The sequence below is a fragment of the Rasamsonia byssochlamydoides genome (assembly GCF_041956645.1).
Source record: "Rasamsonia byssochlamydoides strain NRRL 3658 unplaced genomic scaffold VTN77scaffold_80, whole genome shotgun sequence".
NCBI lineage: Eukaryota > Fungi > Ascomycota > Eurotiomycetes > Eurotiales > Trichocomaceae > Rasamsonia > Rasamsonia byssochlamydoides.
In genome coordinates, this window is record NW_027192463.1 from 1 (window position 1) to 63,824 (window position 63,824).

The following is a 63,824-nucleotide window of genomic DNA, read 5'->3' on the forward strand; positions in this document are numbered from 1 at the left end:
GGCCCATGATTCGGGGTCTGTCATAGCCGAAAGGCTCGGTATGGACGTTAAACTTGAATAATAATAATAATAATAATTTTACAGTTGAACAATAGACTTTTCTATGGCTATTGGATCTTTGTTCTGCTTTTCTTGCCTACAAAAGAAAAGGAAAGTAAAATATCGCAAAGGCAAAAAAATAGGTTGGTTAAGACAAACTCAATTCGAAGTTTGATAACCATTGCTTCATTATTAGCGAGTCTCCGACCTTCAAACATGGCTACGCGCTCATTTTGCGGAAATGATAAGCCTGCAAAGTTGAAATGCCTGAGAGTTGACAGAAATCCGAATGCTGTCCATTTTCCTCAAGGTGATCTCATGGGGGAAAGGATTCTCCATGGCGATGACTGTATGTACTATGAGTGGGTTAAGATTAAAAACCAGTCGTGACAGTGTTCAAAGTAGTAGGCTGAGTGTTGTTGTATCAGGTGACGGTGTGTAGGCAGAGACGTGTCGCAGAACCTTTATATTGATCTAGTTCAGTATGTACATGATTTCTGCAAACAAGGCAATAATATTATTAATGATGGGAATAATGATATAGTAGTTTAGAATGAATGAATGAACGAACGAGTTTGGCAATTTTTCAATAGTGTAATCAGGCCAGGCTCTTCAAAACTCCTAGTCTAAAGTAAGGGTTTTCCCCGCAATTTGACTAGTTAATTAAGGTATACCAGATCGTTCCCAAAAATCGGATTCTGCAGCAAGGGAGGGGCCTTGGCAAGGCTGAATTGCGGGGAGAGACACAAAGAAACAAAGAGGGGGGCAGTGATGCGGGTGACGGTGATAATCAATCACATGGGAACTGCCCCATACAGGCATATGCCGAGGTATCAGGTACCTACCTAGGTAGATACCTTGATCCACACAGGTACTCCGTACATGGTAGCTAATAGTTAGTGATAGTTCGTTGATCAGCTTGTTCGTCAGAATCCCAGATGCCGATTGTTTGTTTGAACCATGGAAAACCTGGGGTAATTAATTGATTTACTCTGAGTTAATAGTTCGAATGGAGTATGGAGTGAAGTCTGGGGAACGCCATTAATTAATTAAACCTTGTCACCTTTGCCACGGACTTCGCCCCTGGGGTGTACCTATAGGAGGTATGATTATGATTTCATTATCTACTTCCTAGGCGGGCTCCCTGCTCATATTCCATACAATATTCTTTTTGCCATATCTCTTGTATTAGGCGGTACATATTTATCTTCTTCTGTGGGCTCACTACCTATATTCCTTGCTATATCCCTTTGTACTATTTGTCTCCCTACTAAGGCATATCCGTTAAAAGCCTAATACGTAATTCCTTACTAATAATAGAGATAATCCCTTTACCAATTCATATATCTCTCGCTAATAGGGGCTAGGAGAATTTCATGAATTTGGTGCGGAATGCTTACGTCTGTTGCTTTTAACGCTACATGAAAGTGCGTACAAATGGAAAACAATGTTTTATAGTGTAGGGTATTTTTTTTCACACTCTGGAATCGACGCTGTCATGAACCAGGCAGTGGGAAGCTGTCTTTTCTTTGCTTCAATTGTTCATTAAAGAGTTGCTACTTTAGGTAATAGGTTTGTACGGAGTACATACTGTTTAGAGCTACCTACATCAGCTCGACTAGGAAAACTACCATGTACGTCTTCATACACTTATGAATTTATGATATACAGTGTTGCTGTTGTCATGTACTGATACAGGTCAACTGTAACAGTCTCCATAAAAATCAAATTGTCATATTCAAAACTAACTATATTTGCCTTGACTACATCCACAATCCATGCAGCTGTGCCATTCTTGGTTTGCTATTGGCAAGATACACCACACCTGCTGGATTGATTCGATTCTCTGCTTAACATGACTTTTTCCTTCAATTGCTACACTTGACACAGCTAACAAAGCTTTTCAGCAATTTCACCCGGCTTGTAATCCGATCAAGATCAGAATTAACACACCGGGAGAGTGCCTGAAAACATGTCAGCCAACAAAGATATGGACTATATTGGGAAAGAAAGAAACAGAGCCATACTAGAGGAGCAATTCTCATCGGTATAGAAACCGCTGACGTAGCAACCCAATTCAGGAATCCAATCCCAGGTACTTTTGAAGCATTGGCAATGTCAGTTAGAAAGGTGACTTTCTTTTCTTTTTATATCAAATATGGACGAAGTCAGTTAGTTAATTGCTCACCAGTTCCCTTCATAGCAATCCCAACAGCATAACAGGAAAAGTCCCAATAGTCCCCGGGGAGAACGGTGGTGATGATTTCACAGTCGAAGTACGGACAGGCCCTTCAGTTCACGGGGCCGTCGTTACCGATGATTTCGCAAATCTCGTCTCGTTTCGTGAGGCTTGGAGCTCCTGCGGCGATCAGGGGCAGGGCCAGGCAGAGGATGGTGGAGATGGACTTCATGGTTGGTTTTGTGAGTGTAAGATTTGAGATTGGAATTGCTAGTATGCTATGAAGACTTGAGAGATTGGTTGAGGATGGCGTTGAAAGGATTGATACACAGAATGAAGTGAATTCTTGCCACTTTATATATGTTTCTCCAGCCTGCCAGATCAGAGAGAACTTCCCATAGGAAGCTTCAAGTTTTCTCCCTCCCTGACCGTATGTGACTGACTCATAGATTGTTGTCCATATGTTGCAGCAGCTGAAAGCAAGCCACGAAGTTTGCAACCCCGTATTCCATGAGAGAAGAAACAAATCGAGGTTCATCAAAGGCCCAGTCCAGTCCAATCTTCCTTCTGCTTTCAATATCATTCCCTGTCAGCTGAAGCGAAAACACGAGAAGTTTGCCTTGAGGAGGAGCATGATAGCAGAGAAGTCGAAGTTGATATCAAATGCAATACGAATTTTTTCAGCTTTTGTCATGGATGCGTGCTTACATCGCGTCGTATACGAGGTTGCATTGCAGAGGAGAATGACGAGCGTGAATACGGAGTACATATGCAAAGCTCTGTTGATGATACCTGGCAAGGAGGTGGATGAAATATATTAATTAATGAGAGCAGACAGGGATAGAGGATATAGCTCGGAGGCTTCCCCGGATTCTTCTTTTCTTGGCCACCCTTCAGCTCAGCCTTGTCATCTAGATCTCTACTGTACGATCTCCAAGTTGGGCTGGGGTCGAAATCAGTATGAACAGACAAATATTTTCGTATTCCTTCTGGATACAGTTAGCACAATCACTTCGTATTCGCAGGGTTCTCCGCTTATGGTCGTGAACTGACACGAGAAACCTCGCAAGATTGATTGTCAGACAGCCCTAGATTAAATCCTGAATACCCGAGTCGGCCTCACCGCGAAATGGCATGCTTTTGAATTTTCCTGACTCTACAGTATACACAGTACCAGTTACGATGCATGCAGCATGCCGTTAAAATATACAGGACTGCAGGCCAGCTTCTAGAGCTGCTCCGCTCTGCTCTACTCTGTTTGATTGTTCAGCTTCTAATTCAGGCTTTCTAGCGCATCATTGCTCTGCATGCTCTACTGTACTGCTTCCCGTAGAGCTTGATGAATTTGCTCTATACTAGCAAATGTGTTGTGTATTTGGGTTCGTCGCAATTTACAGAAAATGATGAAGACCAAGGATCTATCTTGGCTAAGAACTACAACTCCTAGTTGACAGACAAGTCTTCAGTACCAAAAATTAATTAGAGAAAGATCAGAATCACGAGAAAAAAAAAAGTGCTGTATGTACATACATACAAGGCTGATTATAAGCCCAAATTAAACCCTAGAGCTCTAGGGGAGGGTCGATAATGATTCCATCCATCATCCCCTATCTTCAAATAACTGTTTGCAAACCTTCAAACCTTTCCAGGTGAGATTGCGTTGAACCAGAACAGAACTCCCAGGATCTGATAGTCTGACAGGTAGAGCCGTCCAGTAGGTAGACCAAGAGGAGAGAGGCGAGGCGACTATTGTTGTAGGCAGTATATATATAAGGGGAGAGGAAGAGAAAGAGAAAGAGAAGTAGACCACTGAAGAGCATCCATCGCATCGCAATCTTCCGTTCCTGTCTACCTCCTATTTCCCTGCTGTCTTGTTTTTTTTTTCGGTTTTCGAATCGATGAATTTGAATGTCGAGATGAAGCCCACGTTTTCTTGATAGTAGCATATAGAGACATGAGATAATAGCGAAGATATTCAGAAATAAGAGATGATAATTCAGGTAAAATCATTTTTTTTGCTTGCTTGCTTGCCTCAACTGTCAACTATGATACAGTACATCACTGTGATTTAACTACCCGGCCGCTGCCTTCAAGCTGAACAGGATTCAAACCTTTTTTCCATCATAAAGCGAAGCAAGTAAGCACGCATGCAAGCACAGCCGAGGACCAATGACCAGAAGCAGTATAAGTAAAACATACAGCCATATAGAAAGTAGGAGTAGCTAGTAGGAATGAATTGAAATAGGAAAGTATGAAGAAGCACCTGCATCCCTCATGATCGCAAACAGACCCCTGCTTGACAGGTCCTGTCTGGAAGAGCTTAAGAATAACCAGGGCCAAAAATTTCAACCACATCACCACGCCTCGACTTCGAAATTCTCCTGCAACATTGTCAGAATGCGACTCAGAAACTTCAAGTCACATGCTTACCTCTGAGAAATAAGTCGTCACGACCGTCCGATCAGAGAACTTCCGCCCTGCAAGTGCCTTCAATGCTTTTGTCGCAGATTCGACGCTATCAAACTTCACGTAGATTTTGCCCACGCCCGGTGACTGTTTGCTGCCGCCGGTTGGGCGTGGAATCTTGAGCTCAAGAACTTGACCGTACTTGTTACATTCATCCTGCACATCTTCGCAGATTTCTGCCGAGATGATGTCAGCAACCACACAGCCCCTGAAAACTGGGGTCGAGCTCTTACCCTCGTAATCTTCGTTATTCATCAGTTCCTCAGGGGTCACCATGTTCAAGAGCTGCAGAACACGACTCGTCTCGAGATCTTGAGATGTCGTCTTGGCAAACATCGACATGGCGTTGACTCCCATATCGAGACCGGCAGCCTGGGTGGCACCGATACTCGCCCGAGTGACCTTCAAATGCTTGTCACCGAGCTCCATACCGTTCAGACCTTCCACGGCAATACTAGTCGCGGACGGATCGGCATACTCGCAAAATGCAATACCCTAGAAAATATCCTTAGTGACCGTATAATATGATCTTGCTGGTCAAAAAGACTTACTCGTGACTCCTCCGTTCCACTATCCTTGACAAGCACAAACGACTTGAGTTCTCCGAAAGACTTCAATAGCATAGTAACAGGCTCTTCCGGGATATAGAGCGGGATGTTCGTCACACATATTTTGTTAGGGGAATCAGGGACCTCACTATGGATGACACCCTCCTGGTATTCCTGTTCGCTTGAAACAGGAACGATGTAATCCTTCGGTCTGCGCAATTCGAGGCCCTTGGGTGCGCCATTAGCCTCCCCGTCCATCTGCTCATGCTCCTCCATTGTAGCTCCATCGAAGGCGAGCGCGACCGTTGCATCTGAAGGTGTCTTGAATTCTAATAGGGCGAAAGAACGATCCTTGGACATCTGTGCAGATACGCATGGATCAACGCCCTTGACGACATTGAGACCATTGAGCTGTAGATTAAAGAATGAAACAAGGCTCTCCTCTGTAACATTGGGAGGGATGTTGTACACGAATAGACGCCGGGCTTGGCGGGAGTTGGCCGGTTTGAGAGCAGAGTTGTCCGCCGTTCCAGCGGGCTGGTTCATGAAAGCTTGTAGGCGAGAGGGATCCACTGCCTGTTGACGAGGCGCTCCCGGAAGAGGGAACATGCCTGCAACTCGAACGTTAGAATCAAGCATTTCTCAGAAGATTCCCAAGAGTGGGGGAAGACTTGCCTGAAAGCTTAGCCTGCTCAGCAGTAACATTCTCGTACCCAGGCGGCTTGATATCCCACTGCGTCAACCGACGTTTTCTCTCCAGGATGGGAACGACATCTGTCAAGTCAGGTGTGGGCTCTCTCTTTCGAGATGGAGGCGACAGGCTCCTTCGGCGGTCCCGTCCGTCGCGATCTCTGCGCCGAGGTCGGTCATCGAAAAGATCTCTGTCTCTGTCACGGTCTCTGTCACGGCGAGACGACCGCTCGGACTCATAGTCCCGGCGCCGGCGATCACGGTCACGGTCACGGTCTCGGTCTCTTTCCCGGTCCCGGTCCCAGTCCCGATCGTCTCTTCGGCTGGAGTAACGGTCCTCGCGTTCCCTCGCTCGATAGTCACGGCTGGATGAGTACGTGTCGGCTTCGTGCTCACGTCGCGAAACTCTGGAACTATGGTGAGGAGACCTCGACCGCCTTCGCTCGCCTCTATCACGATCTCCACGGTCGCTGCGGTCACCACGGTCACCGCGGTCCCTGCGCTCGTCTCTCTGCAAGATGCAAAAATGTTTAGTATCTCTCGCCGAAGGCGTCAAACGGGTGCGGAACGGTTAAAACTCACGTAGTAATCCCTCGACCGTCCAGAATCTGCAAGTAAATTGTTAGCGCGTTAAAATTTCAGACTTTAGCAGTACAAAGGTTTTCTCTTACCTCTGGAGGAGTAAGCGTCGCCGTTCATTCTGGCTCAACTCCCTCGAAGTCCGCTATGGCAAAACAACAGCTCAGGAGACTTCCAGATCAATCCAAAGACACGAGAGAAAGGGACTGGGAGGAGCACAACAATTCAAAGGAGTGTACCGCGATCGAGAGTTCGATCACAGGAAAGGCTGAACAAGGATGTTCCTCCAGAAATCTTGCTACGCAAGAGAGGTTCGATCAGGTCGGAGGCTGATTGAAGCTCAACCGAAAAGAAGCAGCGGACCCGCCGCCGCGGCTAACGCGGATGCGGTTAGCGCGCGGCTGACCAGAAGCGCGTCTCTTCTAGACTCGACCAATATGTACACCAGAAATTCGACCACAGACGAGAAATTATGCATCTCGTCTTATAACTCTCGTTCGCAATGGGGTGAGCACCCCTGCGGACGGTCTTTCAATCATGTCTCCAAATTGCTTTTCAGAATGGCGCAAACTTCCCATCAGTTTAAGTGAACTGTGTATAAACACCACCCTTCGTTGCGGCCAGTCGTTCCGGTGAGCTCTTTTTCCAATGCTTACATCATGTTGCACTCAGTGAAATACAATGCTGACAATCATTAGGTGGCAGAGACTGCCGGAGGATGACGAGTGGAGATGTGTTCTCCGCGGTCGCATTGTTTCATTGAAGCAGGACCCCTGTTATCTTTACTACAGATCTTACTCTCCCCGACTCCCATCTGTTCCTGCTCTGCCAACACCACCGGCATCCACTCCTTCTTCCCGTGTGGATGCTGAGCCTGATTCTGCCGCTGACGAGACCCTCGCTATCATTACGCATTATTTCAACCTCTCCTCAAACTTGACTGAGCTGTATGCACAATGGTCTAGTTCCGACCCGAACTTCAAGAAGAAGGCGCCGAATTTCACAGGGATTCGCATTCTAAGGCAGGATGCATGGGAGGCGTTGATATCCTTTATATGCAGTAGTAACAACAATATTGCACGGATCTCCCAGATGGTTGAGAAACTATGCACCAATTACGGGGATCTAGTCGGGACCATCGATGGGCGCGCATACCACGACTTTCCGTCTCCTGAAGCATTGACTGGTGAAGATGTTGAGGCCCGGCTACGAGGACTAGGCTTTGGCTATCGAGCCAAGTACATATATCAAACTGCGGTGACTGTGGCGAAAGAGCGAGAGAAAGGATGGCTTGACTCGCTACGCAACCCGGAATCTCCTGCCTTTGGTATGGAACCCGCACCCGGCGGGGAGATGCGCCCAGAAGGGAGGGAAGGTTATCGTAATGCGCATGAGAAGCTGCTTGAATTACAAGGCGTTGGGCCAAAGGTTGCGGACTGTGTCTGCTTGATGGGTTTGGGCTGGGGTGAAGCAGTGCCTGTTGACACGCATGGTAAGATCTTCTTTCTCGATGACGGCGTACTTTCAGGACAGATATAGACTGACAAGCTGCTGCAAACAGTCTGGCAAATCGCTCAGCGGGATTATAAATTCGGCAAGGGTGGAAATAAATCCTTGACGAAAGCTACGTACGACGCTGTGGGTAACCACTTCCGCAAGCTCTGGGGCAAGGAAGCCGGCTGGGCCCACAGTGTCTTGTTTACGGCTGATCTGCGAGCCTTTTCGGACAGGCTCACGTCCAAAGTAGATGCGAAGGTCAAGCAAGACGATGATGAAGAAATCAAGACGCATGTGACTTCAACGATAGCCACCAAGAGGCCGATCCAGGATGATCATGATGATAATGTCCCTGGGGAGAAGGCTATTAAGAGGAGATTGTAGAGGCTGCGGAGACGAAGACGAGAAGAAGATCGAAAAGACTTCGGAAGCGGTGACACTACTCCATCTGTCCCGCTGCTCTTTAAGTTTATCGTCAGAATGCGGGGTGTGGATGAACTGTACAATTATATGTGTAAACTACTGACGTGTATATCTCGACCATGTGTATATCTCCCACGCACATACTCGGACTGAGATGCACCACGGACTACATTGTATTAAAAACATTATATATTATTAGTACAATTGCATTGAAAGTTAATTGATATCCAAGAATTAATCTGAGGACGTTCAGAGTGACTTGAGGTTATAGCATTCCAGTCTGAACCGGGTGGCTGGTCCGGGCCCCGGACCAAGTCCGAAAATATCAGATTGACACGTGATGTGTTTGGAGAAAATTCTAGTTCCTCCCTCACTGGAGCGTGCGGAGAAATGGAGCCAGGTGTTCGGGGAACGGAAATGCTTTCCTGAAAAGAGAGATCGGTGAACGATAATTTGCGGAGTTATCTAGTTTGCACTTATGTTGGTTATCTCGGTTTCATACATCAAATCAGACGAGAGTTGTGCAACGTTCACAACTGTTCCTTAGGCACTGGATTTTTGCCGAACCGCGCGTTCCGCCTCTACGAAGGCCCAATGGATGTGTCTCGGAGTTTTACGGGTGCTTTTGCTTCTTGTACCCTCTACAAATTGGAGTAATACTGCTAAACTGGTATTATACGGAGTATCAGAGCTGTTCTGTACTGTTGTTCTTTGTGTGCGTGTTCCCGCTCACGTGGAATATTATGCACACCCGCAATTCTCCAAAATTCGACCCGCAGAGACTCCATACTCGGATTTAGCCGCTTTCTGCCCCTCACCAAAATCAACCGCGGAGTGGAGACGATACTGTGCTATCACATAACCTATATTCCATAAATACTCCGGAGTCCGGAGGTAGGTATACCGTACGCACTCTACGGAGTATATATGCACATGTAGGTATCTTCACCAAAAGGCTTCCGTACTTGCCCGAGTGCGATGCTAAACAGCTAACTAGATTCTTACTAGCCTGCTTGCTTAATAATTGCCAATACACCCTCGCATCTAATAATAGAACACATGACTCTGCAATTGCAGGACGTCACGTGCACGGTTTTGGATCTCAAACGAACACTCCATGCTAAGGAAGGAAGCCCTCGTTTCACAGATTCCAGCGGTTTGTGACTCCTACAGATCTGCTGCTTATTCGTATACGGAGTATGCCTTTACTCACCGAACCTACCCCCATCTTCCCCATTTTTTTTTTGGCCGTTCTAGAGTTACCCCTCATTGTTAGCTGACTGTTTGATTCCATGACTCCAACAAACAAGGCTTTGGATGGATCTGTAAATCAAAGGCTCTTTTCTGCCCCTTACTGATGACCCAAGTCACTCATGGCGGAAAGGTTCGTTTGGAGAGGATATGCTGACAGCCAGCTGAATGCATTAAAATACCTCATGAAAGGCAGACAGGTCAGCCACATCAACTTCAAGGAGGTATACATATTGACATATCTTGGAAATAAGAACCTTTTTAATATGTTTGAATGCAAAGAATACTTGATAGTAACAAGAATAAAGTGTGGTTGTGGCAAACAATAATAATGCTGGGACTGATGATAATTTACTGCCTAAATTAACTACCTAAAGTTGAGCCATGCCGTCGGCGATCGGGCAGAGGCCGACCCCACAGAGCATTCAGAGTCTAAGACCCAGGGGCGGTGAGGACAAACTGTCGGCGCCTCGCGTGGCCCGACTGCGCCCTGCATGCTTATGCTTAGTCGGCAAAGCTTCCCGATTGCCCCCGGTCCCTGGCCCTGGGGGAAGAAAAAAGTTTCTAGAGTCATCTTCAAGTTGCAACCTTCGTTTTTGGTCCTCTTGTGAATTAGCGCCCATCTTTGTTATTCTTCCAAGCGAGCATTCATTTTGTACTGCATTTATTTTCTTCATGAGGAGGGCGCTCTGAACCACCCTTATCTCGTTCCAGTACCCCTCTGTCATCCGCCCAGCCCCAGATTAGTCACATCTGGCATTTGTTGTCTATAGCAACGCGGCTCAAATTCAACAGTGTGAGACAACTGCAATTAATCCGCCTGTTTTCTGGCTTCTGTGATCGTCATGGCAAGTGTCAAAGAGGCCGTGAAGGCGTCGCTTGTGGGAACGACTGAGGAGGAGCCCCAGCTCTCGCAGCAGATCAAGGCGCACTTCACGCAGCACGCGCGTAAGGATGAGCAGACAGGAGAATTGTACATGACGGAAGAGGACTTCATTGATGCTATCGCACCAAAGAATCAAGACTACGTGAGTCTTGGTAATCACCACCCCTCGGTAGAATCTCACTGACTCATCTGGTTTCCTTTGCAGCACAAGATTAAACGCGACCAGTATGGAATCCTTTTCCGTGTTGCCGATAGGAGGAGGACAGGACGCATCAATCTCACGGACTGGGCAGCCTTTGAGAACCTCCTGGCTAAGCCTGATGCTGAATACGAGATCGCATTCCGGCTGTTCGATGTGGATGGGACAGGTTCGGTCAAATTTGAGACTTTCAAAGAGCTTTACAACCTCCACAAGGGCAGCGACAGCATACCGTTCGACTGGAACTCGGAATGGGCGTCTCTGTATATCGGACGCAAGAAATCGCGTCATGATATGACATATCCGCAGTTTGCGCAGATGCTCCGGGGTCTGCAGGGTGAGCGGATAAGACAGGCATTCCATCTCTTTGACAAAGATGGCGATGGCTACATTAGCCCCGAGGATTTCCAGCGCATCATCCTGGAGACTTCGAAACACAAGCTGTCCGACTACTTGTTGGAGCATCTCCCCACGCTTTGCAACATCTCTACCGGGAGCAAGATCTCCTATGCCAATGTCCGCGCTTTCCAGAACATCATCCGTGAAATGGACATGATCGATGTCATTGTCCGAGAGGCGACGAGAAAGAGTCCAGACGGCAAGATTACCCGCGCAGACTTCCTGAACGAGGCCGCGCGCATCACCCGATTCTCTCAATTCACGCCTATGGAGGCAGACATTCTCTTCCACTTTGCTGGCTTGGATGCACCTAGTGGACGACTCTCCCGGAAGGATTTTGCCAGGGTCATTGATGCATCTTGGCAAACACCCGCGGCTGTGGCCGATCAGGCGCTCTCAGCAGTGTCAGGGGTCGCTAGTGAGGCGGCGAACAAGACGAAATCCGTGCTGCACAACGTGCTGGAATCTGTCCACCACTTTGGGCTCGGAAGTATTGCGGGAGCCTTCGGCGCCTTCATGGTTTATCCAATTGACCTTGTTAAGACTCGGATGCAGAACCAACGGAGCACTCGCCCGGGTGACAGATTGTACAAGAATTCGCTTGACTGTGCGAAGAAGGTGCTGCGGAACGAGGGCGTTCGTGGCCTGTATTCCGGTGTTTTGCCGCAGCTGATTGGCGTGGCTCCAGAGAAAGCCATCAAGCTTACAGTCAACGATCTTGTTCGTGGCTACGCCACCGACAAACAGACAGGGCAGATCAAGTTGCCTTGGGAGATCGTAGCTGGTGGTTCTGCAGGAGCTTGCCAAGTTGTAAGTAGCCTGACCATTACCTTAAGGAGAATGCTAACTCCTCTAAAAGATTTTCACCAATCCCCTCGAGATCGTCAAGATCCGTCTCCAGGTTCAGGGTGAGGTCGCCAAGAATGTCGAAGGCGCTCCTCGTCGCTCAGCAATGTGGATCGTGAGGAATCTGGGTCTGGTTGGCCTGTACAAAGGCGCCAGTGCCTGTCTCCTTCGTGATGGTATGTCAAGGACCTGTTAACCTAAAATAAAACTTGTGACGATACAATTCTGACATGTCCACCAGTTCCATTCTCTGCCATTTACTTCCCTACCTATTCCCACTTGAAAACCGACTTCTTTGGAGAGTCGCCGACGAACAAGCTTGGCATCATGCAGCTGCTTAGTGCCGGTGCCATTGCGGGTATGCCTGCAGCCTACCTGACCACTCCCTGTGATGTGATCAAGACCCGTCTGCAAGTGGAAGCCCGCAAGGGAGAGACGAAGTACACCTCGCTGCGGCATTGCGCGAAGACAATCTGGAAGGAAGAAGGTCTGAAAGCTTTCTTCAAGGGTGGTCCAGCCCGTATCGTTCGTTCTTCCCCGCAGTTCGGTTTCACCCTGGCTGCCTACGAAGTTCTCCAAAAGCTGCTCCCGATGCCTGGATCTGAGGACACCGCACCCACCGTCCATGGGACCGACGCCGGTTCCGCAGTGTCTATTACCGATGCTCCCCTTCCTTACCTGCGGTCAAGAAACGCCCTCAAGCTGATCCTGGATTTGGATGAGAACTTCGGCCGCATCAAGATCCCCGAGGGCTCTTCCTTGCCTAAGATCTTTGGAACGTCCAAGCAATGATTTCATTTTGTTTTTGTTTTGATCATATTCTCTTGAATTTCCATTATCATCCTGGTTTTGTACTAAACGGCGCATCAGATCTGTCTCTAGCTCCATTCTCCTTTTTTGTATCTTTGTCTGGAAAAGCAAGTTCTCTCTCTTTTTTGTCCCCTTTACGGTTCTTCTCTGGGATAGGGTAACAGTTAAGACCTGCTAGATTTTTGTTTTGTTTTCTTTTTCTTGCATCTCATCCTTTCCTGATTCCTGCCAGCCATCTTCTCTTTCGAGGGCATGAATGGTTGTTTTTGCCTGCAGGTGAATTGTGAAGGCTTGCTCATTCATTCCACCACTGAGCAAGCGACAATTATGGGAGGCCTCTGGTTTCATATCGTTGCATAGACTTGTGTACTAGAACCCCCCTTTATGGATGTCTTAGATTTTGCTAGATTTGTCTTTTTTGCTTTTTTTTCCCCCACCCCAGTTGAACAGCACAGAACGTTTGCTAGGTGCATTAATCCATTCTCTGCATTGAACTGATTTGCATCCCTCATGAATACAATGCATTGGTCACATAATTAATGTTTTGTACTTTAGTCTGGGTTTCTACTTTTTCGGGTAGCCTTTTAGGCCTGAAGCGCTCCTTGAACTGTCAAAGGAGCGTTAAATATATGTTATCAGCATGCAGCTGAGGTGCATATAGACTCTGTGCAGCTGTCATTACACCCATTGACATCCGGTCGCACAGCCAGAAACCAGCACAAGTAAATCAATAAGCCGCCCTAACTCCAACCATGTGAAGATAGCTCCTCATCAACAGGAAATGATATAAACGGGTATCTCTCTATATAACTCCTTGAAGCTCCGCTAGAAACAAACGAGCTCAATAAAATCTGCTCATAATCCCACCACTGCTCTTAGAAGTATCACCACTGTTCAGATTATGATCTGAAACGGATTTTGTCCGTTTGTCTTTGGACTCGTTCGCCGTGGGCTGAGACTGACTGGCATCAGTCACAGTCGCAGCATTTTTCGCGGACTTCTGGCGCCACAGGGAGTCCTCTCTCTCAATCTCGCGAAGAACTAGCACACCAAGCAAGGAATCAGTATATGAATATTACAATCGGGTTCCTTATCAAGATCTAGGGCAGCTCAACCTTCTTCCCATTCTCTTTCCTTGCTTTCGTCACCCGTCCCCAATAGTTTCTCGACATCCACATGCTCCCCATTTTTCAATTTCTGGATGACCTCTCTCAAAAGCTCGAGTTTGGCATCGGCACTCCGATTGAAATTTTCAAAGTCTTTTCGCAAGACGAGCAATTGGATAGCTTGGGAGCCGATAAGAATAAAGATGATAATGAAGAAGGTCGCCGGATTCCATTCCTTGGAGGCGGGTGTCGCCTTGCTAGGATCGCGAGACTCACGGTCGCGAATGAACTTGGGGATGATTGAGGTCCATATGGACGGCTGCGCAATCTTTGGCAAAGTGTCGGAGGAGCGAAGGCGAGTTTGCTGCCAGTTTGTATTAACGGCGTGAGATCGCGATGCGTTTATGGAGGTCCTTGCGATGCAGGAAAGGAGGCCGGCGGAGCGCCTGGCCGATACCGTCGCTGGATTCATTATCTCCACTCGGACTGCCTTCTTGTTCCCTCAAAATTCAACCGAAGAGGACGTTGAACGAGGTTTCTGCTGTTCCGTGCAATTGCGCTCGGCCAGGAATAGTTTAGCGGGCGTTGACAGCTCCGAACCCCCGGCTCCGATCTCCGCCAAGGCAATCGCCCGGCGTCTCGTTGTCCCAGCAACGCCGTTTTGGGCGAGGCTAGGCTGGCGACGTTGGAGTTCACAATGGCGATGTCTACCAACGCTCACTGCAATGACTTTCCAGGCGATGCTCTAATCTCGATGACATTTACACACCCATGGCGGTAACAGCATTGATGCCAGACTCGCTTCCAGAGTCTGTGAAGCAAGCCGTCAGGTCTCCATCGACGTGTTCGGCCTCCACTGTCTCGTCCCTCCAAATACTCCTTCGATGTTCCAGCAAGCCCAACTCTGAGAACGGCCGCAGCAGCAGCAAGTCGACAAAGAGTTCAAAATCTGCATCCTCTTCTGCCACAGCGACGCGTGTGAAATCTTCCCGGTCTGCCAAGTCGAAGAACGCAGCAAAAGTTGCCGTATTTCAAGGCCCCGCTGAAGTCCAAGATGCAGTGCATCTATCACAACAAGAGAAGCTCGTCCTCGCGACGGAGGTCTTCAACGCTGCATCAAAAGCTTTGTCAGATACGTTGCAACGAAGTGCATCGTCAAAAACCCCTTTGCAGCCAACCTCGCCAAACCGAATCCTAACATCACCCACAAAGACGAAATTATCGAAGCCTGTGCCAACTACGATAGCTGCGTCGGAGGCTGGGGTGGTCGCAATCGCTGAATGCGCCAGATTGGCTCTTTCGTCTCTTCGGACCCTGAAGAGTGATCAAGGTTGTGAGGACAATGCATATCCAAATCTTCAACTCGAACAAGGCGCGTGTATTCTTGCAGGCCGACTTATTGCGCTGGGCTTGAATGATCTGGCATACAGGGAATTGAGAGGGCTCAAGAGAAGACTACAAAGTTACATGGAGAGCAAAGCTCTAGATGAGCAGCAAAATGCTGAAAGGCCGAAGACAGCAGCCAGCAACGAAGATGCGACGCCGAGGGAAACAACAGCCGATCTCCTATCTTTTACGCATCTGGAGAAGGCCCGATCCTTGTTTGGTGTCCTCGTCCCATTCCAGGCGAATGCAGTAAGACTGATTGCGTCTGAGAAGAAAGCCTCCGTCGTCCAGAAGGCCTGCGGCATTCTGACCCTGTCAAATCCGAGTAGCCCTGCCAACATTATAATGGATGCGCTCAGGACTGGGAGCCTGTCCAGGGATAAAGCCGCTTTACAACTACTTTCACTTTCTAACAACATATCCTCCCTCGCTTCGTTAACTCAGAGATCAAGCAGTTCTGCTTCGTCGACATCGAAACTACAAGTACGGCCGGTAACTACTCTCACACTGCAACTTTTGTCGCTCGAAATCCGGTCTATGTCATGGAAAGTGTCTGGCCATGTATGCGAGTCTAAAAGAGAATTTTTGGATCCGTTGGCACGTTTTCTAGAAGGATTTGCGCATAATGGCCCCAGCATTGACAGGACTGAGTTCGCCATCATTTACAAAACTGTGCTGCGACTACAGGCAGCGATGACGAAGGCTGATGAGAAGCTGTCAACCGATGTGAGGGCTACCGTATCTTGGAGAATTTCTTCTGCTCTCGGCAGGCTTGCTCAAGAAGCCGGCTGTTTCGAAGAAGCATTGAAGCTCTACGCGGAAGTGGTGACCCCAGTGTCTAGTGACCAGCTACTGTCACTCAGCACAATTCGCTGCAGAATTGCGTCCATTCATCTCCATCGTCTCAAATTATCCGGAAACTATCCTCACGGAGCTGTGGCACAATCACTTCTCGAAGCTGCCACCGTGTTGAAATCGTCAAACAAGGGTAGCAGCAACGACCTTGAAGAACTACTCGTTGAATCTGCGAAATTGAAAAAGCTGGCCATGGGGTATCTTGGAGATTCCTTCTCAGCTGATCGCGAGATGACCTGCTCCAACAGTGAAATCTGCGCTCATGTCGTTGAGTACCTTCATGCGTTCATCCGGTTTTTGAGACGCTACGTTGGGCGACAACCACCAAATGGTAGTGACAGCAAAGATCGGGGACACCTCCAGCAAGCCCTCCGCAGATCTAAGAATATCATCATTGCTGCTGTCGACTCCGCAGTAGCGGTTGGAAAGATGTCAGTAATACGCCAGACCCCTGCTTGGGAGAACATGTTGCCTATCTTCGCCGACTGCAAACACCTTCTGGATGCGCTCGAATACCTTGCCGGAGAAGACTCGGATATTGATGAAAACTGGCGAACATCTTTCATCAAATTGTCCAATATTTTTTGGTCGCGATATCTCAAAGAAAAGGAGTCGGGAAAAGGGTGTACAGAGCTTCTGCCGCTATTGGAGCAGTCAACTAGCTTATTGCAGAATTGTCCAGCAACAGACAGGACCGCAGGCTTTGCTGCTCTAAAGTTCGAGAGGCTTGCAAACCTTTATTCAGAAGCAAACATGGGTAAAAAGTCGGTCGCGGCGTTACGGCGATCGATTCAAGAACACATTGACTCCGACACTCTCGGACAATTTGCTGCCAGCCTTGCTGGTAGATCACCTCATCGGTTCTGTCATAATGCGCAAAGCCCCGGCTTCGTGCTCAGTCGGGTTCTTTCCTCCTATCTCAAAACAAAGATACGTCGGAGAGAAAACGATGAACAGGCCATCTTCGATGACAAGTCTCTGGACTTCGAACAGCGAAGCGTTTTGCTTGAATGGCAAATGGGTCTTCTGGTGGAATCTCAAAGCCATGACGCTGACAGTGAAACCTTTCGGTCAATGCTTCAGCTTCTCATTTCTGAACTCCTCTGTTTGTATTCTCTGGAACGCCACCCTATCCGTCGCCTCCGTGTTATCCTCTACGTATTACGATTCGCCTTGCAGCATCCCAATGCCGTCGACGGCTCAGTTGCTGAATTATTGGTTAAAGATGCAACCTCGAGTCTTTCAAGTGAACCCGGCCTCGCTCAAGATACTGACTTGGACAATTTTGCGACGAATATCAAGGACTCTTTACATCTCGTGATCGCATTCTGGCAAGGAGACGTGCAGCCAGACCGGCTGATGAATGTGGTAACCTCATGGATTTCGGTCGTACAGAAATGCGACGACTGGGAGTCTCTCGAAGCGTATGTTGACGATCCAGAACATTGGCTTGCTCAGATCAAGGCTGCTTCGGATTATATGGAAGCTCGCGGATTGTGGAAACTCAACTTAGCAACTTCTGAGCTACTTCTTCATGTCATGGAGCTACAGTCTATCAAGGATTTTTCGGCCATTGTTCTTGGCTTGTCACGCTGTGCATTGCAATACTGTCGCCTCGGAAATTGCAGGAGATGTCTTGCGCTTCTTGATCGTGCTGGACACTATGTCAACAACCAGAGCGTCTCATCTTACGCGTTGGTATTCTATAATTTGGTCCTTGCGGAGTATTTGCTCGAGATTGGTGAATTAGCAAAAGCTGAAAAGACTCTTTCGGCTGCTCAGGCCATTTATCAGTCGAGGTCAAGCCAAAAGGATATTACTGCCGAATCCGGCCGAATGAAACTTGCATGGGAGAGGATCGTCATTGATGCGACTCTTCTATATTCCCGGATTGCTCATGGCCAAGGGTCATTGAAAAACGCATTATTTTTTGCGAAGTTATCTGTGCGACTGAGTTCCAGGCTTTGGGCCAAATTGGAACGTTTATCCGGGAGAAACAGAGATTCCGAGCAGGTTGCAAAAGAGCAATCGGAGATTGATCTTGTGACTGACGGAGTAGCCAACATTGACCTCTCGGGCGCTACTGTGTCTTCAGCTTGGAGTTACTCAGATGGCGCAATTTTTTGGACCCATGTCGTCTCCCATCATTCCTGCTTAATCAATCTCATGCGCTTATCTGCCCATAATGGTCTGTTTCAAGACGCCATTTACTATGGAGAGCAAGCATTGAAGATAAATAAATCGCTCGATGCGTCTGTCCGCTCGGTTGCTTGTCAGGCACAGCTAGGACTCGAATGGATTCGTGGCGATCATATCTCAGAAGCCAAGGATCTCCTGAATGCAGCGGTCAACACTTCTCGGGACATGGATAATAGCATCGAGATTGTGACTTTGAAAACCAGCCTTGCTGCTCTGAGTAGGGCACAGGGACGTCACGACGAGGCTCTTCGTGTTCTGCGTGACGCTGAAAAGGTCATCACTGAGGTTTCTGAAATCAAGTTAGATGCTTCCCTGAGTATTACCCCTCCTGCCCTTGGGATTGAGGAGAAGATGGCCGAGATGAGGATTCAGAATCCCAGTGCCAACAAAGAAAGCGATTCCACTTCAACACGCCGCACTCGAAGAACCAAGGCGTCTTCAAAGAGCAGTCCGAGGGTGGATAAGGATGCAGACATGCGTGCTGGCTCAGTTCAGTCGTATTCCATCCTGCAGCTCAGGACTGAGATCATTCGACAACAGGCTACCAATCTGTTGGCCACGCAGAATCTTGATGAAGCCATCCGTGTGTTGAACTTGGCTCAGCAATTCTCCCTTCCCACAAGAACTCAGATCTCGTTGCAGATAGAAGAAATGGAGCACCTTCTAGCGGACTCGCTGAGAAGTGTTGCGACTCATGCAGTTTACTGCGTCTTACCGGAATCAACATTGTCTGTGCCGTCAATACAAACTTCTGTTCTGGACGTTGTGAAGTCTCCTGCAGCGAAGAAATCCTCGTCCGCGAGAAAACAGAAAGCCACGACTAGGGAGCCACGTTCACGGACTGCAAAGACGTCCAAGAAAGAAGCTGACATCTCCAGCGTCATGTCAAAAGCTAAGATCTCTATCGGTGAAACTCTTAGGGGCGCTACCGCCTTTGGCTCGACAATAGAAAGCCATGCTGCTTCACGTTTGACGGGCAGCATCTCTATGCTTTTGCATGCTACAACTCCTGGGCACATGGATGAGGGATCTTTGGCTGCAGCTAACACTAATGGTAAGTCGAAATCGAGTCTTTATACTGCAGGGTGTTAGGATTAGTTTCTAACCATAACAGAACTTGGTCGTATCACTGCCTTTGAACGCGAGCGAGTAGCTATCGACATAGACAAACAACTCGCTGGCTTCTCAGACTCTCTAAGCTGGCCGACGTCACCTGTTGTGGACTTCGAAACGACGGATGTTGTTTCAAAGTTTACCGAGGAATATATCGACATCTTGCCGTCCAACTGGAATGTTGTGTCCGTTTCCATTAATCCAGACCGCACTGAGTTCGTAATCTCAAAACTTCGTCGTGGCAGCACACCGTTCCTCTTACGATTGCCCCTCAAAAGAGGCAATGAAGACGACGAAGAGGAAGATGATGAATTTACCTTTGACGCAGGCAAGCAGGAAATGAAGGAGATCATTAAACTTGCCAACGCGAGTGCCCACGATGCGCGCTCTCGTGTGGACAGGAATTCAAAGAAGGAGTGGTGGGCCATTCGTGAGTCGCTTGATCGACGATTAGAAACCCTGCTATGCAACATGGAAAACGTCTGGTTAGGTGGCTTTCGTGGCATTTTCGCTGCCACTCGGGATTCTGAGCTGCTGTTACGGTTCGCAAAGTCGTTTGAAAACATCCTGGATAAACATCTTCCCTCGCGACGCAAGGCCGGTAACAACAAGGGAGATAAGGTCAAGCTTCACCAAAATGTGCTCGAGCTCTTTGTCGGCCTTCGGGGCCTTGATGACCACGAGAACCCGGAGGACTCCATCATGGACTTGCTTTACTTTGTCGTCGATATTCTGCAGTTCCAAGGGGAACGCAATGCGTACGACGAGATTGATTTCGATATGATGGTTGTCGACACTCTCGATGCCCTGAGGAGTTACCATGAAGCCGCCCGACGCGAATCGGATCCCATGCGGCCAAACCATACCATCCTGATCCTGGACAAGGCTCTCCACTTGTTTCCATGGGAGTCATTGCCGTGTCTGCAAGGGCTTCCTGTTTCCCGTGTGCCATCTCTGGAATGTCTGCGCGATAGGATTCTTCGTCTCCGACCAACTGCTTCGGAGGATTTGCCCAACAATTTCCGAATTGATCGCTGCAACGGGGCGTATATCCTCAATCCTAGTGGAGACCTGATGACAACGCAAAGCACTTTTGAAGAAGATTTTTCCAATATGAAGGGGTGGTCTGCCATTGTCAATCGGAGTCCGACCGAAGAAGAGTTCAAGACAGCGTTGGAGAATAAAAGCCTATTTCTCTACTTTGGCCACGGCAGCGGTGCTCAATACATCCGCGGTCGCACGATCAAACGGCTCGATCAATGCGCAGTTACATTCCTCATGGGCTGTAGCAGCGGCTCTCTGACAGAAGCTGGCGAGCTGGAGCCCTATGGGACGCCGATGAATTACATGCACGCGGGTACTCCTGCTCTGGTGGCTACTCTCTGGGATGTGACGGACAAGGACATCGATCGATTTGCGAAATGCACTTTTGAGAAATGGGGTCTGATTCAGGGGAACAAGCCTTGCGATATCGAAGAACCTGCGGCAAAGGATATCAAATCCAGAAGCTCGAAGAGGAAACCGGGTGCTATGAAGGCAGTTGTCGAGCCTAGTCAAGATGTTGCCCTTGATGAAGCGGTTGCGAAGTCTCGAGATGCTTGTCTGTTGAAGTACTTGAATGGGGCAGCGCCAGTGATCTATGGTATTCCTGTGTATCTGAGTCCATAGGCGTTTGGGTAGAACTCGGCGTTGATGTGGTTATGGGTATTGGCGTTGGGACAGGGGACTTTTGATGTTACAGTTACTGACAAAGAATGGCTAGAGGGATAACCCTTTTTACTTGTTGCGTTGAATAGTATTAATAATAGACGTACATACTCTATTCTAGACATCTCTCCTATGGTCGGAGATCACAATGCAGCCCCACAATAAACTGACAACTCCGTAGCATGCATCTCTTTGCTTGAAACAGAATAACATTCCGTATGTTTCTCGGATCCAGGACTGTCGGGAAGCGTCTCGATGAGGGGACGAATGGAGAAAGAAAGATGACTTGTTGGTGCCCCTCATCCCCTCATGGCTGCCCCTCACGGCTTTGCTCCACTCGATTACATCAAGGGTAAAACAGAGCAAGCTTGCCGGATTTTCACCATCACCATTGTCAATTATCTCTTATCGTGAGTCCAATCTTCTACACTTTGGTCATTCCTACACCTTCCATCGCTCGTTGAAGTTTTTATCGTCGAAGATGTCCGTCACGACCAAGGCGAGCATCGCCTCCTTTGGAGGCAGGCTGCTCAAGCTCTCCCACCAGGCGACCACCACCAACTGCGAGATGAACTTCAACCTGTACCTGCCGCCGCAGGCGATTCAGAATCCGTCGCAAAAAGTGCCCGTCCTCATCTACCTGTCTGGTCTGACCTGCACGGCGGAGAACTGTTCTGAGAAGGGCTTCTTCCAGCACGGCGCGAGCAAGAAGGGGATTGCGGTGCTGTACCCGGATACCAGCCCTCGTATGTGTCGATGCCTTTCTCTTTATCAGCAGGAAACGCAAGGAAAGGGATATGTCTTACTGATCCACCCCGTTTACTTCTTCCAGGCGGACTGAACATCGAAGGAGAGAATGACTCGTGGGACTTTGGCACCGGAGCCGGCTTCTACGTCGATGCCATCAAGCCCCCGTACGACAAGGGATACAACATGTACAGCTACATAACAGAGGAATTGCCACGGACTGTCTTCGCCGCATTCAAGGAACTCGACCCGACTCGTGTCAGCATCACGGGCCACAGCATGGGTGGCCATGGAGCTCTTACACTGGTATGTCTTCCCGTACACATTCCTTCTATTGACATCAGTAATACGTCCTTTTGCTAAAAACGATTCTTCTTTGCTACAGTTCTTGAAAAACCCAGGCAAATACAAGTCCGTCTCGGCGTTTGCTCCGATTGCCAACCCCATCAACTGCCCGTGGGGTCAGAAGGCGTTCAAGGGATACTTTGGCGAGGACCGGCTGGACAAGTGGAAGGAGCATGATGCCACTGAGCTGGTGAAGCAGTGGAAGGGTCGGTTGGATGTGCTTATTGATGTGGTACGTCATCATCAAACTGAACAGACCAAGAAAAAAAAAGAATAGAGAGAGAGAGGGAGGGAGGAGAAAAGAAAAGGGGGAAAAGGACAAGCTGAAAGCTAATCTATTCTAATTTTCATCCAGGGCACCGGCGACAACTTCTACAAGCAAGGCCAACTCCTGCCCGAAAACTTCGAAAAGGCCGCCAAGGAGGCCGGCGTCGAGGGCGTCAACGTGCGCTACCAGCCTGACTACGACCACAGCTATTACTTCATGGCCACCTTCTCCGACGACCACATCGAGCACGCAGCCAAGTATCTGTTTGCATAGTGCGTCTCTCTGCTCCCTCCTTGTCTTTTGTCATTTTCTCTTCTCTATAAAAAGATAATGATATATACCTGTATAAAAGAGTGAAATATGATTGATATCAGGATCATTTATCACTTCCAGATATTTATTTTTTTTTCTCGACTCCTTGCACTCCTTGCATTCTTGCATTGTGTGTGCTCGTGTTCTGACCTGACCGTTGGAACTTAGTAGAGACGCTTCTTCGTCCACCACGAACAAAACTCCGAATATAAGATCCGTTATTTAGGACATATATAAATATATATATATATATACATTAGTCAAAACTGAAACGCGGCTTCTTATATACTTTATATCAGCACCCTTCCACAAGTATACAATATTAGGTGTCTTTATTATATAAAAACCTTAACTTCCGTCTTGCACACTGTCACTACATAGCCCCTATGTTCAGCGACAGATATATCCCGTCTCGATCTAAGATGCCGTTCCATGGTTGGAACGCAATCACTATCCTCAGGTCGTAAGTCGTGGAGTTCCATGGCAAACGTCAAAGTCTGTGCAGACCATAGTAAGTAGGCTTTGAAGAGACAGAAAGACTCATTGCTCAAGCATATTCCCAGGCTACGTCTGAGAAACATCTCACAGGAGGTGCGATATATCCACTCGTCCGTTCTCCGCTGCCCCTCGATGGCAGTTCGACCATCTTCCACAGCTGGAGCAGCATGATCACGATCCTCGCATTGCCTTTAATGGCGGCTCCTTCTAGGGCTGTAACACTGCGTGAATGAGCTGCTGAGGCGTCTACATCGGCACCACATTTCAGGAGATATCGAACTATTTCCGAGTGCCCGTTTTCGGCCGCGCTTTGAAGAGCAGTCCTCCCCTGATGCGGGCTTGGAGGAGCGTTGATGTCCGCTCCGTTTTGAATCAGAAGTTGAACGACTTCGAACTCGCCGATTTTCGCGGCGTGTTGCGGGGCCGTCATCCATTGACCTCTGGAACCTGCGGGGGCATTCGCATCTGCTCCCCTGGAAAGGAGCAGTTGAATGATCTCAGGCGGGATTAAACAAGAGGGAAACACCTTGACCTGGCTGGAATGAAAGAAAACTGGGAGCTGGAGGGACAGTGAGAAAGATCTTACATTATCTTCTTCCCGGGCTTGCGAGGACCATCATCGCTTGATGGGATGCCCGTTCTGCATTTGGAAGGTTCGAACCATTGGTTGATACCCAAATTTCGCAGGTGCTCAGCCTCTAACACAGGACCATCTCTTTCATATTGGTCTGAGCACTCATCTTTTTGACTGGTGCAAGCCCAGTTTCCCAGCTGCTTGCTGGCTCCGGTCCTCTCCTATCGACTCGTCTCGCCTCGCACCCTGCAGCTCCCTCAGCGGCTCCGTCAGGTGACCGAATAAGGCGGCATATGTCAATCAATCAATCATACCGTCGCCCAGTCGCAGTCATATATGGTTATGCAGGGAGATATGTATATGAAAACCGTCTTGCAGAGCATACAAGATAAACTGGATGATATTTCCTCAATCGATCTATTGGTAGATTGATGGCTACATACGTATAAACTAAGGCTCCTCCCAAAAATTTCCTCCGTTCCTCCATTCCCTTTTTTTTTTCTTCCTTATTTTCCTTTTTCTTTTTTTGCTGCGTTTCGTAATCGTGTCGTCTCCTTTCACCAAGGCTCTGCTGTTTTTATTCTTTTTTTTATAATAAGCTTCTTTCTTGCTTGAAAAGATTCCGCTGAAATCCCTGGTGGCTGATCCGCACGTCTGACAAACAGCATGATGAAAAAAAGATGGCGCTTGTATGGAAAACGCCCGCGAATGCACATGATACCTATCTACGTCGGAGAAGGGAAAAGGCAGATGAATAAGTGGATATCAAACAGGGGTCAACAATGGCATAGGACATGCATGGAGGATCAGCTCATCAAGATCAGATGTAAAAAACAGGGGAATCTAAAGAAAAAAAAAATCAAAGTTTTGAATGTCGTGATTTCAGGGAGGAGAGTGGTAATATAAATGTCATATTATGCGCTTAACCGCTGGATAAATGACTGTGCTCATGTATTAGCCTACAGCACAGAATAAAATAAGGAAGAAACGTCGGCAACAAACCTGAAAGAACGCCCGGAAACCTTTCGTGTCCAATTGAGTCAAGGCGTTTAAGTATTCGTCGATCAGATCGGCACCCATTCCCATACTGGGAAGTTCTCTAGTGCGAAGGTATTCGGTGTATTCCGCGCCCGTTTTCGAGTAGATGGTTTGCTGCAACCCTCCGGCTTCGGCAAGGACCTGCCTCGCCTGGGCATCCTTCGGGTTGAATGACGGTGTACTTGGGAGCGCCCAGCACAGCGGTGAGAAGCGCGTAAACATGAATTGATTGAAACCTGGAAGTGCAGTCTGAGTCGTGGAGACCCCGTTCGCCTGAGTGGTGGCAATGTCTGGACCTCCCCAAGAACTAGCCATTCTCGTCAGCACCGAAAAGGCCATCTTCGCGGTCGTGAAGTCGTCAACATCCTTGGCAAAGTGTTCGATTGTGGAAATAACCGTTTCAAAGATGGATTGGTTTGCTGCGCTCATTAGTATCATACCGCCAAATTGAAGGCGAATGAATAGGATGCAAATCTTCTTACCTTGACTGATGATCACAGAGCCCAGATCGTTGTGCAAAAGTGCAAGCAAGAAGCTCAGATACTCCCGCTTCAGTTCCGCGAGTTGAATTTCGTCATCTGTGCCCCTGGTTGGATCCGCAATCCCCTGGAACACTCGCTGAAGGAAGGGCGTGAGAAGGGTGTCGAGGATGCTATATATCTCGGTTTTGAAGCCAAAGATAACTTGATCTAGCAGTCGCAAGAACAATGCCATTTCGTCTTTGGAAGATGTTTGCGTCAACAGCCCATCGATCCATCTCGGCAACTGGGGAAGGATCCTCGACCCAAGAACTCCGATCAGTCGTGAGAACGCGAATCTTGCCGCGGTCCTTATATTGAAAGATGTCTTCAGTGATTCAAGAGCAACCAGGGTCGCCTCCGCCACCTGACCAAAGGCTTCCGAGACTTCAGGGGCAGGTGGAGTACTCGAAGGGGTGTTGACTCCTGGCATCCAGTCTGAGAAGCCTCGGGCAAGAGTTCCGAGGGCCATGATGTCGTGATGGATTTGCAATAATGCCCTCTCATCATTCGACTTGGCAGCTCCCAGATTCCTCTCCATGTCAACGAAGATCGGGTTCATCACTGACTGAGCATAGACAACCTGCTTGTCCACCGGAACAGCAGCAGTCGAGCAGATCGAACCGACAGCTTCGAAGAGGTAGAGCTGACTGTTGAACACAGCATCGGCCGAGCTTTCATGGTCTTCGGAGGACATCTCATCCGCATCGGATCCTTCAGATGGAACTTCGGCTCGGATGACCAGTAAATCACCCAAAGCCTCGATGACCGTTTGGGCAACGTTACCGATGTGAGATCGGAGATGTTTCACTAGGCGTTGGAACAGGTACCAGGATCGAGTTTTAACCCTCTTGACAGGATGATGAACAAGTTGGAGAAAGTTCTCCAGGACGCCAGGAATAAGGTGGGTGTGATGTTCAAAGAAAGAACTGTAGCGGACGCAGATTTCCATATACTGCAGCTGAGTTGCCGGATGGGTGAACCACCTGATATCTACAACACCTTAGCAGGGAAACATTGAAGCCATTCTGAGCATAAAAAGACATACCAGATTCAACCATCCTCAGCATCATCTCTATCAGTCTCTCAGCAGCAGCATTGTTTGGCTTGTTCTTGGTGTACAGTCCGCCGGACTTGACAGCAAGATCACCGAACAAGAACATCTCATGCAAGGCGAGATCGAGATCGCGCCAGTCCAATTGGCCCCCGGACTGACGTAGATTTTCAAATGTTCTGCCGACAACCTCTGAGATGGCATCCATGTACAGTTGCTCATTAGCCGATGCAATGATCTGCTGCAGAACGTGTAGTCTTTTCCGGAGCTCCTGAAACTCGGCCTCATCGGTTTGCTCATCCTCATCGCCCCATGAAGAAGTCTCATCATATCTCATCTTCGCGATTATGGCCTTCAATATCGGTAGCAGCATTGTAGAATGTTGAGCGCTCACGGCCGGATTCGACTTGGACACTTTTCTGGAATAGGACAAGAGCTCCGTCACACAGGGGATAACCGTCGAGCAGATCTCATCGTATTCATCAGAGAAGAATCGAAGGACGTGCGCAAGGAAGGATTGAAGAAGGCCGCTCGCCTTCTCTTTTGTCTGAACATCGACAGCATCATTGTCCAATGCACGAACGATATCGATGACGGTGATATTTATTAGCTTCGCCACCGTTTCAGCGAGGTCTGTATCGTACTTAAAGGTGAACCTATTATCGTGTAGTGGAGGGCTGTTGGAAAGGCGGGTGACGATGTTGTCTAGATTCAAGAAGATGATCATATTGATCTTATCCTCCGGCCTCATCTTCTTGCCGACGATCTCGGTAAATACGTCAACGGCAGCATCCCGCACCTTCTCTTCTCCTTCCCTCAGGTCCGCCTTCTGGGCCCGAGACAGCTGCTGAAACAAGAGGTCCAACATTGACTGATTCACAACCAGACCGATATCAATCCAACTGACCCAACTGCCAATGGCCTTGAGCGTCATTTCCACTATCTGATCGTTCCCATCTCGCCACTGCGACAAGATCTCCTGCCAGGAGTTGGCGATCTTTTGTACGTCCCTCTGCCGAATCAGATCTTTCAAGGTGTTTGCCTTGTCCTGCTCCGCACGAGATCGCGATACCAGGACATCGCCAATCTCATCGTGAATCGAGTTTATGACTCGAAGATAGAAGACGATTCCGAGGGGGTTGTCGCGCAGGTTCGAGGACCGAGTTTTGCTCGTCAGGCTTAAAAGGTCATCGAAGAAACTTTCCCATCCGCTTCCGTAGAGCGCAGAGAACAAGAACGTTATGGTCTGGGCGATCTTGTTCTGGATATTGGCGGGATCGGAGGTCGCCCCTTCACTTCCGTAGACCTGATGCAAGTACGCCATCAAGCTGTCCTTGACGAACCCTAACCCCTGGAGGTCAATCAGACCCGCCTGAGCTGCGCTATTGACCACTTCCAGAGCGACATGGCGGACGACCTCGGAGTGACGTGGGGTCTTGGTGAAGATGGACAGACAGACTTGCCATCCCGACGGGTCCGAGCGGAGCTGGTTGAGGTAGTCGAAGGCCTGCGCTTTGATGGCTTGGTCTGAGGAAGGGTTCCAGGCAATCTCGATGGCATTTGCTACCTGTCCAGACGCTCTGGTTAGTGCACCGCTGTCACTGTGCGCAAAGGGCCCGATGACGGAGGGGGCGGGGCTGCGGTGAGATGCAACAGCATCACACACGACGCTGGAACAAAATCTTTACCTGATCCTCCATCTTCGACCAGCCAAGCTGCCTTGTCGAGTCGGGCGGACTCTAAAGGCGATGAATATCAGGAATGACTCAGTAGAATGCTAGGGGTGCGGTGTGGCAAGTGGGCGTTGTTTTCAAAACCATCGACGGGAAGGATCATCTCATAGCGAGGCAAGTCACCGAACCATGGGAGTTAGTTTACAGGAGTTCTTCTCGGGCGGTGACGAGGGACTGCTACTGTTAGACCCAGCCACGGCGGAAGAAATATCTTGCCGATCGCCAGAAAAAACGAACCGGAGGGGAATCAGGTTTACTATGGAGTACGCACAAAGGTGTGTGTTTTGTCAGCTGTTGTTTTTTTGTGGAAAGTATGCCCTTGGCGCCCGCATTGGAACGGTTGACGGCTGCCCAAAAGGGCAACGGTGGACGTGCCCCAGGCTGCACGCCCTAAGAATAATGCGCCACACTGGTTGGCAGAACATATTATTTATTATTTACCTGGAATTCGGCATGAATACGAAGAAGAATCAACATCATCCAAGGGGGTTTTTTTTAATAACAACCTTTTAATACTATGATTATTATCCCTGGAGGACTACGCATAATTTATTGATTGACAGAGGGTTTACACTCACAGCGACCGCGTTCAACGGCATGCAGGTGTCTCTATCACGTGGGACCCCATTCCGCACAGACAAACCATCCAAACTACTGGCGTCATCAAGGTCATTTCATTTATTTATAACTACCTAGATATAAGTTAATCGTGGACGGTTTTCCCTGATTTGCTCGATTCCTGCTCCAGGACCTGCTTCTCCATCTTGTCAAACCCTTCCACGGCAATGCCGTATTTTTCGAAAACATCCTTCTGATATCCATCCGCGATCTTCTCGACAAATTCCTCCTCTTTCCATCGTTTCCCGATGAGATCTTCAAAGGTCTGGCCGGGCTGTCGCTCGATGGCCCACACAGCCTTGTAGGCCGCACCCAGGGCACACGCGTTTTCTCCGACATCGAGCTTGTACACTCCGTCAAAACCGCCCAGGATCTCGCCAGCGACCTTGGCGATGGCCTTGTTTCGGGATCCTCCCCCGACAAGGTACACCCGCTTCGGCTGAGCGGGAAGGCCTTCCGCGGGGCTTTGCGTGAGCCCTCGCGATCGGAGACGGAGAGAAAGCATCTGACTCTCGACAATGGCACGCGCTTCATCCAACGGCCGATCCCAACCGGCGTCGGACTCGGTCAAGCTCTGATCCTTGGGGTTGTAATTGAACCGCCATTGCCCTGCGCGGACGTTGGGCACGATTTCCGGTCGGGGAAAGAAAAGACCCATCTTCATCGGATCGGATTCGGTCTTCTGACCCAGGGCAGGTGTTTCGAGCAGGGCCCTGTCAAAATTGGCCCATGGTCCCGCGGATTTGTCCTTGCCCACCTTCTCATCAATAGCATCGCGCACCTGCTCCCGAGCGAGCCCTCCATTTTTGTAGCAGAGCATGAACATGTACAATCCCGGCGTGGTCGGGTGGTTGAAGAAGTGGGTATCTGGGTCGGGTTGGTAGTTCGGAGTAGACATGAGGAAAGTAGTCGACGTTCCAAGCGAAACCATCGCATCCGACGGTTTAAGTGGTAGAGCAAGGATAGTGGACGGGTTGTCTCCCGTCGACGGAATGACAATGCAGTCTGGGTTGAAGGAATAACGCTCGACGAAATACCTGGCAATCTTGCCCAGATGGAGCCCTCCATCTTGTGGCACATCTCCAAGCTTTCGTTTCAGGTCCTCCACACCGAAAGAACCCGCGCAAAGCTCCAGCAAGCGGTCATCGTAGGCACCTTTCTTGATGTTCCACAGGTTCATTCCACAAACATCGGAAATATCGAATGGGGCAATCCGCCCAAGGAGAATTGATGCCAAGAAGGAAGAGACAAGAGAGATTCGAGACGTCTTCTTATATTGTTCCGGGTATTTCCGCTGGAATCGAAGGATTTGGGGACCCGTAAATCTCTAAAATGGCGGAGACAACATCATCCTCATCAGCCAACTAAGTCACAAATCTTATGGTTCGTCCCAAAGCACTTACATGGTGCGCCTTGCTCCCCGTTGCCTCTGCAAGCGCTTCTGGACCTCCCAGGATAGCATCGAACTCGTCGCATTCCTTCTGCGTACTGGCGTCCTGCCAATTGGGGCTGAACGGATGCGAGAATGCTCCCTCGAGCTGCTCCTCTAGCGTCTTGTCCTTATCCAGGCTTTGAAGCAGTCTTTCGGCATCATGGCTCCAGTAGACGCTTCCGTGCTGTTGCCCTGCACCACTGACACCCTTCACGCGGCGGAAGTCCAGTCCCTGGCCCTTGAGCATGCTCAGTACCCCATCCAGTGCCTGGAGCCACATAGCGACGGGTGCGAACACTTCATGTTCTGCCTCATTGGTCATGACCCCCTTCTTGATGTTGAACCCGCGAGAGTCGGCATCGAAATCGAATTTAGCCTCATATTCGACCTTCAGGTCCGATGAGACCACGAGACCCTTGAGCTGCTGGGTCGAGAGGTCAAACCCAATGTACAGGGGACCCCCGTTGGATGCCATGGCCGCTGGGGGTAGGGAGGTCCGAAGCTTGCCTATCGGTCGAGCAAGGACAGAGTAGTAGAGTGCGAGCGAGACAGCGGAAGCAAAGAGTTAGATAGAGTCCAGAGGGCGATCTAAATAAAAGTAGACGAAGAAAGAGGGGCACGAGGTACAAGTTCTAGGCCGGTGAAGTGTCAACAAGATGGATCCCGATTGAATGGCTAAATTACCCTGAGCTTGTACTGTGCTACTGTTCGTCCTACAAGAGATAATTATGTTCTGGTGCAATACCCGATTCCGTTATTATTTATCCTGTCAGAAAGAAAAAAAAAATGAGAATAAAAGATGATGTCCTTGAGATGACAAGGAATGAACTGAAGACGATGTAAATACTCAAAGGACCAATACTGGTATCAGAGATCTAGACAGCCGTGCATGCCACTATTTCATGCTGAATGCTCAGACGGTGATGTCAGGTGGCATGTCTGCGGGGCCCGCAGGCGTCTCGGGTAAGCAACCGACCTCTGAATTTAACCGGCCGGAGGGAAAGTTGCCCGCGTACCTAGCTGTTGGACAAACACATCGATGCACCTCTAGAATTTAAAACTCGCAGTAAGAGATGTAGCTAATTCCTAGAAGTACCTGCTGCATTTTCCCATATCCTGTAATGTACTGTACATGAACATCGAATAATTGAATAATGAATATTGAAAACGGACCAGCCAAAATTCTAAAAAATGTCGCGCATAGAGCCGGTTGCTTGGATGGCCGAATAAGAGACACCACGTGTGGCGGCACGGAAAATAACCGAAGGACACCACCCCTCCTACGACGTGGTACTTGTCCTTCCCGAGATGAGGAATGGCTGCCGGAGGACTGTGGGTACGTCGTACCCGTTCTTCGCTGGCTGCTCTATAAATTATTAGGCTTTTCTGCGTCATCTTCGTCGACTTCAAAAGGGTATCTGGACTGGGTGGGATGAGGGCAGCAATGATGGTTCTATCTCCGCGTCTAGGCGCGGTGGAAGCCGAGAAGAACACCCTACATCATTGTCAACGGCGTTTATGCACGTTGTTCTCGTGGTCATGGGAGTGATCATGATGGTCATCATCATGGTGGTGGTGGTTTTCTGAATCTTCCGGTTCAGGACTGCTTCGCGGGCTGACCTCCGGAGGAATGAACTCGTCCGTAAAGCTGATCCCCTTCTCTTCTTGGGGAACAAAGCGGACTTTTACTCGTCGTACACCTCGGACACGGGATCCGACTCCTTCCCGTAGGATCTCCTCGATCTCACGGGAACGATTGATCGGCCAAGAACCTGGCACTGCCAGCTCGACCTCCATGAGATAGTTCTGACCCGATTTCATGCCTTGAACATCCCGGATTTCAACCTCCTCTCCGCTTGGAGCTGCGGCGAGTACCTTGGATGCGGCTTTGCGCACAGATGATTTGATCTCGTTGTCCACTGTGGTATCTGCGAGCTCCAACAGAGCAGCTCGAGTGTTTTCCCATCCCGCTTGGATGACCATTAACGAGATGATCAGACCCCCGACCGGATCGAGCCATGACGCATCACTGAAAAGGTGGGTACCACCGATTGTCACCAGAGCGACAATGCTGGTGAGAGAGTCGATCCGATGATGAACGGCATTCGAGGCCAGGACGGAGGACTTGCGTTCTTTTGCAACCTTCATTGCTGTAAGACAAAAAAAAAGACACCGAGGTCAGCATCTTCGCCTTAGGGTTGGAATAAGCATAGGAAGGACTTACTAGCTCGATATAGCCATTCCTTGACGATAATTGAGCCCCCTGCCAGCCATGCCGCATTGACATTGGGACCCAGAGCTTCCACTCCATGGCTGTGTCCATGGGAGTGACCATGGCCAAGAAGTCCTGAGTGAGCGAGAGCCTCAAACGCCTCTGGAAAGAATTGGGACAGAAGGACCTCTCCCGCGTTCAAACCCATGAACACACCACCGCAGAGCAACAGCGAGCTGACTCCGAGGGCACCGAGACTCTCAATTTTGCCATACCCATTGGGAAATCTCTCGGTTGGTGGCTTGAGTGACCAGGCCACCGTTCCCAATGTCATGAAGTCGGAGACCAGATCCGTGAGTGCATGGTATGCATCGGCCACCAGGGCTTGAGAATGGAAAACGTAGCCTCCAATAAATTTCCCAATTGCCATAGCCAGGTTCACTACCAAGCCAATGCGGGTTATCCGCACCCCGGCATCCTTCTTGTCCTTCGAAATCAAGTAGACATTATCATGATGATGGTGGTGGTGGTGGTGGTGGCCATGCCCGTGGCCGGCGTGGTGCCTCGTCTGGATCGCCATCAGCGGAGAGACGGTCGGGAGGTGTAAGGAAGGAGGAAGTAGAAAGCCTGGCGATATTAATCGGGACCCAGGCACGCGACGATTTATGCGCGAGACAGCAGCGGTACGAAACACTCGAGACTGGCGTAACTGTAGCGGCGTGTGCCGGTTGCTGAGACCGCGGAGGTTGTAAAGTGCCGGCGATAGCTGGCTCCTGCACCGCAGGGGCTGCGTTAGCGGCATGAGGATGCCAAATGGGGCTCTGACACACAGTCAATCTTCAGGCCAGGGTGTTCTTTTGAGCCTTTTTTGCCCGGATGACAGGAAGCCCATAACGATCAGCGCAGATGCAAGCGAGGGTTGCACAGGTTGGGCCTGCTCTCGATAAAAATGTCTGCGCGGTGGCCTGATTGTACGTGGTTACGGAGTAATAATAATGCAGGCTCATGGCGGGAGGAATCGAGCCGACATGCGCTGACCTTCCGAGCTTGGCAGCCTGCCCAACACCCTCAGGGTACCCCGCCAGCGAAGCTCCCTACAGGCTCCAGGCCTTCTTTTTGGACAGATGCGTACCTCAGGCAAAGAGTTTGACCTCGTAAAGTGTGCTTGAGTTGGAAGAGTCTCAATCGACAGTTTCGAGCTTGGTGGTGGCCAATGGCAGCAGGGCAAAGCTAAATTTAGTCACCGCATTACTACTACGCAATCCCAACCCAACTTCAGTCTTTTAATATATACACGCCACTCCAAAGACGCGTCTTCAATGTGCTTACAAGGCTGCTTGCGTCATCTGGATGAAGCTAGCAGAAATACTGTATACTGTCATGGAGGATATTGTATTGGGAGTGTTGGGGAAAAGGCTGACATCATTCTTGCTTCCACGAAATAAGCCACTGCCGTTCTCTTGGCGTTCCTCTTTTGTTCGCATCCCCCGTTATCTCCTTGTGGCCATGCTTCGATGACGCGGCCTCTGATGAGGATCCCCTTTACGGGCCCATTGCCACCAGCAATTGTCTTCCCGAGAAGCGCGAGTACAATTGCTGGCGCAATTGAAGCCATTGCTGACTTCTTCTCCGCGCCCCCTTCACCATTTCTCCAGGGAGTCGATGTGGGACGGAATGACCAGACCGTTCTCCTGACCGGCGCCGGGATATCTGTAGCATCTGGCTTGGCCGACTATCGAGGAGAAAACGGCACCTACACTCGGAACAAGTCATACAGGCCCGTGTATTTCCATGAATTCGTGACCCGGCATGAGGCGCGCAAGCGATACTGGGCCCGAAGCTTTATAGGATGGCCGGGTCTCGCGAAAGCAAAGCCGAATTCGACGCATTGGGCCATCAGGGATTTGGCTAGGAAGGGGTATATCAGCTCTGTCGTGACACAGAATGTTGATTCTTTCCATTCAATCGCGCATCCGGACCTCTCGACGGTTGAATTGCACGGCTTCCTCCGATCGGTGATCTGCATCAATTGCCAACGATTGTTCCCACGAGAGGATTTCCAGAAGTCCTTAACGGAGCTGAACCCCGCATGGGCGGAATTCCTGAACGAGATGCTAGAATCTGGGGCTCTAGACACAAACAATCCGGAAGAACAGCGACGCAGGGGACTCAAGCTCAATCCTGACGGAGATGTGGACCTTCCCAAAGCTCCTTATTCGAAGTTTCGATATCCTGCCTGTCCGCATTGTCTCGAAGATCCGCCCTTGCTCAAGGACGGCACCCGAGGTAGAGTAGAGGTTGAAAGTGACGGCGCATGGTCCCCGTCCTCCAATGCAGGAATCCTAAAGCCGGCCGTCATCATGTTTGGGGAATCCACCGATCCAGCGGTCCGGGCGGCTGCGGAGGAGGCCATTGATGATGCTGGGAGGCTTCTGGTCCTGGGCAGTAGTTTGGCGACCTACTCTGCGTGGAGGTTGGTTGAACGAGCGCACAAGAGGGGCATGGCTATCGGGATCATCAACGTTGGCGGCGTACGCAATGAATCCTTGATCTTTGGAAACCTACAGGAAGAGAGGTATATACAAAACCATGTACGATGTGACCACAGGTCCGAGTTAGTGCTTCCCGAAGTCGCATCTAGATTACCCCCAATCAGATAGATAGAGTTGCTGGCCATATCGCAACCAGATAACAGATAGGACCCGAGTCTGTGATTCGTATACCTATCACATTGACCTGGTGAAGTAAACTGCGGCCTCCGACCATTCCCTTTGCCACAACCGCTCTATGAACCCAGGGATGTGAACCATGATTCAATAAAGACCCTTGACAGCATTAAAAATAGCCCTCAATATGGTCCTTACAGTCACCACGTAAGGGTGCGGCGAAGGCATCGGGAGCGGCGATGCTCGGATCTCGGCATGCGATTGGCAGACGATTAGACGCCGTGCCTATTTTCGCCTTCCATGTCTTAGGCGCGCTGGTGGGTTTCCATCCGCGCTGTGCTCTCCTTGGGACCCAGTTGGCGCCAGTCAAAGGCGCGGGGCTCCAGCAGGCTCTACTTCGTCGGACATGGACAATCAGAGCATAAAAGCATCCAAACCGGACAGTTACCAGAATATTGTTTCGTCTCTCGTCGCTCCCAGCTCGTTCCTCTTCCCTTCCCACGCATCAACCCCGCCGAATCTCCCGGTTAGGCCTCCCAGAACGCGCTCCCGCACGATGGACAAGGCACAACCAAGCTCCTTCCAGCAGCTGGAGAAGGTACGCGATCTGCTTCTGACCCTCGTCTCCGGTTTCTGTGCTGTTGAACTAACTTGTTTCCAGCTTGGTGAGGGTACCTATGCGACTGTACGTGGACGAGATGACCCTTCGACGCTGTCCACCGTATCCCTTCCCTTCGGCTAACACAACCCCCTGCAGGTCTTCAAAGGCCGGAATCGCCAGACGGGTGAGATGGTCGCCCTGAAAGAGATCCATCTCGATTCCGAGGAAGGCACGCCGTCGACCGCTATCCGAGAGATTTCCTTGATGAAGGAGCTCAAACATGAAAGCATCGTATCGCTCTACGACGTGATCCACACGGAAAACAAGTTGATGCTCGTTTTCGAATACATGGACAAGGATTTGAAGAAATACATGGATTCAAGAGGGGACCACGGCCAACTGGACTACGTCACAATCAAGTCGTTCATGCATCAGCTATTGCGAGGTATTGCATTCTGCCACGAGAACCGGGTCCTCCACCGCGATCTGAAGCCCCAGAACCTCCTCATCAACAAGAAGGGTCAGTTAAAACTGGGTGACTTTGGTCTGGCACGAGCGTTCGGCATCCCGGTCAATACGTTCTCTAACGAAGTCGTCACACTCTGGTATCGCGCTCCGGATGTGCTCTTGGGTAGCAGGACGTACAACACCAGCATTGACATTTGGTCCGCCGGATGCATCATGGCCGAGATGTACACAGGACGACCGCTGTTTCCGGGCACAACAAACGAGGATCAACTGCAGAAGATCTTCCGGCTGATGGGCACTCCGTCGGAACGCTCCTGGCCTGGCATTTCTCAGTTCCCCGAATACAAGCCCAACTTCCACGTATATGCCACGCAAGATCTGAGACTCATCCTCCCGCAGATTGATCAACTCGGTCTTGACCTCCTCAGCCGGATGCTGCAATTGCGACCGGAGATGCGAATCAGCGCGGCGGAGGCACTACGACACCCGTGGTTCAATGACCTTCCCCAGTTGCAGGCGCAGATGCAGCAGCAACAGCAGCAGCAGCAACAATCGCAACCGCAACCGCAGCAACCACAGATGGCCGGAGGATATGGTGGAATGGCGGGAAATCAGCAGGGATATTGAAGTTGGAGGAAAACAATTTGTTAGAAACAATCATGATGAAATGACTGGTAGGCGTCAGATCACCGGAGGGCTGCACAGAGCAAGGCGTTGATACCCGAAGGAGGTTGGTTTTGGATCTTAGTCATTGTTACCGTTTTTTAGTTTTTATTGTGTTCTGTCTGTGACAATTATACAAAATATTTTGCACTCGTCAACCCGCGAACGAGAAAGAAGAGGATATTTCTTTGTGGCTTCTTTTCCTGGAGATGCTCATCTTCCTCCCCTTGTCACTTCTGTCCAGGGAAAGGTACTCAAGTTGAAAATGATCTAAAATATCCGAGTCTGCAACTTGTTCGTTTTCTTTCAACTTGCTTGTTCCTCACAAATCGCCACTGTCAGTGATTCACGCATCTTGAGATACATGTCAAGCAGTTAGGTACCTAGGTAGGTAGGTAGGTAGTAAGACCGGCACCCACCCTTCCGAACACCCCAGCATCTGAACACTGTGTCAAGATCCAAAACATCTCGAATTCAATGTGATTTCTTAACCACCTCATCATCAATATGGCTTCTTGTAAGCATTCTATTAAATGGCACTTGCTGATTTGGAATCTGGCAAAATTAGCTCCCTATGAGCCTGCAGCAAAGGCATATGGAATCCCTTTGACTACCCTCCATGACTGAAGAGCTGGCACAACAAATCAATATGCCAGTTAAGAACTATGGTAGTGTTTGACTCCAGCCTAAGAGCAATTCCTTGCTGAGTGGATAATTGAATAAGATTCTTAAGGGTTTCGACCCTTATATATAAGGGCATGAGAGATGGCAGAGCAAATCCTTTGAATAAATGGTGATACAGTTCCTCTTGGGAAGGTATGGGTCTCAAAATTTATCAAGCATAATACTGAGGTTACTTCTTATATTGGATGAAGGATTGATGCCAAAAGAATCCAGAATACTTAGCCTGAGGCTATCCAAGAGTTCTATAACTGCTTTGAGAGGACCCGGGCCCAGTATGGTGTTATACCTGAGAATATCTGGAACATAGATAAGCATGGGATTGGCTTAGGTATCTATATGAACTCCCAAGTCCTTGCAAAGGCTAAGAAAAAGCATATTTATCTTCAAATACCAGAGAATCATAAGTAGGTGACTATACTAGAGATGATTAGTACGTCTAGTGCAAAGATCCAGCTAGTAATTATCTTTAAGGGGAAGAATCCACAAAGCATATGTGATACTGCAGATATCCCAGATTGGCTTTATATAATATCAGAAAATGCCTGGACCTCAATAGATATTGTATATTAGTAGCTTCATATAGTATTTCTCCTAGAGACAAAGCCAGAACCTGGAAACTATCGAATTCTCCTTATAGATGGGCATGGCAGTCATATAAGCATTGACTTCCTATATGAATGCTATATAAACAATATTTGCCTCATCTTCCTGCTACCACATTCTTCTCATCTCCTTCAGCCACTTGATTTGGGCATTTTCTTATCTATTAAGAACTAGTATCAACACCAGATCTAAGAGATATCCTATCTTGATGATATAGCCCCAATTAAGAAGCACTACTTTGTAAGTACTATAATTTGATTCGAGACATCTTTATAACTCTGGCAGTATTAAGAAGTGGGTGGAAAGCAGCTAGTTTAGTGCCATTTGACCTATCAAAAGGCCTCAATTCTAGTCAAATCTAAATCTCGCCATCTTCTCTAAGGCCTACTACTCCTCTATCTGCTAGAATGCCTTCCTTACCTGAAAATCTTCTTATGACTCTAAGGAATCAGAGGCATATATATGAGGTAATCCAGTTACTATGTCGTGAAGAAATTCTCCCTTAAATAGCCCATATAATTCTCATAAAAGCAGGTAAGGCTATAGGCCAGCTTATTGCCAAATAGGCACTACAAGAAGTGTGAAGGGCCAAAGCCTTGCTGTCAAGAAACTAGGAGCTCATAAAAAGGATTCGCTGGGGAAGGAAGAAAGGAAGGAAGAGAGAGAAAGGCACGCGAGTTATATCAACAGGAGTCATGTGATGAACAACAAACGCACCAATCAAAAAAACGAGAGCGAAGCTGAGTCAGCAATATGGGCTTAGCCCGCAACAAGAAGCAACTATTTTAAAGCAGAATTCTCAACTATAGGCCTTCCAGATTCAGAAGACAAAGAAGAAGGTTACTGTGGACCTCAATACATATTTTGTAAATATTATACAGATCAAGCAAGCTCTAGAGGAGGCAAAGGCTTTGCAGGCATGTATAGAAGCTAGGGAACCAGAAATTGAAGCCAAAAAGGTCTCAGAAGCAGGAATAGAAGCTGGAATGCAGTCATATCTATTTGAATGGTAGGCCTACTAGGTGGTGTTGTATATAGCTTCAAAAAATAGGCAATGGAAGGATTTTTGACACGGTGTTCGGATGGTGGGGTGTTCGGAAGGGTGGGTGCCGGTCTTATTTCTTGGCCAGTTAGGTAACATTGCCAATGCCAGCACTACAGAGTAGGTAATTATTTAACCGCTACATGCAAGTCTCACTATTGTCCTCATCCAATCGGAATGTCAATGACGGGCATGCCAGGGCTGTGCCACCAACCGGGGAGATGAGACGATGTCTGGGCAGGGGAACGGGAGAGACCTCGGTACCTTCCCCTTCCAGTTCTTCCCCGACCCTAGTGGTTCTTAATCCCTGATAGGCAGGGGCCTCTGCATAATCTCGAACCGTTCGCAGTACGGACTACGGAGTACATTATGGCACAATTTATCTATCCTGGAGAGTCGAGACCAGGTCGCTCCTTCTTTCAATGTTTACTTTGCAATGTGCCTGCCTGTTTGGAGCATCAAAAGTTCAACACTAAGAGAGAAAGAGCGATTGAGAAAGATCTGGCCTCAGGTCGACCTAAATACACTTCACCCTCTCAACTTTAGCTTTGGCATTGCGATGGAAACTACAGTCTCTCGCCTGATGAAGTCAACCAGAAGCTTCTTCTTTTGCCTTTTTTTTTGAGGTGATGTTTGCCTTTCTACTCCGTATCTTCAAGATTTACGTGAACACTTCCCGTCTTCCCTGAGATGCAGTCTTGCAGATCTAATCTCGATGTTGTGGCAGACGAGTCCTGCAGGGTACATGGCTCAGTGTCAATCTAAATCGACATGGATGGATGATAATGAAGAAATTGTCAGCATTGTGGCTTGGCGGCCCGATGCCATAGCTTGCAGGTCGGTAACCACTAATGCTTGATGCACCAGTCGATCACACCGAGTCCGACATACGTGACACGGCGAGGTCTTTGTATTCCGAAACTGCACTACAATATTGTAGTGGACTTGCTGATGTTTACCGTACTCGGGTTTTTCCAGGTACAGTACGGAGTATGGAGTACATAGTAACTTATAGTAACGTATGGAGTACAAAGTTCTTCCAAATTCTTACCGCTAACTGACTGGGAATTAGGTTCATCCTAATGAGACGATCTCAAAAAACGGTAATCACCATTCCCATCTTGCTTATGCAAGTCCGAACCTCGGAGCAACATCTGCAAAGCGATTTCTAGCCAGGGATCTCTTTCAGGCCCGTGCAGAACCATACTCTAGAGTTCGTCCAACATCCCAGTGAAAACGGTTCGTGGTCTTTCAAATTTGGTCAGGACTTTTCCGCCCAGGTTATCACATGCTAAGCTTCAGTTTATGCAGGTGATGGGAATGCATGCCTGCGACAGTACAGATGGTTGGTTCGAATACAGCTATGTATTTTTTTATCCAGTACGGAGTATTACTCCGTACTACTGAACCGTGGAGCAAACCTTAATAAAAGTTAATTACCCCGTGCCCCTGTTTTTGCGGATACCGGCACGGACGCAGGAGCCTCTTGGCGCCCCAGCGTTGAGTCAAAACATCATCAGATTATTAATATTATGCGTCTGCAGACTGCAGTAACTAACGCAGTTGAAATACAGCCAGCCAGTGACAGAGAACCTCCCCGCTACGGAGTGCAGACGGGAGACAACATGCTTATTCGAGACCAACCCCGATCCCAGTCCTGATGCCAAGAGGCAACCGCCGCCATACGTACTACTGTGGCAGCAGATTTTAAGATCATGGCTATTGAACAATAACAACACAACAAAGTTTCATCAATCGAAGAAATAACGCCTAATGTTACAAACTTCTACCGGTGAGAACAAAAGGAGCAGAAAGGTAGGGCCTAATAGGTAAGTTTGTGGCGGGACAGGGGATTCGCATGCCTCGCGCAATAATGTAGGACAGCGGCCGAGCCGCCTTTCCCCGCGAAAAGTGACAACGTTTCCCCACAGCGAACGGCACAGTTGGCGACCGGTGGACCATCCGGGAAAAACTCCCTCAACAACTGCTACGGCGGTCATTATTAGCTTCACCGGGGCCCCTGTCAAGGAGTTCGAGACTGGACCATCTCCTCCGTGGCTGTGGATGAGATGACGATGGAGGTTCGTGTTGCTGCGCTAGTGCCCCAAAGGGCTGGTTTATACTTCACATCGTTTCTGCACTGCGCTGAAAATCCTGGCTAGTGTCCCGACCGTTTTTCATTACGCAAGATGGCTCGAACTAGGTGAACATTGCGAAACAGCACAGGAATATCTGGGAAATTGGAGTGGTCGGGGAGACATTCTTCTCTCGGTTGTTCAGTTTTCATCCAGAAACACGTGAAGCCGATGATTCCACCCCGGTGAGCTGACGTCCTCCAATCTCAGGTGGAGGACACTCACTTCCTCGATTCGTGATTTGTCGAGGCATTTTGACTGCCTAACTGGCCCTCATTTGGAGTCTACCTTTCGACATAGCTTGGCGATGCCCCTCGTTGCCGTTCAGATATCAATCTTGCTGCCAGCATCCCATCTTCACCCAGGTCAAATCGGCAGTATTGCATACAAGGCTCACCATACTGTCGGTACTGCATCCGATCTCTTGAAATAGATTATTTGGGTTCTGCCCGCATATAACAGCCGAGTCGATCAAAAGGTCCTCGGAGTCAAGACGTTTCTGATCGGCATGGGTAGACGCCGAGACTCTGGCGGACGCTTATTCCCGGGGTACAGACTGCGTTAACCCACTTGCTTATCGGGGAACAACGCCAATGAATGAATTGATCAGGGCTGAGTTTTAGGCCATCGCCAGCCCTGTTCAATATCCCGGCTTCGCGTCGCACAGGCCCTGTCCGTGTACGCCGTACGCCTCTCCGAACCTAGAGAACTCTCAAGGGGTAGAAGTACCGAGGGCTCATTTTTATGTACCTCTCCGCCGGGGTAAGCTTTTCGGCAATGATAGTGGCTGGCCATTTCTGTTCTCCTTTTCCCGGTGGTACCTCTTGGTTCAAATGGCTACTTTGTCAGGGACAGTATCCTGATTGTTTATTATTACTCGCCGTGATCCCGTGTCTTTGTCTGGAATTAAGCCCGACCAAATCGCTCTTTAACCATCCTGATATTCCCTAATTCAAGTGAACAGACAGTTCCATAATGGCGCCATAATGGCAGAATTACAAGATATCTTTTGAAACGATAGTCTACGGTAGTCTTCATGTTCTATCCTTTCAACTTTTGTTTCACCAATCTTTCTGATATCTATACGAAACACTATCTGCTGCATCTCCGCTCCTGAAAAAAGACAACTCCAGGTTTCTGTGACGGTATGGTTCCTTTGTTTGCATTTCGTTGGGCATGATTGGTAACATCTGATAGCAGATATCTCTTTTGTTTCTTCGCATTCTTTTACCTTACGCTGGCCTGTTCGTTGTCACCTCTATCAAACGACGCAATAAACGTACAGATATAATATCTAGTTAACTCAAGATACCGTTCAAATCCAACAAGTCCATATCTCAGAAGGGCATTACGACTGGTGGCTCCGCCTATTGCCCCCTTACACAGTCACGATGTCAACGACATTCAGCCAACAGCAGTACTCCGCCATCGAGGCTGCCGAGCGAGCTTGCTCCGTGTTGTCTCTGGTGGGAACATTCATCGTCATAGGCACCTTCATTGGATCACCCTCATTTCGCAAACCCATCAATCGTCTTGCCTTCTACGCCTCATGGGGCAATATCATGTCGAATGTCGCAACTCTCATTTCACGATCAGGTATCCTCCATGGTGTCAACACTCCTTTATGTCAGTTTCAGGCTTTCCTCATTCAATGGTAAGAGCTCTCCCAATTTTCGGTCTCCGCGAAGGGCACTTCCCTGACTGCTCCTCAGGTTCATGCCCGCCGACGCTTTGTGGACGTTCGCCATGGCATTTAATGTCTATTTGACCTTCTTTCACAAATATGATGCTTCTCAGTTGCGAAGATTAGAATGGAAATATGTTCTCCTCTGCTATGGTCTGCCGTTTATTCCGTCCTTTGCGTACTTCTTCGTCAAGAATGAGGCGAAGGGACCCATATATGGCTCTGCAGTGGTAAGTCCTGTTCCAGAAAGACGGCTTCCAGGGACCGTACCATGCTGATTACAAGTAGATATGGTGCTGGATTTCGGTACCGTGGGACATCCTCCGCATTGCGGTCTTCTACGGCCCAGTGTGGTTCGTCATCATTGTCACCTTTACCATCTACATCCGGGCCGGAAAAGACATCTTTAAGAAGCGACGCCAGCTTCAGAATATCAGCAGTGCAGACCCATCAACTGTGGTCGATAACCCGTTTGAGAATCAGGGATCCAAGGTCACGGAAATTCACATCACCACCGAGGCTGCTGACTCAGTTCCCAAAGATTCTGTCCAGATCAGCAGCGACGCCAAGGGAGGGCAGCGAGGATCGGGTGCGAATGTATACAACGCCTATTCCGTGACGGTTGAAAGTGGCGATGGATATGACCGCAATGCCATCCCAATGCAGAAGATAGAGAGACTTACAGGAGCTGGAGCAACGCAGCCACGCCGCCCGACAAAAGCGGACGCGAATGCAGCCGCCTGGGCGTATTGCAAGTATGCGATGCTGTACTTTGTCGCGCTCCTCGTGACATGGGTTCGTCCTCCATATCACATACATGAGGAAAAAAAATACGAGACGATACGATACTGACTATATGCGTGTCTCGAATAGGTCCCTTCGACCGTGAACCGTGTCTACAGTTTAGCCCATCCGGATATCAACAACTTCGGCCTGGAATTCACATCGGCATTTGTCCTCCCCTTGCAAGGGTTCTGGAACAGCATCATCTACTGCGCGATATCGTGGTCGTCCATCAAAGAGCTCCTCCGTCGCAGCCCGCACCCTCGCACATACAAAATCAGCAAACCACTGGAGTTCTCTCGCGGGGGCGGCAGCACAAGTGCTGGACTAGGCAGCAGTCTGCATAGTAATGAGAGCACGCGACAGTTGGCAATGCACCCGCAGATTGACGCGGACTCTACCTGAGATGAGATGAGTCCTTGACGGCGGAACAGGGACTGTTACCATACGGGTGAGTTGATCTATAGGTATTGGAAACGCCGTTTTCAACAATACCAATACCCTACACCCTTCATCATGTATATAAAATAATAACGAGGGCGATCCGCCTACCTCACCTCTGAGATTTTGATGATTTTTTTTTACTTCTACTTTTACTTTAATGTTCATATTATAGTTTTGGGTTTGATGGATAATGATGGGATGGGATGAGATGGGATGGGAGCGTGACGGCGACTGTGCTAACTTAACTGGGAGGGGCGGCTTTCTGCTTTTGACAGTAGTACCTAATGTACATACCTATATAGGAAACTTAAAGTTAATTCCTTTTTCTCTTCAGATGGCGGTGATATATACGTAAAGTTCGGGGTTATTAGATCCTTCGAATATAATACCTTGGGTACCTAGGGCAGTGTATGAGGCTATAACTAGTAGGTTGGAGGTGATGCCCAGGCCCTAAGATACCTACATATGCGCTGATCCAAGTTATAATGAGTTTATTATCAGGCCAATGGTTGTTTCGTTATGGCTTCAGAAACTATTTATTAGGAGGTATAGTCGACTCTCTGCTGATCGGCCGCGCAGAGATCACGTGTCACAGGCGCTTCGCGTCGCGTCGGTCGCGGCCTTCAATGTTCCGTTCCGCATCTTATCAGAAGAATCCTTGATGATGATCATCCCTCCTCGACACCCCCCCCGCCATTTTTGTGTGCGACGTTTCTCGCAATAGTTTTCTTCATCTTTTTTTGTTACTCTATAACAAGGAAGAAAAAAAGGAAAGAAAAAGTTGAATTGAATAACTATGCCATCAACAACCTCCCAGCAAGGCAATCATCAACAACCACAACAACCTCAACAACCAGGCCGCGACGCCGCATCCCCCTCTCCCCCGCCACCTGCGCCAGTCCCTCTGACCCCCGGCCCGCGCGCATCACGTCTCCAGCAGGTCTTCAATGAGGCCCTCGCGCGGACGCTGCGCGCCAACTCGTACGCCAATTTCGCGGCCTGCTTCCCCACGCCCGCGAAGCATGTCCCCGCCAGTCTGGAGTCGGTGTGGCGGCAATTGAACGCCAAGTTGGAGGAGAGCGCCAAGGCGGAGTTTGACGACATCATGCGCGAGCGGGATGCCATTCGGAGCTTGAATGAACTGGATAGATTGATCGGGGAGGCGAGGCGGCGGAGGGAGAATGGGGAGGGGCAGAATACGGTTGCGTATGTCTTCGTCTTTTCCATTATTATTCTGTGTTTTAGTTCTATTTTCGTGTTGTACTTGGTGGTGTTATATCTATGTTCAGATCACACCTGACTGACTGCGTGTTTCCAACAGCCCGCATACACTTGGCGCAGATGAGCTTTACCAGGCTCACTTGACCCCCTACCTGAAAGAGGTGCAGGCCAGTCTCAATGCCAAGCTCGAAAAGACTCAGGCACAAAATGCAGAGCTAGCGGAGAAGATCCAGGCGCAAAGGAAGGAGATAGAGTCCTTGCTTGCAGGGCTGGAGGCCGTCGTGGGAGATCTCGAAGGCGCCGCCAAGGCTTCGACCCAGTTCAGCCAGGAGAACAATCTGCGGCAGGAAAGTCTGCAGATGGATGAAGAGGTTAAGGCTAGAGTGGACATCTGAAAGATCATTGAAGGCTATGGAACAGCGGCATCAAACGCATCGGATCGCAACATACGGAATTACGAATCAGCTTTTGCCTATTGACTATCTTTGTCATGGCTACGACAGCAAAGTCTCCATATCCGTCGACATTACCAATCCATCTTCCACCATGTCTTCGGCGACCGTCAGCAAGTCCTTGGATGCAGCACTCCTGAGCGGTTCCAGTTTGGTTTTGTCGCCTGCCAAGGCTGCCGCAAGTGCCTCCTTACAAGAACCGTCCCTTTCTTCTTCTACAGCCCCGTCTCTGCGGGCGAGAGCAGCCGCTCCGCGATAATACGTCTGAGCGTTCTTAAGAAGTGTCGACGCGTTCTGCTGGGACATTGCATAATTCCACGGCGGCCTGCCCAACCGCCACCGCAACATTTCCACATCCCCTCTCGCGAGATGGATCTTGGGAACGTTTTCAGCCGTCGCGAGTTTCGATGCCGCCGTGAAGGCATCTAGAGCTGACGTCAAGGCTTGCCAGCGCAACACTAATGATCTGCTCGACTCCTCGGCACTGAGCGCACGTGGGTTGTCCGCGATGGCTGAGTTGAAAGATGTGAGGGCATCGGCTTTGCTACAGAGCCCTCCTGGGTCTTTGGACAGGTCTAGGTCGGGAGGGAACGCGCCACTGAGCTCCCTTTGATACGTCTCAACATCTATCCGTCCGCTTCTGTACAGAATCTCGGTAAGAGCGGCCATAAATTGCGCACGAGCCCGGGCAACTTCGTGATGTCTGTCTGTTCCCTCGACATAGGCTGCAATCTTTGTCCTCAACAGATCGTAGGAATATTCCTCCACCCAGGCCAGTCCGCTCCCAGGATCGAAAGTCAGAAGACTGCACAGCGTTGCCAGTGTCTCCAGCTGCGCCAGAGCCGTGTCTACCAGGGTGTTCTTTGTGACCGGCTCCACCACGGCTGCCCATTGCTCTTCTTCCCGGGACTCTGCTGGTTCCGATGGTTCCGGTGGTTCCTGCGACACTGCCACCCCGGCATCCTCATCACCTGCGGCGTCAAACTCGCCGGCTTCCATCATCCTGATCTGCTCCTGAGACTCCGTGTAGCGGAGCTCCTGCAACGCCAGACAGCGCTGGAACAGCTCGAGCGCTTCTCGGAGATACCTCAGGGCTTCCTGGATCTGCTCCTCCGTGGGGCGCTTCGCCTCGGTGAGGGCCTCCGCGAGGCTCGTCAGCACCTGCGCCGTGTTGAACAGGATATCCGCATTGTCCTGCTGGAGAGCGAGAGCCTCCCGATGGGACTGGAGTGCGATGTGCAGGATTTTGACCAGCGGCGCCGGAAGCTGAGTGGCTAGTTTGGGATGTTGCGTTATCTCATACTGGACTCTTGCTCTGTATGTATCGTTAGCGAGATAATACATAATAAATACACTGCTCTGGTTTGCCTCTAGCGTGTAGACAAGAAATAATCTCTGTCTTTTTATTTTTTTTAATACTCCGTACGTACTTGTTATAAGCCAAATCAAACGAAGTAGGATACTTCGCCAATCCATTATCGTAGATCTCAATAGCGCGCATGAAGAACCGCATCGCTTTGACGGCGTCTCCGGCGCGCCATTTTTCGCCGCCTTCTTCCTGCTCGACGCCAGCTAGACAGAAGGAAAAAAAAATAGAATGTCAGATGAATGACCAGGCAATTCATAATTTAGAATTAGGCATCTGGGCAGTGGAGGAATTGAGAAACACTTACCGGCAAGAAACTCATCTGCTGTCTCTGGCTCCTATAGGCATCATCGACGTTAGTTCCCATTCATTTCCAAGATATGCATGTATTATTGATAGCACAGATTGACATTATTTTAATATATTGGCAATTCATGATGATGAGCTTCATTTAAATGGTCCATTGTGTTGGCGTTGTGACTTGCTGCGTCCAGGAAATAGCACAGACCACAGATACAGATACCATAATGGGTACACAACTAGATTATATATATATCCAGAGAGAGTGTGTGACCAGTGACCTCAACATACCTGTATCTGCTGCCTCCCCTTCTTCTTACCCATGCTCTTTCCCGATGATGCCGATGAGGCTTCTTTCAGGAGGGTTTTTGGTTTCGGCATTATTTTTTTCGCTTTCTTGCTTTCTTGCTTTTTGATATTTTGTTGTTCTGGTTGCGCTCACTTGGTTGGTGACTTGACTTATATCTGGGCCATTATGGGCATGTATTTTTTTTTGGGTGTGAATGCAAAGGTTAGATGTGACTGCTTTATTTGTGCAGATAGTCAATCTGAAAAGGAAGAGGTGGAGACAAAAAGAAAATGATGTAAGATCAGATCAGATCAGGTCAGGTCATGTCAAGGCATGCTCAACTTAGGGATCAGATCAAGTATGCAGATACTCTGTCGATACTTGCATACCTGATGTAGACCTCAGGCAAGCATTCCCGAGGACATGGTCATGCGAGTCATGTGACTTAACTTAATGTCACGTGACTTAGCAACTAACCTATATAGGGAAATGTCACATGACCCAGAAACCTCGCAGTGGTTGTCATGGATTTCTGAGCTTTCCGCTCCTGCCATTTTGTGTGGTGATTTCGGGTAGAGTGAGGGTTTGGGTCTGGCTGGCAGGGTCAGGCAGGCAGGGAACATGGTTGTCATGTGACTTGACTGCCTCAGGTATCTCTCTGCCAAAGATTATTGAGCAGGAATAGAAGCTAGGTAATAATATATCAGTCGCTATGAGTACTCTGAATTTGTTCCGTAGTTACCCTATAGGATACACCATAGTTACCTACCCACAACTGGCATGGCTTGTGAAGTGTTTCATGAAGTGTCCATATGTGAGACAGCTGTCGTCCAGCGGTTACAAGCTACACCTACTCATTTATGCCCCCAAGTTGTGAGACTGTAAGATACCCACACACTCTGAAAGCAAGAGGCAGAGGAGGGGCAGAATTAGTAGTTTTGAAGAGCTGGCATGCATACCCTGGAGTCGTGTCTAGACCGAGAATGCCCGATTATCTGTAACGAAGAGAGGCTAAGCCTGGAACAAACAAATACTCCGTAGCAACAGCCCTGAATGGTGTGGCAGCAGTACTACGAGTCAGTTACATTCCATCCACGTTCCTAAACCCGGTCGATGCTCGCGTGGCAGATGACTTGCTCGATCTTGGTTTGCACGTGGCAATTGCATTAATCACTGATGGGGAGAATGGGGGCAGTTACTAGTGGGCAGTGGGCAGTGGCCACACAACCAACTCCATACCTTACCGACCCCTGAGTGGAACCACAACGCTTCCAAGATTCCGGCCTCCTGAACAAGAACCTGGATGGACCTGCGCCCCCCACTGCCAACGGCTCCCTCGGGCCTCAGTCCTCTCCTATCATCAGCCTGATATCACCGATTTTCAGTTTGTCGTCAGCCCACTCTCTGCCCCTTTCTTGGCGAGTCAACTGCACTTCGCCTTGAAATCAAAAGAACAAGAAGACTGGTCTTATATCTTGAGTTGGACTGGGATCATAAATCAAGTTAAATTCTTACCCGGAGGGCTGAGCAGTGCGATCATTCAGCCCCCTCCTTATCATTCCTTGTCAAGAGAATCGAAAAAGAGCCTAAGCCTCTAGGCTTGCAGCTGGGCAGGAGTCTCCGTACGGAGTAAGTCTTTTCCCATTTTGGCGACAGCGTGTCGACTCGCGGTTTTGCCTTGCGTTGATCGCCGTCTGGGACTTAACTAAGTCAAGCGCCCCTCCCCGTTGTCAGTCAGCCTGGAATCCCTCTCTCCCCGTGCTGACGCTGTTCCCGTCTCATTACAGTAACTGTCACTCCAGTCACCCTCATTTTCCAAAACCTAGCCTTCCAGAACCGATCGTCCTTGCAATTTCTTTCGGGTTCTAGCCTTAGCCTTGGAAAGCAAGTAACCTGATACCAGTCCCAGTTTTCGATCGGCGAACTGCAGACGTCAACACACCGCTTCTTACCCACTCATCCTTTTAAATTCGCCTTGGAAATACTCAATACAAAAGAACATGGCTCGTCATCCGTCGTTGGACTCGTCGGAAAGGCCCATCATGGCTCCATCGGTACGCGCTTCCTCTGATGTAGCCCTTCCCATCTGCATTATTCTGAATCCTTGTTTATAATGTTCATTCATTCCCTCCTGGTGATCATCTAGCTGACTCCCAGAGTAGCTCAGCTCCAATCGCACTTCCAAGCGGTTTTCCACCATTAGTGGAAGCCCATCCCTGGCTCCTTCAGATACTTCCAGCCTGCCCGGCGATACCCCGATGCCGATCAAGCAATATTCCGATGGCATAGAGCGTTTAGAGAACAAGCCTCTGGCGAAGCAGCGATTCGTCCCTACCCCGGAGAAGACGGACAACCTGAACAAGCTGGCTCTGGGAGCCAAGGTCGAGCGTGCCCTCGGGCGGAGGATGACAAGCCAGGATGCAGTCATGCGGAAGCCCATCCTCAATGAGAAGAAGGCTCTGGAGAGTGAGACTGCCGCGACGTGAGGAGAGGGAGGTGTACAGGATGTGGCCAGGGGACGAGATGATGGATGCACCTTTTTTTTCCCCCTTTTTCTCTTGCTTCTCCAGTAAATTGATTCGGCGTGCATCGAATTCCTTTTACGATTCTGCTTTGACGTGCATCTTATGCGTTATTCTGGTGTGTTCGGGCTCTTTTATGCCATGTCTTTTCCTATTCCCCCCGGCAATGGTATCTCCCACCGATGTTGATATCTATGTCATGTGCTCTCATGAGATTTTTCATGTCTTCACCTTTGTCCAATATCATGTCATGACTGCCATGTTGCGACAAGACGTCTGGACCTGGAGAGCCTTATTTCATGGACCGTAAGTTAGCGACATCTGCGTTGTGAAACAGTGTTGTCTGAACAGTTGTTGGTAGCATATCAATTGATCTGCTTGAAGGAAAGCTGCAGTCGATCCGGTTGTACAGCTCCCAGGTCGATCCCATCTGGTTGGTTCATTGAACCCTGTTGATTATCAAAATATTCTGCTGTACATACAGTAGAAATGCCGGTGCTGCGACAAAGAACAGGAACGAGTTGTTGCGAAGGTAGAAATCGAGTGTCCGGCTTCGCGGTTATTTCTATCGATCTCCCTATTTAGTCATTCATCAATTACTGTTATCTGTCACTCATTGAGTCAGTCTGGATTCTTGGGCTGTTATTTAATAATTATTTTTATTGTTGTTTGTTTGTGAGTTGGCGGAAGCGCCAAGGGCCGGCAGAGACCCGACCCGATCGGGGCGAACCTCACTTCCAATTTTCCCCCTCGCAGCCAATAATGAACCGCCAGCCTAGGAGGCAATTTCGCACGAAAAGAAGCTTGAACACTGTCACCCAACTTCCCATCGCACTGTCAACCTCGTCCTCACCCTCATCTCGTCTTCACCTTTTCAGCCGATCGCAAAGGACCTTCCTGCTTTCATCCGAACAAAAAAACTCCTTCTCCTCATCAAACCCCCACTGTCCTTGCATTGCTTTTTTCTTCGACCCATTTTCGCACTCCGCCTCGCAGAATCTTTCACTCGCCTCGCGCCCTCTTCTTCCTCCCACCACACCTCTCTCGCCAAGAGTGTGCCATTTCTCTTCACCTCTCTTCCTCTGTACAGCATCAATCTCCATTCTACTTGGTAAGCCCTCTTTTTGCCTGTGGTGGATGTTTGGTCTCCACATGGCGCGCGAGTCTCAGTACTAACAAATTTCGTCCCAAAACAGGTTTCGAGCGGAGAAAAAAAAAGTTTTAGACTTCCTTCCTAACAGCATCACATAGACGCGCTTCGCTGTCACTTTATCGCCCGCCCTCTCTCTCAGACTAGATTAGATCTATTTCTTTCTTTTTTACGAAACGATTCATAATGGCCGACACGACCCAGGCTCCTATGAACGGCACCTATCCCACTCACCACGCATACCCTGCCGAATCCTACGCCTCTCATGCAGGTGTCAACAATGCAAACAACAATAACTACCACCCTACGCAGTCGTCAACGCCCACAAATCCCCCTCCCGCGAACGAGAGCAAGAATGAGATCCCCAAAGATGAGGTTGGCTGGTACTTCGTGGAGCAGTACTACACCACGTTGAGCCGCAGCCCCGAGAAACTGCACCTTTTCTACTCACGGCGCTCTCAGTTCGTGTTCGGTAACGAAGCCGAGTCGGTTCCGGTTATGGTTGGTCAAAAGGTGCGGATTCCTTTGTGCTCTCTTTATTTCTCTGTGTACTGACATTGCCTTAGGCTATCCAAGAGAAGATCAAGGAGCTCGATTTCCACGACTGCAAGGTCCGTGTCCTGAACGTCGACTCCCAGGCCTCGTTCGACAACATCCTTGTCTCCGTCATTGGCGAAATCTCGAACCGATCCGAGCCATCTCGCAAATTCGTCCAGACGTTCGTGTTGGCGGAACAGCCGAACGGTTACTACGTGCTGAATGATATCTTCCGATACCTTGCCGATGAAGATGAAGAGTTCATCACTGGCGAAGCAGCTCCACCGGCTGAGGCGCCTGCCCCCGCGCAGGAAGCTGCCGTCGCCAATGCCGAACCTCAGCCAGAGACACAGCCAGTCGAGGCTCAGGCAGACACCCAGGCCGCTGTCGCCCAGGTCGACGAGAAACTCGAGCAAGCTGCTGCCAATGGCGAAGTCGAGAAGGTCCCCGAGCCCGCTCCTCAGGCCAATGGAGCTACCGCTCAGCAGGAGAAACCTGCCGTGCCTGTGACGCCCGCAGTTCCAGTTGTCCCTGCTGAGCAGGAGGCCCTCAAACCGGAGGTCCCCAAGACGCCAGAACCCACCCCCGTTGCCAGTACTCCGAGCCAGGCTGCTCCAGCTCCGGAGAAGGAAGCGCCTGCCCCAGCAAAGGCTGTCCCGAAGACCTGGGCTAACATCGCGTCCAAGAACGGTGCTGGTGCCGCATCGGTTGCTACGCCAGTCGTTCCTGTTGCTCAGCCTAAGCCTGCCGCTGCTCCTGCCACTACCACCGCGCAGCAGCAGCAACAGCAGCCGCAGCAAGAACAACAACCGGCGGCGGCCGCCACTACTGTTGCCACTTCTGAGAACGCAACCAGCCAGCCATCGTCCAATGACGGCTCCGGCTGGCAGACTGCAGGCCACGACCACAACAAGAGGCAGTCCCGTGCGGGTGACGAGCAGAAGTTCTCTGCTTACATCAAGAATGTCACCGAGAAAGTCGATGCTGCTTTGCTCAAGACGACTCTGGCTAAGTTTGGAAAGATTCTGTACTTCGATGTCAACCGTCAGAAGGTATGAAACAGACTTGAAAAGACTCAACATGTGAATCAGAACTGACTTTAACCCTTTGTAGAACTGCGCCTTTGTCGACTTCGCTGACCAGGCTGGCTACAATGCGGCCGTTGCTGCCAACCCTCACCAGATTGGATCTGAACAGATCTATGTCGAAGAACGTCGTGCCCGTCCTAACACTTATGGCGGAAACGGCTATGGTGCTGGCCGAGGCGGCGCTGGCCGTGGCCGTGGCGATGGTCGTGCTGGTAGCCAGGGTCGCGGTGGTTTCCAACGTGACTCCAGCCGTGGTGGGTTTGCTCCGCGCGGCCGTGGAGGCAACGTCGCTCCCAAGGGTCGCAGCCAGCCTCAGGCGGCATAAAATTTTTTTTTGTCTCTTGATGCAGACAAACTCGACCTTATCATGTCAGCATCGGTTTGATACGGCGCCAGGGCGGTCCGGTATCTACGGGTATTCTACGACATGTATTCATGCAATCCTCTAATCTTTACGATACGGTGTTAGGTGACGATTTCTTTTTGTCACTCTTGCATCTTAGCGGTTGGAAAAGTTATTTCTTGTCATTCGGTCACGTTTTCTAGCAAACTTTGATGGTTTCCTTGATGACTTTTTGAGGTCGGTTTTCTTGCCTTTATATCCTGTTTTACTTATGCTTCTTTTCCCTTTGAGTTTTTTTTTCTTCTTTTCCTTTGTTAAGCATAGCGAGCCCAAGGTTTTCATGGTTTACATTTTCCCATCACCTTTTTTTTCTTCCCTTTTATTTACCTTTTCCAGTCTCCGGGTCTGTAAAGTTGACGGCTTTGGTTTCCTATGTATTCTGTTTACGCTCCCCCTTGCCTCTGCAGGGGTTTTCCCTACATTCTCGGATGAATTCTTATGTTGTACGTCTAGCATGCTATTGGAAGCGCTGGATCCGGGGTTGGTCAAGCGCAGAGGATGGATGACTTGCATCATATGAGACGCTGCATCGATCCAGGTATTTGTCGGGGTAGATTTCATTTCTTGAACGTGAAACGACTTGCAACCGCAACCTGTGATGTGTTACGCCAATACGAGTCATGAGCAGGCAGATGACAAGTTTGTTCACGCAGGGAATATTTAGCGAATACATGATCTTTACGGTATTTTCCCTCTATCTCCGTAGATTCTTGCCGGAATTGGAAGCACTCGTGAGATTTATTGATAGATAAGCGTAAAACGACTGTGGCGTCGTCACTTCGATAGACCGTTTTCCTTTTCTGCTTGTCGCCTCGTCTGGGGATAAGTTTCATACCTCCCCATGGGGAAAATGGGTTTTGGAACACCGATGCGGGTATCCTTTCCGCCCTGTGATATGTAATTCTGAGACGTTCACTCATTAGTCCATGACTTTGTCCTCTCATTAGAAAGTATGTACATACGTTCAACCATATCCTCAGACTGAGTCTTTTTACGAAGAGTGGTATCTTTATTCTCAGAATTGGATGACCTGATTGCACATATCACTGATCGCTGCGAGTCAGTACAGTTCCCACGCACTACGAGTTTTGAATGCTACATTCCCTCATGGCCCATTTTATCTATTCTTTCTTTCTTTCTTTCTTTCTTTCTTTCTAACAGACGTTCCTCCTATGGGATGGAAATATGTAGGTAGGGTATAGATGCGTCACGTGAAGGCTATATATATACTAAGCGGATGGACTTGGAATCCACCTCGGAAGGTAATCCGACGACCTACCTTATTAAGCTTAAAGAGAAGTTGTTAAGAAGACTTCATGTCTGCCAATGATATCGGTTGCCAACCAGTGATTGCCGACTGCAGCTGTTTCGACGTCAGTTGAACACAAATCAAATGACATTCATGCAGTTACAGATTTCCCCGCCATTGAGTTGATTGATTGATCGATGCCACTGTCCGATGGCACGGAAGACAGCGTACCATGGTAGTCCACGACGAAGAAGTAGAGTTGTTATAGGATGGTAATAGCAACCTGCTGACAAAAAATCTCGTGAATTTCTCTCGATGTCTGCTGACAGAATGAATGCGTAGTCAAAACTGCCGTGGTGTGTCTCTCTCTCTTTAGCCGAACTAGCCTCTCTTTTGTAAGAAACGTCGCTGATTATGATTATTTTCTGTCGACGCAGCGCTCCATTTAAAGTGTATGTTCTCTCTCTTTTTTTTCCCTCCTTCCATTCTGTCTCCTCCTGTTCCCGTTTTAAATGTAATAATAGGCGACACTCGGATATCATCCTGCTTTCAATGCCAGGAAAGAAATCTTCCCTGCTCGAGACCGCTGAACATTCGTTTCCGGTATGCGGGCAGCTCTGTTGATGATAGGAGCATTGTCTTTTCCAAAGACCAGATATGGTTGAGAGTGCCAAAGACCTGTAAGCATAAGCCCCGTCGAAAGCAAGGTCCGCAAGATCCTTGTCGTGCGAGTGCGAGCTGCCTGCTGACCCTGTTCCAAACACAAATGTCAGTGCGATATCACGACGAGACACAAGAGATTATCGAGTGGTACAAAAACGATTGTTCTGTAGGTGATGAAGAATTGGATGATGATCATGTCCCTGCAAATTCTTCTGAGGACAGCACGGCCATTGAGTCCATTGGCAGCTTAAATCATGGTGAATATGGCCCAGACCAGAATCAGAACCCTAGCGATTGTGGGTATTCCATACCAGAACATCAACAGTACTATTCGCATGGTAGGGTCAAAACTCAACGCTCTACTGATCAGACTGAAGTGCTTACTTTGTACTGCAGTATCCGACAATCAGAGATCCCCAGCATACCAACGATCGATTGGCTACTATGATTCCTCCATCGAGGCCGCAGCCTACAAGTTCACTGAAAGAGAAGCATACCTGATGCAAAATTTTATTGAGAACATGGCGCAGTGGGTGAGTCCCCCCTTTTGGTCTTCCAAATAACTGGCGTCAATATTGAACACTTGCTTGCTTTCAGGCCGACGTCGCCGATCTTCAAAGACACTTCGAGATCGAAGCCCCACGACGGGCCCTCCACCAACCAGTCCTACGTCTTGCGATCCTTGCATTTTCGTCGCGACACGTGAGCCGGTTCTCGGGGTATGACGAAACGGAAGCTCTGCAGTATCACACGCGGTGTTTGCAGCTGCTCATTCCGGTTCTTTCGGCGGCAGACACCGAAGTGTCGGAGGATGTCCTCGCCGCTATTGCTATTCTACGGCAGTATGAGGAGATGGATGGTTAGTCAGTCATTCAGTCAGTCAGACTTGTCCCTCCTGAGAGTTTCTGATAATGACTTTTTTTTTCTCGTCCACAGATTACGATAAACGATGCCACCTCTTAGGCACGACCCGAATCCTGAATTCCGTCGCCCACTTCGCTTCTTCAGGTGGTCTGGGCGAGGCCGCAGCATGGCTCTGTCTCCGCGAAGACATCTACGCATCGCTCGTCTCGCAGCAGCCCCTGCGGACGAGACTGGACAACTTCCTTCGTTCGAGCACATTCCAGCGAACCGATGACGTGTCGTGGGCGAACAGGATGGTTTTCCTCCTCGCGAAGGTGTTGAGTTGTGCTTTTCAGCAGCAGCAGCAGCAGCAGCAGCAAACTCCTTCAGATGGTGGGCAGATTTGGAGCGCAAGCTTGCACGATGTAGACCAAGAAGTGGAGGATTGGAAGCGGAGCAGGCCGCCGACGTTCGAGCCTATTCTGTTCAAACCCAGCAGCAGCAGCAGCAGAGACGAGGACCAGCATCGAGGCAGTCGCGGTCTTCCAGAAATCTGGATGCTAGCGCCGTTTCACGGTGAGAGGAATTCCATCGTCTCGAGATAGTAAATAGCTGAAATAAGTTCACTGACAAGTTATGTTAAATCAAAAGCGGTCGGTCTACAATACTACCACATCGCCAAGATAGTGATTCTTGCGATGTCTACACTTCAGCAGCAGCAGCATTATTATCCGACGATGTCGAGCATGATGAGATCCCGATACGATCATTTCCAGCATGTGAGAAGAGTGGAGGTCAGTAATAAGCTGCCATTTCGTTTCATTTCATTTCATGAGCATATTCTCCCCTCTAGCCCGTTCCGGAGATTACCACCCCGAGTACTTCATCATCATCACCATTATTATTATTATGATTATCATCTGACACGGTGTTTCATGTCCTCGCTACTGTAGAAGTTGATACGCGAGCACCTCCTCATCGTCATAGGCCTAGCGGTCTCGAATCAAAAAACCGCCCCGAACACGCTTTTCACCGCTCGCCATGCTCTCTCTGTTTGTAAGTCCCCTCCCTTCTTCCTTTCTCTCTTTCTCCCACTTTCTTTCTTGAACGTTCTCAACTCTGAAGTTTTAAGTCAAGGTTAGCTAATTTAATTGTACTTGGTTGGACTATCCAGGGGGCGGCTGTCTACGCGACAATTGGACTCAAGACGCCGCAGTTGCGTTTTTGATAAATATGGAGAAGGCGACGGGGTGGAAGAGTGAGGGTCTAATACGATCGCTGAGAGAGCAGTGGGAGGAGGAGGATTCTGGTAGCAGAAATCTGAGACCATGAGTCTGATCCCATGGATACAAGAATCAATCTACACCCACTATGGTGTGTGTTGATGGACGGGTGAACCCAACTCAATAGATTACTGATAATTAGCCTTCTAGGTGGAACAAGAACAAGATGGTAAACGACAAAACGGGACCTGTCTAGAGGCTAGGCCTCTCGATCCTCCGACCAAACTCGTCAAAGTGGATTTGCTTCCCCGTCACCAGGGCTTCCTGCAGATAAGCACCGATTTCAACCGCCTTGGCGGCGTTGCTCAACTTCATCAGCAGCGGCTTATTGTTCAGACACGCGTCAGTGAATTCGTTCGCCTCCTGGACGAACGCCATCGCGAACCGGCCCTGGAAGTCCGCCGGAACTTCGCGCGTGATTCCGCCAGCGTGGTAATAGTTGACGAGATTGCGCTGCGGGTTGGTATTGATCGACACTTTGCCTTCCGTGCCGATGACCTCGGTCGTGTCCTCCTGCCCATGCGCCATCATGCGTGAGCAGTAGTAGTAGGCGATTTTACCACCATGGAACTCGACAATGCCGACCGCGTTGTCGTAGTCGTTGTACCTTTTCAGCTCCGGCTGGACGGCGATGATTCCATGAGCCGAGATGCTCTTCGGGACGACATCGTCGCCCAAAAACCACAGGGTCAGGTCGATATCGTGCACCGACATGTCGACAAACACGCCGCCGGACCAGGACGCGTATTGGACGTAGAAGCCTGAGGGATCGTACTTGTCGCACGTCTGACTCCGGATAATGCACGGCCGTCCGATCTGACCTTGACTGACTTTGTGGAATGCGTCACGATAGGAGTCGTCGAACCGGCGAGAGAAGCCGCACATCACTTTCAGATGCGGCCTCTTCCTTGCTTCAGCGACGACGGTTCTGCACTGAATAGTCAGTCAGCATATTTTATCCATCTAATAAAGGGATAGACAACAGTCATGAGCATAAAGAACTCTACATACAACACTCGGATCCGTCGAAAGCGGCTTCTCACACAGCACATGCAAGTTCTTCTCCATCGCCTTGATCGTCTCTTCCGCATGGACCGAGGTTGCCGTCCCGATCACGACGGCCATCAACCCGGGATGCTGAAGCATTTTGTCGTAGTCGTCATAGAGGGTGACACCGTAGGGTTCGAGATGCTGTCTCCCCCAGGCCAGCTCCGTCGGATCGGGCGAGAAGGCGGCGACCAAGTCTGCCTGGGGGGTGTGGTTCAAGAAGTTCCCTGCATGTCGCTTGCCTACACGGCCTAGACCGGCTACAGCGACTTTGAGCTTGGGGACAGTCATGTTGCAGAAAAAAGGTAGTTTTGATGTGAATGACGGCCGGCCGGTTTTCTAGCCACAGGAGTAGACTTATAGAATAAAATAAGAAAGGAAAAAGGGAATCAGAAGTGAGCCTTGATAGACTTATATACTCAAAAAGCACTATGTATGTACATACATATCTATGTTTTCGAGCTTCTCATCCTGATACCCACGGCAAGTCTTTCCGAACAGACAAGATCCAATTAAGGAAGGAAAGAGGAGTATGAGGTACTAGTTTCTCCATCTGTCCTCTAATCCTGCAACACGATGCATGAACTGGTTGTCAAAAGTATAGATAGGATGGCTCCAGCTGTCGAGAATGCAGAACCAAAGCTGTATAGTAGAGGATTGCCGGAGACAATTACCCCTTCCATCAAAAGAGGAAAGTACCAAACACAGAGGTGGGTCAAGGCTTGGGAACCGTGGAAACTGTCTAGCCTTCCTAGGTTAGGTAGGTTTAATCATGTGCTCACTGCCCAGTCTGGCCCAATGAGTCATGTGATATGACATGAACATCTCTGACTCCTACAGACATTCTCACCACAATCCATCTGGACTATGCTGGACAACAGCATGAGTGGTATGATGCAGATATCACCAGGATCAAGCTTGACGCGAGGTTTCTGCCTCATGTGATTTTCTTCTTTAGGGTTGTATACAGAGTATACTACCACCATATCAATATGTGATGGTTTCCAGGTTTGTATCACCGCCTGCCTACCTAGGCAAGTGGCAGAATAGGAATTGGAACATTCCTATTGGACAGTTTTGTCAGTCGTACAACAACCTACTGTATGGAGTGCTGGGTGCTACTACCCCCATTTTGATAACCACACCCCTGCTAAAGACCCTAGAACCTAAAGGAAGTATTAAAGGGGAACCTTATTAGTATCTATTCTCTTTAACTATAAGGGAGTAGGCCTAAATAGAATTAACTTCTTTTGGTTAAGCTGCTAAAATTGTTTTACTTGTAACAAACCCAAATCCCATTAGCTAGTAGGTTTATCTAGAAGCTATGAGGCAGTTCAGAACGAAGAGACTAAGCTGGGGGAGAAAGAAGCTATCTACGAGGTCCAGCGAGATATCTCACGGATTCTGCCGGCCATATGCCTCACCGCCTAATGCACCGCCTAATTCGGACCGTCACATTACTACTAAAAATACCACTAGTGGCCATAAATTCTAATTTCTAGCAAAAAAATAACATGTCCTTAGTAATATAAAAGTAGCCTAATCAATTTTTATATTAATTTCTATATTAATTTTTATGGTTACAAATATAAAAATTCATAATCAAATCCACTAGCATTTTTGGTGGTAAAACAATTTCGGGACTTAACCAAAAATGATTTAGAGGGGGTGTGGATAGTAAAAAGGGGGTGTCCATATCAATTCCCAGAGTACTTTGTACTCTCACAAAAAAAAACCCCTGTTGCCGAGTCCGGCAACGCTCAGTGGGGAATTACTAGAAAGGAAAGAATGAAGCCGTTCAGATCTCTCTATATTGAACCTCTCTAACTAGACGACCTGGTTGTGTGGAAGGAGGTAGGAGGAGGTTTGGGCGCACGGGCCAACGGAGCTGACTAAGCGTGTGGCCGGGAAGCAGGCTGCACCGAGAACCCTCATTTTCCCCTCATTAAAAATGTCAACCTTGCATCGCATTCAAAGTCATTCTTGTCCTGCTCTTCACATCGATTCACGGTGCTGTGGTCTGGTGGTAGGAGCACCAGTTCTTCCTTTTTTGTCTTTTCATTTTGTCTTTTTTTAGGGTTTGCAATTTTCTTTTTTTTTCCCTTTTTTTTTGGCAGATAATTTCATTTCTTACGTTTTGTTGGTCAATTGTTTTGAAGGATTTCGCGCGATGGTCAATAGGGTGAGCTTAGTGGTGTTGCAGTCGGGAAGGTTGATTTGCTTGGTAGAGTACCTATAGTAGACCTTAATTAATGCAGGAAATACATGAGTGTAATGTACTGTACCTACCTGAGTACATCGTAATATTAGGACTGTTTCTTGTACTATGGACATGCAGGTTCAATGGCTAGATTCCTGTCTCCATAAACCAGTATTGACGCTCATGTCTGTAATTTATATATTAATTGCACCTACCTAGGTACCTATTATCAATTCATACTCGAAACTGGAATCATCTCTCTCTTCTTTTCTCTTTCTCTTTTCCCTCTTCCTTCTTCCATTCTTTCTTTCTTTCTTTTTTTTGTGATTTTTTATCTACATGTTTCGTTCAGTACGCTGTTGGATGCAGCAAGATTTCAATTTAATTGGTATGCCCGTACTGTTGTACATACAAAATCTGGCACGTCCACTGAACAGCATTCCATTCCATCATGTGCCGCCTGCGCAGGGATATGAACCTGCAGCCTGCAGATCCCCGCCTTTCTATCTTTATACCAGGAGGATCCCTTCCCAGTAGTTGTATATCATTGTCAATCCACCAAGACAGCGCAGCATCATGCACAATCATGGATTTCTACCTCCGAAGAATGCCTTCGCGCCAGGCCCAAGTGATGACAGTCTCGACGTGGGTATTGTCGGGGCTGGAATTGCGGGACTGAGTGCTGCGATAGCCCTGTCGAGGAGTGGGCATCGTGTTGAGGTATGCCGGTCGTCCAGTCTTTTCCAGCTGCTCTGGGGGAGTAATGGAAGACTTTTAACCATGAAATTTGTTTTTGTTATATATGTAATCTGTCACTGACACCGTTCTACCCAGATCTTCGAGCGTTCACACTTCAAAAGTGAAGTCGGCGCAGCAATCCATTCTAGCCCGAACGCAACACGGATCCTCAAATATTGGGGATTCGACTTTGAGCGAGCGCAGGCGTTAGATCTGGAGCAGGTAAGAACCTTGGAAAAATCCCAGTAACAATGGACATGAGTCATGTATTGATGTTCTATCCCAGCATCAACTCCGCAAGGGCGATTCCCTCGAACTGCTCGAAGTCACCGATCTGACCCATATACCCGCCAAATACGGCGATCGCTATCTTTCCTTCCATCGAGTCGACTTGCACAATGAGCTGCGCCGGCTTGCCGTGGAGTCGCCGCTGTCAGTGTGTCCGGCGAAGATAAATCTCGGTGCGGAGGTGGTCGACGTAGACTGCGAGGAGGGAATAGTGACTCTCGCGGACGGGTCGACGCGCAGGAAAGATCTCATCGTCGCTGCTGACGGTGTTCATGTGAGTGTGACGATTTCCGACAGATGAGAGAGAGGTTCGAAAAGGTCATTCAGGTTGAACCTGTTAACGATGGTACAGTCACGGTTCGCCTACAAAGTCACAGGCTTCGACAGTCCAGCCGCTCGGACGGGACAAGCAGCCTTCCGATTCCTCATCCCAACCAGAAAACTCCTTGACGACGAGGAGACCAGATCTCTGTTCGAAGACTCGATGGGTCGATTGACGCTGGCAGTGGGAGAGGATCGCAGACTTGTGTGGTACCCCTGCAGAGGGTTCGTGCGTTGCGTTGCGTTGCGTTGCGTTGCATCTCAGGTCGTGCGTTTCGAACCGACTAACAGAGAGACATCTACAGACACGAGGTTCAAAATTTCGCGGGAATTCATCCGGATACGGGGAGCTGTCATGCAGGTAGGCAAGCAGTCCCAATCTACGAAAGAAGCTAAACCGACATCGAGCAGATTGGAATTCTTCCGCATCGCGTGAGCAGCTTCTGGAGACATTCTCAGGCTTTCATCCCAGGCTCAAAGCAATCTGCAGGTGAGTTGGTAGAAACTGTTAGCAGGAGAAAGAAAGTGTGTGTGATTATGCACACGCAATGGACAAATAAACTATTATCATCCAGACTCACGCGGATGACATTTCTTCCTGCAGAAACGCCGACGACATCAAGCTCTGGCCACTGCTTTCCCGGAATCCATTACCCACCTGGATCAAAGACAGGCTCGTCCTGGTTGGAGATGCTGCCCATCCGATGCTCCCTCGTTAGTTGCCCTCTCTATCGTACAGCCTGGAAAAGCAGCTGATCCTCAGCGTAGACCAAGGCCAAGGCGCAGGCCAAGCGATAGAAGATGCCGCCGCGCTAGGAGTCTTCTTCTCGCACTTTTCTCCGACAGACAGCGTGTCCTCGCGTCTGCAACTGTTCGAGTCCGTCCGTAAGGACCGGGCATCTGCCATCCAGATCTTCTCCCTCTCAGGGACAGACCAGTCAGAACAGAACAAGGAGGCGGCGGCAGTGTATGTCAGGAATGGAAAGTTGCCAAGTACGTACCAGCAATGAATCTCACCCGTTTTCATCAAAGACAGAGTATGGAGACTCACAGAAACAGCAACCCTCCTAGACTTTCACGAATTCCTTTTCTCATACAACATGTTCAGCGACTGCATGGCAGCTCTTAAGAGCCCAGACAAGATGGCAGGGTAGATTAAATCACAGAGCAGAAAGTTTGACTCAGGGGTTACATCGTCTAGTTTTATAACTCGTCTAGTGTTATTTCTTTCTCATCCTTCAGGGCAATTATCCTCATCCGACATATCTATCAGGCAGGAAGCTCTGACTGAGTCCAGAGTCAGCGCTCAATCAACATATTTATCTAATTGTAAGGGGGTGTTTTTTATTATCACCTATTTATTTTACCTTACTTCGACAATACCAATCTACCAGTAGTACACAATACTACTAGCATTGGCCCTTGATCAATTGACCAATCAATCAATCAATTAATCAATCAATCAGGATTCTCCATCCGGAATAGGCAGGTGAAATGAGAAAATAAAGACGAAACAAGCATACACACACACACACACACACACACACACACACACACACACACA

General features: G+C 49.1%; 21 protein-coding genes across 21 annotated transcripts; 13 read left to right on the forward strand and 8 right to left on the reverse strand.

Moving 5' to 3' along the window:
- Window positions 1-2,330: 2,330 nt before the first annotated feature.
- Window positions 2,331-2,801, reverse strand: VTN77DRAFT_9012 (uncharacterized protein; the record flags this gene model as incomplete). The annotated part of the gene is made up of 1 exon (XM_069425574.1): window positions 2,331-2,801. One exon carries the CDS (start codon window positions 2,799-2,801, stop codon window positions 2,331-2,333), a length of 471 nt encoding a protein of 156 aa, XP_069274231.1.
- Window positions 2,802-4,572: 1,771 nt separating this feature from the next.
- On the reverse strand, window positions 4,573-6,621 carry VTN77DRAFT_9013 (uncharacterized protein; the record flags this gene model as incomplete). Its single annotated transcript, XM_069425575.1, has 7 exons — window positions 4,573-4,599; window positions 4,649-4,860; window positions 4,918-5,179; window positions 5,236-5,843; window positions 5,908-6,433; window positions 6,505-6,530; window positions 6,594-6,621. 7 exons carry the CDS (start codon window positions 6,619-6,621, stop codon window positions 4,573-4,575), a joined length of 1,689 nt encoding a protein of 562 aa, XP_069274232.1.
- A 417-nt stretch (window positions 6,622-7,038) lies between these two features.
- On the forward strand, window positions 7,039-8,382 carry VTN77DRAFT_9014 (uncharacterized protein; the record flags this gene model as incomplete). Its single annotated transcript, XM_069425576.1, has 3 exons — window positions 7,039-7,133; window positions 7,200-7,993; window positions 8,063-8,382. The coding sequence occupies 3 exons, from the start codon at window positions 7,039-7,041 to the stop codon at window positions 8,380-8,382; spliced, it is 1,209 nt and encodes a 402-aa protein (XP_069274233.1).
- A 2,135-nt stretch (window positions 8,383-10,517) lies between these two features.
- On the forward strand, window positions 10,518-12,794 carry VTN77DRAFT_9015 (uncharacterized protein; the record flags this gene model as incomplete). The annotated part of the gene is made up of 4 exons (XM_069425577.1): window positions 10,518-10,700; window positions 10,764-11,966; window positions 12,016-12,178; window positions 12,244-12,794. The coding sequence occupies 4 exons, from the start codon at window positions 10,518-10,520 to the stop codon at window positions 12,792-12,794; spliced, it is 2,100 nt and encodes a 699-aa protein (XP_069274234.1).
- An 859-nt stretch (window positions 12,795-13,653) lies between these two features.
- VTN77DRAFT_9016 (uncharacterized protein) lies at window positions 13,654-14,390 on the reverse strand (the record flags this gene model as incomplete). Its single annotated transcript, XM_069425578.1, has 2 exons — window positions 13,654-13,853; window positions 13,928-14,390. The coding sequence occupies 2 exons, from the start codon at window positions 14,388-14,390 to the stop codon at window positions 13,654-13,656; spliced, it is 663 nt and encodes a 220-aa protein (XP_069274235.1).
- A 299-nt stretch (window positions 14,391-14,689) lies between these two features.
- On the forward strand, window positions 14,690-21,139 carry VTN77DRAFT_9017 (uncharacterized protein; the record flags this gene model as incomplete). The annotated part of the gene is made up of 2 exons (XM_069425579.1): window positions 14,690-19,412; window positions 19,473-21,139. 2 exons carry the CDS (start codon window positions 14,690-14,692, stop codon window positions 21,137-21,139), a joined length of 6,390 nt encoding a protein of 2,129 aa, XP_069274236.1.
- A 520-nt stretch (window positions 21,140-21,659) lies between these two features.
- On the forward strand, window positions 21,660-22,811 carry VTN77DRAFT_9018 (uncharacterized protein; the record flags this gene model as incomplete). The annotated part of the gene is made up of 4 exons (XM_069425580.1): window positions 21,660-21,924; window positions 22,011-22,231; window positions 22,311-22,502; window positions 22,626-22,811. 4 exons carry the CDS (start codon window positions 21,660-21,662, stop codon window positions 22,809-22,811), a joined length of 864 nt encoding a protein of 287 aa, XP_069274237.1.
- Window positions 22,812-24,836: 2,025 nt separating this feature from the next.
- VTN77DRAFT_9019 (uncharacterized protein) lies at window positions 24,837-28,232 on the reverse strand (the record flags this gene model as incomplete). Its single annotated transcript, XM_069425581.1, has 5 exons — window positions 24,837-24,863; window positions 24,925-25,379; window positions 25,443-26,471; window positions 26,527-28,099; window positions 28,221-28,232. 5 exons carry the CDS (start codon window positions 28,230-28,232, stop codon window positions 24,837-24,839), a joined length of 3,096 nt encoding a protein of 1,031 aa, XP_069274238.1.
- A 736-nt stretch (window positions 28,233-28,968) lies between these two features.
- VTN77DRAFT_9020 (uncharacterized protein) lies at window positions 28,969-30,790 on the reverse strand (the record flags this gene model as incomplete). Its single annotated transcript, XM_069425583.1, has 2 exons — window positions 28,969-30,210; window positions 30,287-30,790. The coding sequence occupies 2 exons, from the start codon at window positions 30,788-30,790 to the stop codon at window positions 28,969-28,971; spliced, it is 1,746 nt and encodes a 581-aa protein (XP_069274239.1).
- A 1,031-nt stretch (window positions 30,791-31,821) lies between these two features.
- On the reverse strand, window positions 31,822-33,329 carry VTN77DRAFT_9021 (uncharacterized protein; the record flags this gene model as incomplete). Its single annotated transcript, XM_069425584.1, has 2 exons — window positions 31,822-32,465; window positions 32,540-33,329. 2 exons carry the CDS (start codon window positions 33,327-33,329, stop codon window positions 31,822-31,824), a joined length of 1,434 nt encoding a protein of 477 aa, XP_069274240.1.
- A 712-nt stretch (window positions 33,330-34,041) lies between these two features.
- On the forward strand, window positions 34,042-35,187 carry VTN77DRAFT_9022 (uncharacterized protein; the record flags this gene model as incomplete). Its single annotated transcript, XM_069425585.1, has 1 exon — window positions 34,042-35,187. One exon carries the CDS (start codon window positions 34,042-34,044, stop codon window positions 35,185-35,187), a length of 1,146 nt encoding a protein of 381 aa, XP_069274241.1.
- Window positions 35,188-35,749: 562 nt separating this feature from the next.
- Window positions 35,750-36,889, forward strand: VTN77DRAFT_9023 (uncharacterized protein; the record flags this gene model as incomplete). The annotated part of the gene is made up of 3 exons (XM_069425586.1): window positions 35,750-35,791; window positions 35,855-35,878; window positions 35,951-36,889. 3 exons carry the CDS (start codon window positions 35,750-35,752, stop codon window positions 36,887-36,889), a joined length of 1,005 nt encoding a protein of 334 aa, XP_069274242.1.
- A 2,994-nt stretch (window positions 36,890-39,883) lies between these two features.
- VTN77DRAFT_9024 (uncharacterized protein) lies at window positions 39,884-41,260 on the forward strand (the record flags this gene model as incomplete). Its single annotated transcript, XM_069425587.1, has 6 exons — window positions 39,884-39,919; window positions 39,982-40,091; window positions 40,233-40,244; window positions 40,444-40,493; window positions 40,566-40,599; window positions 41,134-41,260. The coding sequence occupies 6 exons, from the start codon at window positions 39,884-39,886 to the stop codon at window positions 41,258-41,260; spliced, it is 369 nt and encodes a 122-aa protein (XP_069274243.1).
- Window positions 41,261-42,780: 1,520 nt separating this feature from the next.
- Window positions 42,781-44,261, forward strand: VTN77DRAFT_9025 (uncharacterized protein; the record flags this gene model as incomplete). Its single annotated transcript, XM_069425588.1, has 4 exons — window positions 42,781-43,043; window positions 43,102-43,303; window positions 43,362-43,868; window positions 43,947-44,261. 4 exons carry the CDS (start codon window positions 42,781-42,783, stop codon window positions 44,259-44,261), a joined length of 1,287 nt encoding a protein of 428 aa, XP_069274244.1.
- Window positions 44,262-45,096: 835 nt separating this feature from the next.
- VTN77DRAFT_9026 (uncharacterized protein) lies at window positions 45,097-45,916 on the forward strand (the record flags this gene model as incomplete). Its single annotated transcript, XM_069425589.1, has 2 exons — window positions 45,097-45,506; window positions 45,622-45,916. 2 exons carry the CDS (start codon window positions 45,097-45,099, stop codon window positions 45,914-45,916), a joined length of 705 nt encoding a protein of 234 aa, XP_069274245.1.
- Window positions 45,917-46,015: 99 nt separating this feature from the next.
- Window positions 46,016-48,020, reverse strand: VTN77DRAFT_9027 (uncharacterized protein; the record flags this gene model as incomplete). The annotated part of the gene is made up of 4 exons (XM_069425590.1): window positions 46,016-47,288; window positions 47,404-47,545; window positions 47,647-47,677; window positions 47,931-48,020. The coding sequence occupies 4 exons, from the start codon at window positions 48,018-48,020 to the stop codon at window positions 46,016-46,018; spliced, it is 1,536 nt and encodes a 511-aa protein (XP_069274246.1).
- Window positions 48,021-49,928: 1,908 nt separating this feature from the next.
- VTN77DRAFT_9028 (uncharacterized protein) lies at window positions 49,929-50,414 on the forward strand (the record flags this gene model as incomplete). Its single annotated transcript, XM_069425591.1, has 2 exons — window positions 49,929-49,982; window positions 50,091-50,414. The coding sequence occupies 2 exons, from the start codon at window positions 49,929-49,931 to the stop codon at window positions 50,412-50,414; spliced, it is 378 nt and encodes a 125-aa protein (XP_069274247.1).
- A 1,372-nt stretch (window positions 50,415-51,786) lies between these two features.
- VTN77DRAFT_9029 (uncharacterized protein) lies at window positions 51,787-53,550 on the forward strand (the record flags this gene model as incomplete). Its single annotated transcript, XM_069425592.1, has 3 exons — window positions 51,787-52,113; window positions 52,167-53,189; window positions 53,251-53,550. The coding sequence occupies 3 exons, from the start codon at window positions 51,787-51,789 to the stop codon at window positions 53,548-53,550; spliced, it is 1,650 nt and encodes a 549-aa protein (XP_069274248.1).
- Window positions 53,551-55,087: 1,537 nt separating this feature from the next.
- On the forward strand, window positions 55,088-57,715 carry VTN77DRAFT_9030 (uncharacterized protein; the record flags this gene model as incomplete). Its single annotated transcript, XM_069425594.1, has 11 exons — window positions 55,088-55,149; window positions 55,220-55,233; window positions 55,315-55,329; window positions 55,402-55,557; window positions 55,651-55,878; window positions 55,937-56,073; window positions 56,138-56,399; window positions 56,477-56,959; window positions 57,035-57,177; window positions 57,337-57,439; window positions 57,558-57,715. The coding sequence occupies 11 exons, from the start codon at window positions 55,088-55,090 to the stop codon at window positions 57,713-57,715; spliced, it is 1,761 nt and encodes a 586-aa protein (XP_069274249.1).
- A 143-nt stretch (window positions 57,716-57,858) lies between these two features.
- Window positions 57,859-59,004, reverse strand: VTN77DRAFT_9031 (uncharacterized protein; the record flags this gene model as incomplete). The annotated part of the gene is made up of 2 exons (XM_069425595.1): window positions 57,859-58,599; window positions 58,678-59,004. The coding sequence occupies 2 exons, from the start codon at window positions 59,002-59,004 to the stop codon at window positions 57,859-57,861; spliced, it is 1,068 nt and encodes a 355-aa protein (XP_069274250.1).
- Window positions 59,005-61,489: 2,485 nt separating this feature from the next.
- VTN77DRAFT_9032 (uncharacterized protein) lies at window positions 61,490-62,979 on the forward strand (the record flags this gene model as incomplete). Its single annotated transcript, XM_069425596.1, has 7 exons — window positions 61,490-61,633; window positions 61,748-61,873; window positions 61,938-62,213; window positions 62,292-62,485; window positions 62,566-62,621; window positions 62,672-62,750; window positions 62,865-62,979. 7 exons carry the CDS (start codon window positions 61,490-61,492, stop codon window positions 62,977-62,979), a joined length of 990 nt encoding a protein of 329 aa, XP_069274251.1.
- Between the last annotated feature and the right edge of the window lie 845 nt (window positions 62,980-63,824).